A 72089-nucleotide genomic window follows, 5' to 3' on the forward strand; every position below is an offset into this window, starting at 1 on the left:
TCTGAATTACTCCTGATGTATCTTATGAAATCTGGTCCTAAAAGGCTTCAGCAATGGATTTAAACATGGTCTGACACATTCCAAACAATTTGTTTGGTTGACATCTAAAAACTTTTTAATTGTGGATGCTTATCAGCTCTCCTGTTAGAGCAGAGACAATGTCAGATTCTAATAATGTGCTGAGAAATGCTAGAGTGCTTGATTGTCCCTGTCTGCAGGTTCAGCACATACTTCAAAACGGAATAAATCTTCTGTCATAGAGTAACTAAATTTACCTGGCTTGAGACAATGGTGAAATAAATGTATTCATTTCCAAAATAAAAACAAACAAAAAAGATAATACAGGTATTAAGACAATACATACAGAAATGAAAAGATGACTATACCTCTATCTAATACTTAGCAAGTTCCAAAAGTTTTTCTCACCCTATTTGTATCTAGCTGTCAAGCTAAAACATACTTCATGGTTTCTGGCTGATGTACAACCCTGCATCTTCAAGTTGTATTAATGGAAAGGAATCTGTCAGTGGGGAGTCATACTTATTTTTATAGCAGATTATCTTTGAGAGCTATTCATATTCAAAATCCCCCTCCCTCCCTCCCTCCCTCCCACTCTTTCTGTTTTTCTTAATATTAACTCAGTGGTGAAAAGTTTCCTTTCATCACTCCATTGCCTTCCCTTCCCAGCTTTGAAAATGCCAAGGTCTTCTGGGCATGTTTAGATGTCATTATAACCTGCTGAAATACTCAGTGCTGCTCAGAGGTGAATCATTAACAAACCAAAAAGGAAAATGCTCTTTCCTACCTCTTAAAGCAATGCTTAGTCATTGGTACCTTCATGTAAATGTGTAAATTGACAATCAAACTCCTGAAAATGGGATTAATGCTTGCTTTTGATTAAGATTGTTTCACTTTATTGGGTTTTGATTAAGATGGGGTAATAAAAACTGACTTTGGTTTGATATTGAGCTTGGGGTGAACTAAGCCACCAAACCTGTCTTTAAGGTTCATGTTGCTAGTGGCGATTCTATGATCTGCTGAATCTGTCTAGACCCATACGTTATTATACTTTCTATTTACATGGTAGTTTGTTATGTCTAGTTTAAATTTTCTTTCCTGCAATTTTAGGCTATTCTTACTCATCCAGCACAGGCCAGGTTAATAACATATTCCCTTTCTCGCTGCCTTCTTTCAGCCTTTTTTAGCTACTTTCTTCCAACCTGTAATTATATATCATGTTTTCCAGATCTCTGTCCATTTTATTTCCTCTTTTCTGGACTCTGTCTGGATGTGCACAACTTTCTTAAGTATCATTCTCCAAGACTGGATGGAGTTCTCCAGCTGATATCAAGCAGACCAAAAGGATAATTCAACATGCCTTGAACAACAAGGTATGAGACTTGCTGTTTCAGATTGTGTTCTGCAGACCTCCTCCCTCATCTGTTACTGCCCATACTGTGTCTGTATAGCTGATCATTGCTGCCTATATGTAAAACTTTGACATTTGTTCTTATTGAGCCGCAGCCTCTTTTCAGCATCATCTTTTCAGTTTATGAAGAACTTTTTGAATGCAATTATGGTTTTCATTATACTTGCAACTTCTCCTAAGTTGTGTTGGCTTCAAGTGTGATGTCTGTTTTCTATTCCATGATGCCAATCAATAACAAAAATACTGAACCACACACAGGCTGTACCGATGTATCATTCTAGTTAGATAACATGGAAGGGTTTTCAGTTCACTTGGTAGTAACTCTGTTACTGTATCTTAATTTTCTTCTGAGGATGTCATGGTGGACAGTGCTAAAAGCCTTATGAAGTCAATATAAATTACCTCTCTTATCGTACTTACATACAAACAAGTTTACATGTTTTTTTCAGCGTTAGTGTGGATATATTCAATCAATACATTTTAACACACAAAAGTTACAGAATGTAAATGAATGCAACTATCTCAGATGAATAAGCATTATTTTAGTCGAAAAATACAGTTAAAGTCATATATATTTGTTGATACTAGAAATGTACTCTTCTAGGGCTTCTTCATGCAGCTGTTCCTGCAAACAAAAGGCTTCTCTGAAAAAATAAGTATATATATATGAAAATCCGCATTGCAATCAACTTCAGTGCCTTAACAGTCCATAGATAACCAAAGGAGTAGGCCTCAATGTTTCCAAAAGAAAAATGCCAACTTTTTCAGTAGACTTCCCAGCTGTAGTCAGCTGGTTTTCTTTATGGCATCACTATTTTTTACACCTTCAGCTTATGAAGATGTGCATGCTGAAATCCGTTGAATCAGTTGCTCTTCCTAGGATTAACTGACTTCAAGGAATTTGGTTAGCAGGGCAGCAGCCTTTCAATCTATGCTGTAAGGAACCAGGTTTGGTTGTCACTTTGACAAAGACGTTTTCTACCCTTAATGGTTGTGTAATATATTCTATAGTGTGATTCATTGTAAGAGCTTTGCTAACCAATGATATGGTTAAATAATAATCAAAATTGAAATATTTGAATTGTTTTGAACAGATAGCTAAAGGACATCTTCCTATATCTGTGAAAGAACACTAATGATGATCATATATAACATACTAAATACCTTTGCAAACCATTCTGCCCTGGATTAGCTTTATTCAGAACACAGACCGCGATTTTGCTTTGGAAATCTTTATAATTCCTGTGACCTATACAGCTGAAAAAACCACCAACCCACAGCTATACTTTTCCAAAAGCAGAACAAAGAGAAGAAATAACATACCTTTCACAAGGGACTTGGTATTATCTGAAACCCTATAATCCAAATCTCATTCTGTTTCTTCAATTAGTTGAGTGATTTCAGTAGGCGTGCCTGCAATCCAATCAATTTTAAAACAGCTGTAGAAATAGATTTCATTCACTGAAGGACATCCTACTCATGGATTAACATCAAAGTTAGTAAACATAAAAGGGAGTGTGATGAATTACAAATATCCCGATAGTACCATACAACTTACTCCAAGATTGTGATTTGTCAGTGATATTTGGGATAACTGCTCTTTTGGAACCCACCGCTATTGCTGAGGAATAATATTTATTAAAAAATCTTTATCTAGCAGGAGAGAGAGGTTTCTCTGCCAAGAAGATCTTGTGAAACACTATAATAACTGGTTAACACTCATCTGGAAGTTTTAAAAGGGTGTTTACATAAATAAAATACCATAATCATTTTAGACATACAGAATATGTTATAGCTGAGATCAGCTATGGTAGCCTTGCTAATACTTTGATCTTGTGTGTGCTTTCTTGAGTACAAAGGAAGTTTTTGTTAGAGCTAGTTCTCAGAATATGAGATACATCTCTGAATGGTGACAGCAATCAGTCATATTGCTTTACTAAGAATACCGTTTCTGGTGACAATAAATTACATTTCTCTTCTTTAAAACATGGTAAATATGGAAGGGTTGAGAGTGGGGGAAGACTAATATGAAGCACCCTGAGAGAAACATTAAAGTATTTTGCAGTGCATTTCCTCCTGTTTTTCAATAACAAAATATTAGTATTACTCTGTATGTTACAATGAACACACAAAAGGAACATCTAAACAGGAAAAAAAATTACCAAGCAGGAAAACCCAGCAAATTTCTTGCTCTCATGGTTTCAAAGACAGAGGGATCAGAAAGAGAAAGGATGCAATATTTTGGTGCAAAAATCAAGCTTGTACTTAACCGTACTTGAGGATAATATTCCGAGCTTTATTTAATAAAACACAGTCACACATATATTTTGAACCAGAAATTCCCTACACCTTCAGTCCAGTTCCTTCCTCTATAAATTGGCAGATACTTCAGGCGAAGTCACAAACGGCTCCACAGTAAGCACACCTGAAATAATCCACCTAGAGGAAAAGCACTTTTTCTTAACTTTCTATATGCTGATTTATGTTCACCAGCTTGAAAGTTTATGACTTCGAAATCTGAATTTCATTAGGCATTGGTAGTATTTCATGGCAATGTGTTCCCTAGGTTGAATATCTATGGCATATATTCTCTTCTTTCAGCTTGTTCTGTGTATTTTACTCTTTCCTTCTTCACCCTAATGAAACTGCTCATCTTTCACATTACTGAAATTTGTCAAGCCATTTACATTTCCTCAGTAATGTTTTTTGAAATGTTTTTCTATTATTGATGTAATATTTTTTGAGATAAGATGATAAGGACTGAAATCAATTTAATGGGAGAGGATACTACTAATTTATGTACCTTCAGTATTATTTCTTTCTTACTCTTTATTTACAACAAACTGTTTATTTTCATAGTTGACTTACGTACAATGAACCCCCCCCAAACACGTAGTTCCATTTTAATGGAGGTATTACAGACATTAATTTGATCCAGGATTTCTAAATGCCTCTGGTTTCCAGGTCATCTCATTTTAACGCCCTGTGCAAATACTTGCTTCACTCATGCTAGCAGACATCTAACACCATTTTAATGTACTATCTGTGTTTTCTATTGATTTAATGTGACAATATTCAAAGAGTTCCCTATGCTAGTTGTTGGATGTTTAATATCTGTAGAAATCTAGAAGACTGTAGATTTTACTTTCTCTGAGAGGCAGAAGATATAAACTTATTTGGGAGACTAATAGGGAGTTGTGATACCCTTTAGCTCATCCTGTTAAATGTTACATCCATTCAGATGGGGTCTTTGCCTTCTCTTAAACAATATACGAAATTGTTTTCTAAAATCATTCCATACATTTCATAAAAGCAACTGAAATGGGGAATCCCGAGTCCTTTCTAATACCTGTTATGCGTTACATGCAAAAGGTACCCTTCAGGAACAGTATATAAAAAGGGTCTGTCACATATAAATAGTTTGCTGGTGGGTATGCTTGCATGGCCATGCCTTGCGCCTGATTAGTGCAGTCTGTCCTATCATCTTCTTAAATTCCTTCCCAACTCTTTCTTGGGTGAGGGACTCTATTCTGTGTGCATGTGTGTATGGGGGCCTGAGTGCACCAACTGGAGTCAGACCGTGGGTTGGAGGGTCTGTGTGTCTGTGGTGCGAGCGACCAGAGAGCTACTGTGAGCACTAGCAAAGATCAAACCAGACTAGCTAGACAGTGGGTGAAGTGGCCAGGGAGCCGTGTGTGTGTGTCTGTGTCTGTGTGTCTGTGTGTCTGTGTGTCTGTGTGTCTAAGGGTGAGACGGGAGGACCTGACTGTTGGAGGGACCAGGGGTGTCCCAACCAGCTCTAGAGAAAAACTGTGGGGTCTGGGGTTCTCTAGAAGTAGGAGTTGTTGGTCTTTGTGTACCTCATGGGGAGCTGGCTACTGGGGGGTTCACTGCCCTCAGGCATTTGGATCCAGCCGCATTTCCCTTTGCAGAATGAACAAATGTTTTGGTGTGAAGTGTCGTCACTGATGGAGACTCTTCTTCTAAAGTATTCCACTGTGCCCTCTTCTGGCTTCCCCCCCAGTCATAGACAATGAAAATTTCACTTTATGTCTCTTCACTACAAAAAGCTGACAAAATCAAGTGTTCCACATTAGTGTAATTTCAAATCCCAGGTTAAAAAATATTACGGGATATGTGCACAAGCATGCCTCTACCTCACAAGTGGAAACCAGATGCAATTCTGCTGAAAATTAACATATAATAAATAAAAGGACTTTACAGACATATGTTATCAACTATATCCTATATATAATCTATAGTTGGCTCATAATTCAGAGAATGCATTTTTTCTTCACAGTGGTTTCTGTAAAGTTATAGTAGACTGAAGATCCAGTGAACTGTCAGTAGAGCGGCTGTTGCTTTGACAGACACTGAAGACCTTCATGTGTGAGGGTGATGATGGAAAAGCTAAACCTGTAGCCAATTACAGTATCACCTTTACATTCAAGGCTGTCTGCAAACAAATAGCTTTCCCTTTATGCACTCTGCACGTTCAGTCATTCTTAGATTGAGGGTAATTGTAGTGATTAAAAAGGCATGTTAAGAAGTCAGATCTTTTCAGATAACATTCCAATAACTTAAAAAATTATTTGTTCATTTACAATATTTTTGGTGGGTCATTTTTAAAGCGTTTGATACACATTTGTGTTGAAAGTCTCAGATTTCATTCAAGTTTTGAAATGACAGACTTGCCCAGCAACAGCAGTGGTTCAAAGTATCAATGCCTTCCTGGCAATGCTGATATCAGAGCATTAATGTTGTTTTAAGACTTTGCCTGTGAGTATAGCGTGTAGTTTATATTTAGAAAGAAAATCCTACTGGGATTCCATAAATCTGCAAAATGGTCAGATTTTCATGCTGTTACAGTCCACTGCACAGCAACATTTCTGTATGTGACTTAGGAATAAAAAATGCTAGGTCAGCTTCATGTTAAAAAGGCAGAACATTTATTTGAAATGTGGGGTTTTTCTTTATTACGAATGAAGTTTTAATTTTGTGTACTGCTTATTGATCTAGCCTCATTTATTCCTTGTTCTGATAGTGACTTTAACATAAAAACAAAGGAAAATCAGCCTGCTTTCCTTTTAATGAAAAGAAAATGTTTCATCTTAGATGTTCAGACTGAGGCAGCTTCTTTTTAAGATTTGTAGAAAGGTGAGGTTTTGTATGATTTAATGGTAAAGCACCAGTGGCTGCAACTTCAATATCAACATATATCTTTGTAAAAGTATCATGAGGTAATAGTAGAAAATAATTGATCATTGCAGTTGTGGAGAAAGGCATAACTATGTTGTTACATATCTTTGCAGTCAAGTAGCGTCTCACATGTTCTTTCATGGTCAAAGGTTCTCACTACTGCATGTCGTTCAAAAATAAAATATTGTTGGTAAATGTTTAAATGGAGCTTATACTGAGACCCATTACTAATTAGATCTTACTCAAACCTGACCTACTTATGTTTGGCACAAAAGTTGCAGCGAAACTTTTTAACAAGCAATATAGATAGAGTGAGGACTCACATACTCGAATGTGTTTCTAGGTTCTATACAAAACTACAACGTTATGGCTACAAGCTAAACCAGTATTAAGAAATTAACAGCTGTGATCTTTTGGGTATCGAGATATTCAGGCTCTCTTGTGAGTCTCAGGGACACATCCATACAGGCGCATACATACATGCACAGAGCCAAAGAGTAAAATCTTAACAATCTTGGTTGAAAGGCATTTTGAACATTTGGGTAGCTTTTATTATAATTATTATTCCTACACTGTAACACCAGCTTGCTCACCATGAAGGAATTCAGGTGTATGCATAGTAAGTATGCACAGACTTGCACTATTTTGGAAGTCTGCACACCAGCACGGTGTTCTCTTCCTGTCTTCTTGAACAGATCCAGAGGCTTAAGAAAGCAAGAAAAGAACTGTACTTAGATAAAATCTGTTTTCCTTTTTGCAGTCTTCAAGTGTTAAATGATACCATTTTCAAAGTAATTATTTAATTCATTAATAGATGCATATACACTTCCTCTATTTATCTTGCCTATGTCTGTTATTCCTAGTTTCAGTTAGGAAGAACATTTTAAAAAACTGCATCATAAAAATCTATATTTGGTACTCCTCACTTTAAAAAAAACTTGTTTGCACTTTAATTTTACTGATTGACTGAACTTCTGCATGTAAAATGCAAACTGGGGTTTTCCAGTACGACACAGTTATCATTAAGTCTTTCATGTTTCTGCATCTCACTTAGAAAGTTTATATGGTATTTAACTGATGAATACAACTGATTTACAAAGTCCGCAAATGACACAAAGCAATATCAGCATAAATATAATTTATTGTATTTGTTAGAAATTTGCAGGGTCCTAGGGAACCACAGTCAGTCCTGTAAAAGGCAGCTAAAGAGGAAATACTTATGTTTTTTTAAGAAGGAGATGAAAACTAGATTACAACTTTTAAAACTTTGTTTCATGACACTAGCTGTAGTATCTGTATCTGGGTTGTGTTTTCAGCTTTTTACTATGATAGGTATACAAAAAGTGGAAAGGACATTCACAAAAGCTCAGTTTAATTTTAGACAAAGAGAAAATTAACAAATTGCAAACAAATAAATGCTGCACAGATAAATTAAGCACCAGTCTTGGCAAAATGATCGTCTCACTTTTATGTAAGCAATTTCCTCTGTCTTAAAACATTCTTAGCTATTGGATTCTAAATCATGAGAAGCAAAAAAATCATACACTTAGTAGAGTGTGCTTGAGTGTTTGTGCCAAAGCTTACTTTAATTTAAATGTCTCAATTTATTTCTATATACATGGAGCAAGCTGGAGCATAAACAGTGTGAATGAGGATGTTAATTTTGCCTTATTGTAGTTCTGTGACTCTATACTGAGTTTATATAGAAAGAATCAAGACACTGTGGGAAACCAAAGATCTTCTACAATTTGGGCACTACTAAGAGAGTGACCTGTCACTCCCACTAGAGTGAGCATTCATATTGTGTCATTATTTCCCTTAGTGACCCCACATATGTATCAAATAGGATGTGACAGTTCACATGGGCTGTACCTGTGCATCACATAGTGTGAGAACATATTCTAAAGTTTCCTTATTATCTCTCTGGAAACCTTTGGCTATTGAACCAGTTACCTCTAGATCAGAGGTTCAACTTCATCTCAAGTTGAGAGATGGCATTAGCTGCATACAAAATCTATGTTCAGTTCATCTCTTTCCTAATGCTCATATAAACAATAAAAAAAATTACAAATATAAATAAAATACAATGCCCACTTATTTGTTTCTGGTTGTTGCCTTCCAGTACTCAGAATTTTTCAAGAATCAAATAGAGGTGTGGTCTGTGCAACCTAAGAGCTTTTATTTTGAATGCAACATGCACATTGGTAACATGTTATGATGAATTTGCATATAACCTACTCTGTAAAATCAACTCTGTCTCTAAAATTTGAGAGGTCCTATCTTAATATTTTAATCATTACAAAGTTACTACAGACTCTCTTTTCATTTCTGTATCAGATAATGAAACTCTGGAGTCATTATAGTGTTGTTATATGTGCTCTTATTTAAGTAATTCCACTCCTCTCTGCAGTCTATTAATCAGCTTCCAGATTCTGCAAATCAGTATAACACTAAGTGCTTTGTGGTCAAATTCTCCTGAAAAAGGCAAATATAAGTATCACATAAATCCTTGCAATTCAAAGTGACACCCATAGCTCAGAGCATTAGCACTGGATTAGAGTTACTATACAATATAATTGTTTATGCTGTTTTGCAGTGTAATAGAGCAAGACGACACAATCAAAGCTTTCACAGACATAAACAGACATCACACACTGTAATTATATTTGTCTGCAAGATTATAATAATCATAGATGGCAGGTATTATAAGGCAGTTCTTTTTTTCTGGTTAACCCATTCAGTATAATTATCTTACTTCTAAAGCAACTTCCAGTTAGGAGGTAAAAGCCTTGTTTTGCTATATTCTTGTGATGGGAAATTTCTATATAATAGCTGCAAAAGCAAAATATTAGTTTACTTTACTTGTTGCCTTTTCACTTAGTATTATAATGTGTAATATTTCCTTTTGACTCAAATCTTCTCTTTCACTTTTTGTCTGAGAACTTTTCAGGAGCTTAAAGAACAGACCATAAAATGACTTCAGAAATGACCCTCAGAAGCAAAGGTTTATGTGTGACTTATAATTAGCACAGTGTCATACTGTGTAAATCAACACATAAGGATTTTATCTTAAAGCTGTTGAATGCACTTCTATTTTTAGAACACAGATAACCCTTTCTATGCCGAATGTAACAAAGCCTTCTTTCTTGCACTGAGAGTGCAAAGGTACTGACGTCAGGAAATGGATGAGACTGAGAGTCCTTACATAATAATAAAAATATGATTTACCTGTATTTCTGCAGGGTTTTTGTGATGAGAACCTTGACACCCTTTTGTCGTCCATACTCAACACCATGACAGTGATGAGAAACTGGAAGGATGTGAAGAACTGGAAAGCCAACCATATCCTGGGCTGCATCAAAAGAAGTGCGACCAGCAGGTCAGGGGAGGTGATTCTCCCCCTCTACTCTGCTCTCATAAGACCCCACCTGGAGTACTGCGTTCAGCCCTGGGGCCCCCAGCATAAAAAGGACGTGGACTTGTTGGAGCAAGTCCAGAGGAGGGCCACAAAGATGATCAGAGGGCTGGAGCACCTCTCCTATGAAGACAGGCTGAGAGAGTTGGGTTTGTTCAGCCTGGAGAAGAGAAGGCTCTGGGGACACCTTATAGCGCCTTCCAGTACCTGAAGGAGGCCTACAAGGAACCTGGAGAGGGACTTTTTACAAGGGCAGGTAGTGACAGGACAAGGGGTAATGGCTTTAAGCTGAAAGAGGGTAGATTTAGATTAGCTATTAGGAAGAAATTCTTCACCATGAGGGTGGTGAGGCACTGGAACAGGTTGCCCAGAGAAGCTGTGGATGCCCCAACCCTGGAAACATTCAAGGCCAGGTTGGAGGGGGCTTTGAGCAAGCTGGTCTAGTGGAAGGCATCCCTGCCCATGGCAGGGGGGTTGAAACCAGACAATCTTCAAGGTCCCTTCCAACCCAAAACATTCTATGATTCTATGAATTAAAGCATTGGAACATTGTAGAACTTGGCCTACATCAGACATTAGAAAGCTAGGAGGTGATTAATAGGGGGAAGTTCATTTTACAAAAAGTGGTTATAAAAATAGTTTGGGAAGTGTTTGATGTGTTACAGAGGAGTAACAGCGTAGAACAAGATAAAACCAAGAAGGAAATTTTTACTGACTAAGCTATGGAAAGTGATGTCAGTGAGGGAAGAAATGGAAATCCATTCTCTTGGAACAACAGTAAGATGAATTTAAAAAAAAAATCTAAAAAGCATGCTTTTACAAATTGATCCATCTAAAACTTGTTTTAGTCAATTGATTGAATCGGTCTTTATGTGAACTAAGATAGGACAGGGGAACACATTATGTGCTTCCCCAAAACATATTCCAAAGATAAATTTTTAATGGCTGTACTTCCATTCCAATTTTTTAGTAATATCATCATTAGGTATTTATTTAACCAATGCACCAGGTATCCTACTGCCATGTATTTTAAAAACAAATATAAAAATACAGTTCTTACCATAGAGCACTTGCATGAAATGGTAAGTTCAGATAAGTAAGTAGGAAGCAAACAAATGAATGGCATGTAAAAGTTCAATTACAAAGTTTTTGGATACAGAATTTCTTTCTTTGCCATTAAACCAAATGTTAATGAAGTTTATTCTTATTTGTGTCTAGCTGCTGTGTTCACGATTCATTAGCTGTTGCCTGATAGTCATCTTGTCAGAATAGGGTTTTGCAATTTGTCTACATGTTTAAGAAAACAAACTAGCACAAAAGTTCTTGAATGAATGAGCACAAAGAGTATGGATAAGGTAATGCCATGTTTCTGGCCCCTTCAACCCCAGATGTTATCTAGGGGAGTTGGCAGAAAGGGATGGATGTTCACAGCCACATCACATAGTATGTAGAAGATTATGTATCATGTTAGTTGGTGCTTTTTGATGATGTAAAATTTTTTCAGCACCACACCATGCTATCTATCCCAAAGAAATCTGGCCTAATTGCAGTACACCCCATTTGATGACAGATTTTCACAGCATAGCCCTTTGGAAAATCTGTCAGTAGTCCTGAAAGAAGTGTGTCTGATACAAAATTCCTTCCTGGAGTTGCTCCTCTTTGAGGCAGCTCTGCACCTTCCCTCAGAAGCAAAAGAATGATGTACAACCACAAAGATATGCAAAATTATGAATAACCCGCACTTTATCTGTTAATATAATGCCACCATGGAAACTTGATGATTGGGCAGCTGCTCTTCATCACCTCATAATGAAACTTAAAGCTTCAAAGCTATATTACAAATATTTTAATTGTGATCTTTTGATAGGACCTTTAAAATAAAAGAATTGGGAGGTTTGTTGGGAGCTGGAAGTCCAAAACTGATGTTCAAAATAATCTACATCCACCTCTGTTTGACAATAGAAGCTTTCTTTTACACTGCTTTTTCAAAATATTTTGTGTGTAATGTAATAAAAGATTCTGAAGAAGGACTAAATTTTTCTCTGTTGTTAATAAACAAAAACTCATGTAAGTTATAAATCTCCTTTGGCTTTCTACTCTGCTAGTTCTGAATACCTGCAATATCATTTGAAGCTGCGGAGGACATAGTTGGAATTTAAGTTTTCCTTCTTGGTTTAATAATGAATGATCCCTCTCAAGACACCGGAACATTCTGGACTGAAGTCACTTTTATTTTTAACAGGTTGTGCTTAACAGTCTCATGGAATGAAAAATAGAGATCTACCTCCTTCTTTCCTTTCAGATATTTTTCTCACCTTAGTTTTCTCTTAGACTTATCATAATTGTAAATTCCCATTCAAAGTACTTCCAGAATATCACAAAGGAACCACACACTGGAAGAGTGAGCCTTTTGCAGAAATTTTTTTCTTACAAATACCTTATACAATCTCTGACACCAAGGCTACAAACAGTTGGCTTACATACAGTAGAAAAGGTACTCACCTCAATATAATGCCTACAGTCCTAAACTTTAGAGTCTATTAATCTTACATGTTGAATTTTTGATGGAAAATGCAGAAAAAATAAAGTTACTTTTTAAGTCTTACTGTATGAAAAAAGAGCATTAAAAGAACTTGGTTTAAAAAAGGAATTCTTAATAATAATCTTGCGTTGATACTAAAAATCTTTTGAAAATAGTGAAGGGCATTCGCATCTGTCACTGATAAGGTACTCGAAAAGTTTCAACAGGAAAGATGTGTATTATAAGAGTTTTGACCTTGAACAACTGGTATACACAGAATTATTTAATTTTGGATGTGCAATACTGGTTATTTGCCTTCCTGAAAAATAAAACAAAACAAATCTTTTCCTGACCATAACAGCCAGGATTCAGTTCATATTTTCAAGGAACAAAAGACTGTTTATTCCGTGTGCATGAAGCAGAGAGCATAATGATCATTGCAAGTATTAATATGGCTTCATACTTTTGAAGATAATTTGACATGAAAATTGAGGAATAAATACTTTTTCACAACTCTCTCATCACTCAGTGATTTAATACAATGCTATTCTTTAGGAGCTTATATATTTTCCTATTAATCTGTTAATTTTCATGTCCTTAAATCACACTCAGGTAGGACAATTGATTTCCCTTCCTAAACAGGGCATTCTTTTTCCTCACATATGCACAACCTCCCTGAGATGGTAATTAAGGTATGCAAAAGACAGCCTTCTAGGAATTCATTGCAAAGAACAGAAAGTGATACTTGAAAAGAATGGCTTCAGAATACCATTCGCTGTACTTCCAAACAACTCCATGCCTTCACTGTGTAGGTTTAATACCATGCACATTGCCATCGTATAACTTTCCAAGAACACACTGAATGTGACTAAATTGGTTTTGTCTTCTCAAAATGTTTGCAACAATACACATGTTGTATGACTAGTGGAAATAATAAAATGAGATATCATACGATAATGCTTGTGGTCAATGAACATAATCTGTTTATGCTGTTTTAGATGCATTTGTGACTGGTGTCTGATCAAATACTGGTGTGGAAAGAGTAGAATTTTGCTACAATAAAATATATAGGTAGTCATTACATGAAGGAATTTAAGATGCTAGGATTCTTCATGAAAAATAATTCTTGTTTGTAGACACGCTGTTTCAACAGATTTTTTTGAGGGGGTTGCAGGTGAAAAGGGGTTCCATGTGTCAAGAAACATATGTATCAAGAAACACATGGAAAACAGCAGAAGTGCCTCTTGTGGTTAAGATTTCTCTTAGTCATAAAACAAGTCTGATTGTATGCCAGTCTGAAAGGCTTCTTAGAGATCACTCCTGTTATAATCCCTTTCAGAGCAAGTAACTTGCCATCTGAGCCAAGCTGTATTTCTTTCGTTCTTGCAAGGTTGGCCTCCTTAGCAGTCTTCACACTGAGGGCAGGCAGTTGCTATATCTGTTCAACTCATGGGAGACAAGTTAACCCTATCCTCACCAGTCATTTACAAATTATCATAGGATAAAAAGAAAGACTGTATCTCAGCCATCCCTCCATTGTAAGGTTCAGAAATCACTGCAAAAAGCGAATATCCCGTGCTCCTCTGAAAACTCAGTGTTATGTAGTAACTCATTACCCACTTGGTAAAAAAGAAGATGTGGATCATTCATATTCATACTTAATTGAAATTTATCTGAGTTCCAACTCTGTGATCACATATTTCGAATCCACTGCAAAGACAGAGATCAGCTGAGTTGGAACCCTGAATCTGAAATTTTCACAAATCTAACTTAGACCTGAGTTTTAGTTCTAGCCAGCCTTTCTGTCACCACTCACTTCTCCATACTATCATACACTCTGGTGGCTCAATGTCAGCCCTTCTTCTGCCTGTGTTTCATACAGAAGTAAAGTGGTGGTTCTGGTTTTCTCCTATAGTTACAGTGCTAAGAAAGATAAGAAACGTACTACTAAGAAACGTAATATAATTTTCTATTCCATTCCTTTTCTATTCCAGCTGTATCATTTCTGCTCACAGTATTGCACTAATTACCAGTGTTGTAATAAATGTATTATTTACATCTACAACTTGCAGATCTTGTATGCACTAGCATTTTCCAAACTAATATTTCATCCATGTTGTTTATTTGCATAATCATAATATTTTACAGCATATCATAGAATCATAGAATCATAGAATGGTTTCTGTTGGAAGGGATCTTGAAGATCATCTGGTTTCAACCCCCCTGCCATAGGCAGGGATGCCTTCCACTAGACCAGCTTGCTCAAAGCCCCCTCCAACCTGGCCTTGAACACTTCCAGGGTTGGGGCATCCACAACTTCTCTGGGCAACCTGTTCCAGTGCCTCACCACCCTCATGGTGAAGAATTTCTTCCTTGTATCTAATGTAAATCTACCCTCTTTCAGCTTAAAGCCATTACCCCTTGTCCTGTCACTACCTGCCCTTGTAAAAAGTCCCTCTCCAGGTTCCTTGTAGGCCTCCTTCAGGTACTGGAAGGCTGCTATAAGGTGTCCCCAGAGCCTTCTCTTCTCCAGGCTGAACAAGCCCAACTCTCTCAGTCTTCATAGGAGAGGTGCTCCAGCCCTCTGATCATCTTTGTGGCCCTCCTCTGGACTTGCTCCAACAAGTCCACGTCCTTTTTATGCTGGGGGCCCCAGGGCTGAACGCAGTACTCCAGGTGGGGTCTTATGAGAGCAGAGTAGAGGGGGAGAATCACCTCCCCTGACCTGCTGGTCGCACTTCTTTTGATGCAGCCCAGGATATGGCTGGCTTTCTGGGCTGCGAGTGCACATTGCTGGGTTATATTGAGCTTCTCATCAACCAAAACCCCCAAGTCCTTCTCTTCAGGGCTGCTCTCAACCCATTTTCCGCCCAGCCTGTCTTTGTGCTTGGGATTGTCCCGACCCATGTGCAGGATCTTGCACTTGGCCTCGTTGAACTTCATGAGGTTCGCACGGGCCCACCTCTCAAGCCTGTCAAGGTCCCTCTGGATGGCATCCCTTCCCTCCAGCGTGTTGACTGCACCGCACAGCTTGGTGTCATGGGCAAACTTGCTGAGGGTGCACTCAATCCCCTGTCCACGTCACCGACAAAGATGTTAAACAGCGCCAGTCCCAATACCAATCCTGGAAGAACGCCACTCGTCACTGCTCTCCACTTGGACATTGAGCTGCTGACCACAACTCTTTGAGTGTGACCATCCAGTCAATTCCTTATCCATCAAGTGGTTCAGCTGTCAAATCCACGTCTCTCCAATTTAGAGAGACACGCAGGACAGTGTCAAATGCTTTGCACAAGTCTAGGTAGATGATGTCAGTTGCTCTTCCCGTATCCACCAATGCTGTAACCCCATCGTAGAAGGCCACCAGATCTGTCAGGCACAATTTGCCCTTAGTGAAGCCATGTTGGCTGTCACCAATCACCTCCTTATATTCCATGTGCCTTAGCATAGTTTCCAGGAGGATCTGTTCCATGATCTTGCTGGGCACAGAGGTGAGACTGGCTGTTCTGTAGTACCCCAGGTCTTGCTTTTTTCCCTTTTTAAAAATGGGTGTTATGTTTCCCCTTTTCTGGTCAGTGGGAACTTCACCGGACTGCCATGACTTCTCAAATACGATGGATAGTGGCTTAGCAACTTCATCTGACAGTTCCCTCAGGACCCATGGAGGCATCTCATCAGGTCTCATGGACTTGTGCACCTTCAGGTTCCTTAGATGGTCTCAAAACTCATCTTCTCCTACAGTGGGTCGTTCTTCATTCTCCCAGTCCCTGCCTTTGCCTTCTGTGACTTGAGCAGTCTGGCTTGAGCACTTGTCAGCGAAGACTGAGGCAAAAAAGTCATTGAGTACCTCAGCCTTCTCCATATCCCGGGTAACCAAGTCTCCATTTTCCTTCTGGAGAGAGTCTACATTTTCCTGAGTCTTCCTTTTGTCACTGACATACCTATAGAAGGTTTTCTTGTTGTCCTTGAGGTCCCTGTTCAGGTATAATTCTTCAGGGCTTTAGCTTTCCTAACCTGATCCCTGGCTGCACGGATAATTTCTCTGTATTCCTTCCATGCTACCTGTCCTTGTTCCGCCCTCTGCAGGCTTCCTTTTTGTGTTAGAGTTTGTCTAGGAGCTCCTTGTTCATTCATGCAGGCCTCCTGGCATTTTTGCCTGACTTCCTCTTTGTTGGGATGCATTGCTCCTGAGCTTGGAGGAGGTGATTCTTGAATATTATTCAGCTTTCTTGGGCCCCTCTTCCCTTCAGGGCTTTATCTCAAGCAGATCCCTGAAGAGGCTGAAGTCTGCTCTCCTGAAGTCCAGGGTAGTGAGCTTGCTGTGCGCCCTCCTCGGTGCACGAAGGATCTTGAACTCCACCGTTTCATGGTCACTGCTGCCCTTGAGCTTTGCATTCCCCACCAGCCCCTCCTTGTTTGTGAGAACAAGGTCTAGCATAGCACCTCTCCTCGTTGGCTCCTCTACGAGTTGGAGAAGGAAGTTATCATCAACGCATTCCAGAAGCCTCCTGGATTGCTTATGCTCTACTGTGTTGTCCCTCCAACAGATATCAGGGTGGTTGAAGTCCCCCATGAGGACCGGGGCTTGTGAACATGAGGCTGCTCCTATCTGTCTATAGCAGCTATCCAAGCCTCATCTCACCACGTCTCCATGACTCCAATAAGATCATAGCCCTGCAAGCATGCGTACGTCTCTAACTCATCTTGTTTATTCCCCATGCTACGGGCATTTGCATAGAGGCATTTAAGTTGGGCTTCTGATGAAACTGACTTACTGGCTGGAGTAGCTGGAATTCCTTTGTGCTGCTCTTCAGGTGCTCTCCTGCTGACTTGTGATCCTTCTCTGGGCTCTGGGCATCTGTTGCTGGCACTGGCATCAAACTGCTAGGAGTGGGATGGATTGAGGATCCCCTCCCCCAGCAACTTTAGTTTAAAGCCCTCTTCAGCAGCTTGGCAAGCCTATGACCAAAGATGCTCTTCCCCTTCTCTGACAGATGGACTCCATCAGCCCCTAGTAGACCAGGTTTCTCAAAGTGAGAAAGCATATGAACTGGTTAACCATATTTTAATGAAAGTATTTAACTATATAGGTTTGAGACTTTCTCATAACTACACCTGAACTTAAGATAATATTGAAAACTGATAATTATAAGAATATTACAAAACAGCAAAGGCAATTTTGCCTCTTGCAGTTACAGTACAAAATACCAGCTGCTTAAGCTCATCTTTGTCCTTCTGCTTCGTTTTCACTTATGACACCTTTTTCTTTACAATAAATTATCAGTCTTTAAAATGTAAAGCTTTGATCCTTAGAGAAATTAAGATAAAATTCAGTCATTAGACTTTGGTTAGTGTCCAAATTTTATGTAAAATACATAAATACATGTTGAGAGAAGAAATTACTCAGAAGTTAAAACATGCATGAAATTAATATAAATCCTTCTCTGAGTCTGGTATTGATAATTACATTACACATTTGTTTTAATTCCCTACATGATCAGTTTTTCCAAGTCTTCCTTCCTGCGTATTTCCTGCTCATATTAAGTCCAGTCTTTCAGCCAAGTAAACAGACTAGTCAGCTTTCCTGAAATGGGGATACAAGAATGAGCTTCAAGGCAGCTCTCTGCATTTCATCTGTAAGTCTTCTGCTTATGTTTTCAGAAAAGAATACATATTTACTGCCTCTCTATTCTAGTACATAAAAATATCATGCCATTTGTGCATAAAGTGTGATTAACAGCAGAGATTTGAAGGAGTGAATTGGCACAATACAGAATTTTTATTTCATCTGCTAAATATCAAAAGGGACTTGTGTCAGGAAGAAGAGGAATAATGAATTGATACTTTGACAAAGGCATGAACAACTTCTGTTAGCCCAGCTACTTCTTGGTACATCAGTATTATTATCCTCCTTATCATCATTAAATAAAATACTTCAGCACTCTGAGAACTACTATTATATAAAAAAACAAAACAAGCCTCTTCCAATTATTTCTAAACACTACCATATAGACATTTTGCCTCTTTGCCGACAGCTGTGTTCTTCACAGGATTTGTTTTTCTTTTTTTTTTTTTTCCTGTGTCCGTTTCTGGAAATACTGATGCCAGATAATTTTGGCATGTTATGCAACTCTAAGTGGAACTGTAGCTTGGTATATTTACAACGCATTGCTTGAAAGGGTATTTGTATATGATCTTATTAGAATGAAGTATAATTAACAGCAGAGAACTGATAAGCCTATTATTATTCTAATAAAAAGCCTAAATTCATTATTACAATGAATTGTTTTGTCTGTCCATTTAAGGAAGTATCACAGCTATGTAACTACAGTGTGGACTGTAATATTGAGTTGCTATGACTATCTACGATCATAAGTGATTTCACTGTTATCTGTAACAGTTACACTAATCAGATTTAAAGCTGGCCAAACACTTTTAATAGAGCCAGGCAGAGGTTTGCATTAAGATTTTATGTTGTTTTACCTCTGAAGAAACAGAGAACACTTAAAGTATTGTTATATAGGATTACAATTTCTTTCATTAAAATGCTTTTAAATACATCAGTGACTGAAACTGAGAATCCTTTATAATAAGCATTAGAAGAAATGCCACCCTGAAAACCAAAAGCAGATAGTTTGCAAAGACAAAGTCAGTCTTTCAACAGCTATAAGCATTTTCTTTAGAGCATGAACTCTTCGGTAAAATGTTTTGTAAATAACATAGTTATCTGGTATTTAAAAAGTAGTGTAAAAAGTTTCATATAAGCATGTTTAAGCACGGAACAGTAAGTACTATGCCATAGATTTATCTGTCAGCACTTCGTTATTAGGCCTGGCTGCTAATGAAATCACTGAGAATTTTGCAATTGTTTTTAACAGCGATCAGTTCCCCAAGTACAATTTACCCAAACTAAGGAACTTGCCTGTCCATGAAAAAAGACTGAAACAAACCACAACTCTTCTGGAGATAGGTTCCAAAGGCTGACCTAACTTGCCACACTGCTACACCCAATATTGTTAAATGGCAGAGAACCATTGTAAAGGCTGTTTTTACAGTATTCTTTCCAATCCTCTTTGCCATAAAGACTTATTGGGTTCTCACTGGTAACAATCCCAGTCACAGTTGCCGAACGATTTGCTCCTGGGAGCCTATGATGTACAATGATTATAAAAAAGGAGTGCAGTTTTCTGCTCTTGAGAAACATACCTACCAAGAAGGAATACCTGTACAGTAGAAATTGGAATAAACATTAAAAAAGTGCAGAGTGACCCTCAAAAATCTTAAGAAAACTGCAGCGGTAACTAAAACATGACACACATCTACCAAGTCAGTATATTAAATATGAGCTTTTATAACTGAGTCTTATTTTACAGCAAGAGACTGATATAAATGGATGGACCTTGAGATGTTATGAATGCATATGAAAAAGCTAAATAATATTTCTGTCTTGGTAATTCCAAGGTTTACTATTGAAACACTCTTTCAACTGAAGCCTGGACAGAGGTTGTGAAAAAAACAATTGGATTTCTGAACAGCAAATGATGAGTTTTCTTGGAAAAACGTAAAGGCCTCAGCACAGAGTTCTGGTTAGTATACAACACTTTGCAACTGATTTCTGAAAATGAAAGTAGTCCATTGTATTTATTTTTCAAGAATATATTTTGGCTATAAACCTAATTTGCATCTGTTTAAGCTAGATCATGGGGTTAACCTTCCATGTCCTGAAAAATGTAACATGACATAAATAGGGGAGACTCCAAATTGAGTATAATATCAATGTTTATCATAATCATGTGAGGTTTGATGAAAGTAGCTTGATAATATTATATATATTATTTCATTGTTAATTAAAAATATATTTCAGTGCTTGTTTATAGAAAAAAAGAGAAATGAATACAAGTGCAATGGAAGGCAGTGCAAGCTCCATCTCAATTAATTAAAAATAAAACACAAGGCTATTATTGTACTTGTCTTGGATATTGCTACATGACTGCTGATTAATTTACACTGCTCAAAACAAGGGAAAACACCAAAACATATAAATGCTTGACTATATCAAATGACATTTAATAAGGCTTTCAAGGATGTAGCTAATTTTAGCACAGTATACAAAGCCAAGAAGACTGGACTAGCCAAACAAGACTTGGCTTGAAAACACTTGAGGGAATCAATGGTATCTGAACATAATGGCCTATCTACATTTTCAGGGGTGTTTTGATATCATTCCTATCGTACTTCTTATTCAGATTTTGGTCTGAATTTTAGTCTTCCACAAAAAAGTGTTTCTTTCCTGTTCTTGGGAAGGCAGGACATCCTGAGAATCCCTCTGAAGTGGGCCCCAGTGGGGACATACAAATTTAAAACCTCTCACTGCTACTGCATTTAGGAAAAAGGAATGTCTATGGGGCAAAATAAGAAGATATGGTGGTAACAATGGGTAGAAGGATCAAGAAATGGAGAAATGAACACTGGAAAGAACCAAAAGCATCCTCTGTCCTCTGCTTTTATAAAAACAATATTAACAAATTCCTGTTATAAACTAATGCAGAATCTTAGGCAGTAAGAGGCACATATAACCAGTATTTTAATATCTGACTTTGTACTGAAAAGGGATTCCCTAAAGTTGCTGGCCAGCCTAAAACTGTTGACTGTGGTTGCAGTTCAGTACAGCTGTCTCTCCACTGACAAAGGATGCACAGCTTGTATGGTTGAACTTCAAATGTAACCCAATTTACTGAAACATTCCTTGCTATATTAAAATAGGTGGCCCCACTTTTGAGGTATCTGTACCAGATTCCCTGCCACCAACAATCATTATGTGAGGAACACAGCTGTTTAATCCACTGCAACCTGAGATGAGTGCTTGTCTTGCATGTTCTGTCCTGACTAAAGCGTCAATTCTAGCAAGATGTTTTGTGTGAAACCTTAAATGGTGATGCGGTTAAAATACATTGAAATATTGTTGTATCATCTTCCTAGCAAGCAAGGCAAATTGCCACTGAGAGCAAATATACATATTAAATTGCAAAACTGAAGCATGCAATTACAAACAGAAAATACATAAAAATAAAAGAATAAAGAATTGAAAATCCACAGAAACAGAAATATGGTGAAGAAAGAAAAATGGTAGTTTGCATGGGTGTCTCTAAGAAGCAGAGGAAAAAAGTTAAACCCATAGATGCTCCGAGTGCAAGAACAGCAACTACCAACATACAAAGCAGAACCTCCATAAACTGACAACAATTTCCCAACAGACTTGGGAATAAAGTGGGATGTAACCTTAGGAGTCATTCTTGAAATTGAGAAAGCCAACATGCAAACATGTAGCTGATACATATAAGATGTCATTTCTTATAGCTTGTTGTTAGTATACTAGACTTACAAAACATGACAATGATTTTACAGCCACACTTCCAAACTTAATTCACTGAAACATTACGAAAAATGTTTGGTTTCTTTTTGTGAAGAACAGAGATAGGTTTTTTTCCTCCCAGATCCTACCCTTCCTTCTCATCCATCCACCAACATCTTTGTAAGCTGTAAGAATGCTGAAGTCAGAGCTGGTACTCAAGTTTTGGCCCCAAATGATGAAGGTAGCATTGCAGCTGAACTGTACAGCTACAGTACTTTTGAGGTAATCATTGTGTTTAAATTTATCTTTGCTAATGACTAAAGTCAATAGCATGGCAGATGGGACAAATCCACTTAATGGTTTAATGAGAAAATGCATAAATATACAAAAACATATGTTATATATACTGAAATGCATCCACGTGTGTATAATTGCAGTATATATAGGAGGAGCTGGTCAAATATTTCTAAAGACTGTTCATAAGCATTTGTTCAAATTTTGAACAGCTATTCAAATTAACTATCCTTATACACCTCATTATTTGCTGTATACAAGCATTCACATTCCTACCAGCGTTGCGGAAGTACTATTCTTCAGAGAAAAAAAAAAAGGAAAAATGGTGAATAGTCAGTAGTTTAGTTAACTTTCTTTTAGTTTTTTTCTTTCAAAAATGTTGATATTCAATAATAGGGTAGAAACAAGCTATTTTTACCGTATTCTTGCCACACACAACAAAATATAAACAATTCATTAACAACCTTAGCCTGAACTTTGTTAGCGTAAATTGTTGTTCAAGACTTTCTAATGACAAATACATTTGGACACCTCAATGTCCAGTGTTTAGGACTGTCTAGGCTGTGCTCAGTTGAGCAACAGGAAAAAATCAGCAAAAGTGACTACACCACCATTGTACTGACAAAGCCCCCGGGTTAATAGGGACTGCTTTGACCTTATGGCACAAATTAACGCTACCTCAGGGTTCCTTTAATGTAGGCCACCCTGTAATAGCCTCTGGCAGTCAGGAATTATTGGATGAAAACAAACCAGTTTGCTGTGAACAGGGATTCAGGAGACCTTCATTCAGTTCTTGACTGCATCACAGAGTCTTTGGGTCATATTAGGAATTACTAAACTTTCTGTGCCTCCTGCAGCAGTAACATTTCCATATTTTATAAATGTGCTATGAAATTAATTTAACATTTTTTTGGAAACTTTGTGCATAAAGCCTTAGAAGACTGCTAACAGTTTTGTCAGTCTTTGGTTGGTCTGTGACAGAAGAGTCCCTAACTAACAGCTTACAGCTCAGGCTGCAATGTACGAAGGATTTTTTTGGTTTCTGTGTGTCTTTTTAGCATGCAAAGAAAATAAGACATCCACAACCACCCATAAAAATAGGTCTGTTAAAAATCCCTTGAGTATATGCTTCCATGAAATAATATATACACCTGAATAATAGTCATTAAAAATATCCTGTGAATGGATTTGCACATATGCACGGATAATTTTCATGGAATGAAGCATTCTCCAAAGTCCAGCTTTTCTGATGTGTTGCAGATAACAGACTGCTTAGGGAAAACTTGGATGACACAGAACTTTAATCTGACGGGGTGTGTGCAAAGTCTGAAAAAATATGTATATATTTTGAACAGTTTTATCATTTGGATATTTATTTGGTTACAAAACTATCAGTTAAAGCATACTGAATTTGTATTACCATGTACTAACATTTGCTTTACTTTTAGCAATACAAAAATTAATTACAAAGGTTAGAATGTCATTGTTTTTTATTGAGTTTTAAAGCAAATCCTCACTGATATTTCAACATAGATTGTATGCATGAATTCCAGAAAAACTGAATGAAAATTTATCCAACTGAAATTTTTCCTAGAGATAGACACATTATCCTTGTTTATTCAGCACATACTGTATTAAATATAGTCAGAAATCTCAGAAGGCAATTTTCTTACTAAATATATTGTCTGAAAAAATTAGCACATCATATTATGTAGACAGACATAAAGTAATGTTTGAGTTCTACAAAAAACAGAGATGGTACATTGTGTACCTAATGCAAATGAAACAGAAGAGGTGGTGTTCTCAGCTCTATCAAATATTTATGGGCTTACTGTAACAATGGCAGTAGTGACAGGCTGAACTCAAAGTGCTTTAAAGACTTCATTTGATTATTTAGTTGACATATGTCCAAAACTCTATGCATTGATATGCAGTGTGGAAATTTTCACCATAACATAACATTGGGAATACTCTTGTCTTTTTATCCTGGAGAGAAATACAGAAAAGATTGTCTGGGGCTATTTCTACTCAGTGTCTCTCTCATGGGTAAGAAGTGGGAGAGTGGACACTGAAGGAAAATATTACTGAGTTCAAGTTTTGAAATACTATTATTTTTGGAGTTTGATTTGCAGATTTTGAGTCTGTTATCAGTTTATGCAGATTTAAGTGAAAATTTTTGTGACCTTGTCTTTGTCACCTAAAGTCATGCTTGCCTGATTTCACCAAAAATGCTGTCTTGTTTTCAGTATAAATAGGAAGCACTAAGCGTATATGTGTACCTATCTGTACGCACATGAAAGTCGCTTTCAGTTTTATGCTTCCAATTTGTTCCCTGCAACAACTGAAACCACAAATGTTGCTCCGTAGTTTCTTTATTTGTCACATTATATGAAACAGGAGAATAAGCTAAATTTTACCATTCCTTCTTCCTTCTTCAGTTACTAAAGCTCAGCAAAATTCTTTATGAACTCCTGCAGGTTTTATACTGGAATGGCTTAGATTTTATGAAAATGGCTTAAAACAAAACTTGTACTGTCATATATACCTAGGCAGAGCAACATAATACAGTAAAAAGGAAGATAATGCAGCTACATGAATGATGCTTTATAATCAGCAATATATGCTATATATAAAGAATAGTAACTTCTTTATTATTTATGCATTGCCATAAGTGTACATAGGCTTCAAAGTCAAGGCTTATGGAATAATTAATGAACCAAACAAGAAATATTTTCAAAATGCTCAGACGACCTATGCTAACTCAAGTCCCAGCTGAGGAGGAAGGCAAGCTCAGAGCAACTGGGGAGCTATGAGAAATCAAACATGCTATGAATGGGGCAGACATAGCCCAAGTGCACAGCTGTTCTATGTGCTCACAAAAAGCTAATGCATTAAATAGTTAATCTTTCATTAACAGTGTGTAATCAGTTGGCATGATTTGCTCAACACACAAGAAAAGTGGTGACTACCCCCCGAGAGTGTAATTCCAAGCTTCAGCATTATCAGTCTTTGGAGAAACCTTAGCTCACTGTTTTATACACAAAATATGGCAACTGCATTTTTTTTTCTTTCTCAAAAGTATAAAGTAGAAGGAGAGAAAAAGAGAAAAAAGGGAGAGATCCAGACAAACTTTTCACCTTTGTTGGGATTGAATGAAGGATCAATACTGAGTTACAAAAAGACTTTGGAGATTAATCTGCGGATTAATATGTTCCATCAGCAGCACCTGCCATTTCGAAAGAGCAATAAAAAGTTAAGAGTAAAAGATCAAGGCAAGAATATTCTTCAGATATGATTCCTCCTATGGGAAGATGCCTTTATTTGCTCCCTAAAGGAGGTAAGTCCATCTTGTGGTGTTGGTGTTGATGGTATAAGGAGGAATAAGTAAGAGTGAGATGGGGGATGGGACTCCAGGAAGATTCTTCCACTAGTTACAGCCACTGGGGTTTAATGCGATCTATAAACTCATCTGTCTGTTTACATACCAGCAAATGATACGTCTCGCTGATCCACTTACATTTTCAAGCCTAATGTATACACAGGGCACTGACGTTGTGTATACAAGACATAGAGATAGCTGGAGGCTGTGTGCTGTCCCTGCTTTCACAGCACACTGTCACTCATAAACAAAGCATTCTCTTGGGAAAAGAGTCTGAGAACTGGAGAGCCACATTGCGTGCAAATCCAGCTCAGTGCCTGAGCTTCCTCGAGGTTGAAGCTAATCCTAACTGACATGTTACAGTAAAAGTACTTTATAAAATCAATATTAAATTCACAGCATTTGACATCCTGGGACATGAAAGATAAAGGGGAAATAAGCCGTGGAGTAAACAGTCCTGCAGCTATGCCAGTTGCTCAAGGAGAGAGGCAAAGGAAGACACAGGAGACCATGGGGTAAATTAGTACAGTGCCAGTCTTGTTTTTATACCAAGGTCTTGACATCAATGAAAACATTATAAAAACAGCACGCATATTCTTACAAACAAGAAAAAAATGTTAGGAAAGACCCACTCAGTTACAAATTCATATAACCTTTTAAGGTTAAAGGGATAAAATGCTACCTATGGAAGCCACAGTACTAGCTGCTTCTTTCAGTAAATTACACTTGAGAGTGATAAGATAATAAAAAAACCCCAACAATATACCACTGAACTAAAGAACCACTGGGCTAGAATTTGACTGCACAATTCTAACCTGATAAGATCATTCCTGCTTTCTGTGATGTACACCCATGTGTATTCTACAGTCATCCAGAGTGACATAAAGTCAGCCATCATAGTATTTGTACTATGGGTGTGAAATACAATTTGTATGGGTTATTGAGTCAAGAGGAGAACAGCTTGAACAATGGTGCAGCTACTTGCCTGCTGAATTCCAGATTCCTTCCTCCATATGTAAAATGACAGTCAGGTTTGATACTTCAAAAGGTAACACTGGCTTTGAGCAATGGTAAAAGGAAGACGAGGATGAGTTCAAAACTGGAAAATATCCCTTCTTCTCCTTTCCTTACCCTCCCCAAGCCATTTCCTATTGATGAATAAATATAGCACATACTCTTCATGCAAGGTTGTGTAAGTCAGGATGGTGAGTAGACAACTCCTTACTGGAGAATTGCACTGTGTGAGTTGAAAAATTTCCTTGCCATTTTGTGGCTTTTGTGTAGTCAGTTTGTAGCTCTAATGACTCTTGGTGGTCCTTGCACCAACCTTAAGAACAGACTTGTTTCACTTAAAACATCTGAAATCATGATTTAAAACTTACAATCTTTGATTTGTCAGAGGAAACCTCTAATGTATTTTTACTGCATGGGAAAATGATACAGAATGATTTCTTAGCTTGCTGTATCACATAATATTGTTACCAGCTGTTCCCCACTGGTTAGTATTTCTGATGAGACAACTGGTACAGTTTAGGGAAGAAAGAGAAAAGTAGAATGTTTGTTAGAATAAAATATGAAAAAGAAGGCACAATAACAACTGTTTTTATTTAATTCATGTGTCTTCAAGAGAGAAATTTCTCCCCTGATGCTTAGGAAGACCGATATTTTCAAGAATATTCAACCCTGAAGTTAGCAAGAGCTAAGAACCTAAAAATGACTCTGAATAGTTTTGTTGCAAATACTTGAGAGTTACACAGTGAGCTTAAGGAGAAAGAATTGAAGGAGTGATGCTGTGAAGGTGGTAGACCAAAGTAATTATAATTAAAGGAAGAAGTCACCTCACCTCTCCTTACAGGAGGACATACACATTTTCAGTCATGCAAATGAATGTAAGTTTCCTTAGTTCTTACAGCTGATGTCAACATTTAGGAGTTAATCTGTGGGGGAGTGTATGTGTGGGTGTGGTGTGGAAATGATACTAGTATTAAAAAAACCCTCATAGCACAGAAAATACCAGAAGGATCAATTCTACCATCTTAGCACATATCTGTGATGCAGAACTGATTTTGCTAGGATAAGTGAAATCTTTGTCAGCAAACAGGATGGAACCTTTTTAATAGCCGTTACAAAGACTAAACCAACCTTTAGCCTAAGACTAGTGTCTTCACCTGGGAAATAAAAAAAACCCTTACTGCCTACTCTAAATATATTGCTGGGCCTCAGTGACCAACAACCAGTAATGGCATCTATGGCCGCCTTTTTGGATCTTTCATGTGCTTGGCAGCATGCCAATTATGGAGTTAAGAGAGACAAAATCTGGGTTAAGCAATTACTTTATCCATTATTTTACCCTTGTAGAATAAAAAAGTGAAATTGCTGATGGTAACTGCCAGAAGCTAATGATTTTCAGCTTGCTTTACTCAGAAGCATACAAGATTCTGTCCAAGGCAATCTGATACCTCAGAAAGCACTGAGTATGTCTGGCCCTGTGGAAGACCCATGATGAGAGATTTGAGGACGACAGATAACTTGAAAGGTACTTCTCACACCAAAAGGAAACTCAAGAAAATGAAGGAATTTTTTGAGAACAGAAGGGAAGGCAGGTATTTATTCAAACCAATTCAAGATTCAAACAAGTTACATAATTTCACTTTTTGAGAAAGATTTACTTCATGGTCCTTACTGTACCTACTTCTACATCCCCAATAAAGAAAAAGCATTCCTACCGTTCTATTAGGGACTTACTTTTCTGTATTCTATGTGATGTTTTGCGAGTTATTATAGAAATGACAAAACCAATTTTTTTCATGTACCAAAATAATATAAAATGTTGTAACAGACATTTGATTTTCTTGAGGTGTCAGTACTGTTCCTCTTACTGGGTGCTATAGCTCATTTCATAAATATTTTTATTCTGTCCTGTATATATTTGCACACTGTACTTATCATAATCACACCTGAAAAGCTCATAGCAGTGTACTAAGCAACATGAATAACATCATTACAGATTATTTGCATTTTCATTCCCCCAAAAGAGGAGGCATATGCAGTTGGTGCCTCATTTTTGTAAGGCTGATTGGATACTTTTTGGTGGTGTTTTGCTATGATATTTTTGGATGGATCTTTTTGTTGTATATATTAGCTTTCTCGTACAAATTTCCATGTTGCTGTGCACTTCAGTTAGAGAAAGTAGTGTAAAAGAAGTATATCTTCTATTTGGATGGAAGATTTCTACAATTTCTATTTTTCTTCTGTGCAATCATGCAATGACAGATCAGTCCTTTAGGATATTTTGGTAGGTTTGATGAAGATTCATGGATGGACAGTCTGACTGCAGTTTGCCCAAGAGGTTGAAGGTTAAATATTTCCCCATAGTGAAGAATGTTTTGTATATGGTAAGCTAAAGGAATATAAATAGCCCTGTTTTACAATCTCTCTGAGGCAAATGTGACCTAGAAGTCTATTCTTTTGGGTCCAGATTCAGATTTGATGAATATACAATCATATTCCCTACCTGCAATTTTAAGGCTGTACAATAGTGACTGTGAGTGAAAGGAAACATTTTAAGTATGAAGGAAGTAAGTAGGTAGACCATTACTAGCTTGAGTTACTACATTCATGCCTGATATCAGTTTGAGTTCAGTTGGACAAAAGGTTAGCTAGATAAAAACTTTAACTATATAGCAGAGAGGGGTACTATTACATGTTGAAGTAATAGAGAAGAACTATACTTCTGCTTGTTCCATCGGGAAATAACACTTCAAATGAAATGTCTTCTGCAAAATGTCCTAGAGGGTATAACAATATGCTCAACATAAAATAGATATGCAATAAATATTCAAAACATTACACAGCATTACAAATTCATATAATCACAAGCGCTTAATTGAATTGTACACAAATAATTTATTACAGCCTCTCAAACTACTTTTATTAGGATTAGCTACAACACTAGGATAGTAAATCCATAAAATAAAAATTTTAACACAAAATGCTAAAAGTACTTGATATTATAATTCATTATTCCTTCTATAATATTCAAGTCTTCTGGGCTCTGTCCCTTATCTTCCAAGCAAGTTTTGAGTTAATATCTCAAAATCATCTCTTGACCAGCAGTAAATTAACAAATATAAAATGACTTTAGTATGCAGAAGAATTAGTATCTCCCTCTCCTTTGCATGTCCATTTCTTTGTCTATACTAGTAATGAGAGATGAGACAAGAGATTCAGACATAGGATTTTGCTTGATATTGCACAGTGCTGTTTCTAGTTCACCAAGCCATGGTTATTTATGGTTCATTTCCAGGCAATCATGCGTAACAATCTCAGCTATAAGGTATATGAACTTCAGTGGACTATTGTACTACTAGCCTTTTACTTTATATTCTGATAAGACCACAGATGGAACCAAAGTACAATTTTTCATTACTAGAAGTGGTCCAATTTAGGTGACACATTATCATAGCAGTTATTAAAAAGTTAAAATTTGCATATCATCATTATACATTCATTATTCAAAAATATGTAAGATATCAAAGCTATACATAGGGCATCACAACTGTACCCCACTATCACTGGCTGTTAATTAAATAATCTGAATCTGAAATGAAATTTTTTGGCTGAGCTGTGTGTATGAAGTCCATATTAATAATTATACTCTTGAATAACAATTATCCATTTCTACTGATACAAAAGCTTTCTTCTTCCTGCAAGGGATGAAGAAAATACAATCAAGAAAACATTTTTCTTTTTGACTGAAATAGTCCCTGTCTTTAACATTTGATGCTATTTTTTAAATAGTACTTTTTCAGGTTGTGAAGAAAATATCACTTCATCACTGATGACTGGTTAAGTCATGATTCTCTACTGTGCAGACTGTTCATTGATGAAATATTAATGTGACCTCAAATATGCTGGAAAATTAAAACTATTTGTGAATCTCTCAGTGAATCTCATTCTAGATAACATCTCTATGGTAACTGTACTTCTATAAACCAAAAATTAGATTAACAGTCAACTGTATCAGTATAATCATAGTCAAATATGTTAAATTAAGCCATGCCATAAAGTGTTGCCTATTTCAGCCTGATGTTCAATTAAGAAAATAAATAAACCAAACATACATGTAGATGACTCATTCTGTGTTTAAAATGTGTTCACATCTTCATATCTCCATATCTTAAAATAGTTGTTTAATCCATTTTCCTCTCTGTGTTTCCTCTTTCATTCTAGATTTCCTTCTGCATAACCAAAAAGTATGAAGAAGTCTAAAAAGGTCCTTTCACAATGCATATCATTGTGTGCATATTGTAACAGTGCATACCATTCACCCACATTGGTAGCACCACCATCAATACTTGCTGAAGCAAGTGCTGTTCAATTTGCATGAAGGCTGTAGACTTCCTCCCAAAATATTAATGCTTTAGCAACAGTAAAAAGTAAAAAGACAAAGTCTTTTTAAGTAAAAAAACTTGAAGCATTATAGAAAGGTTAAGTCTAAACTGTAAAGGCCAAAACTTCCTCCATGTATTGCAAGTAATCCAGTTTTTTTCTTCCATTTGCTTTCAGGAAAAAAAAATAAAAACCAGACCAGCCCCCGCTAACCACTTTTACGGCAGAAAAATCCAGGAAACCTAGGCATGGACTGCTTCTTCCAGGATTAGCAACTGCCAGTCTCAGGTTGAAGTCCAACCCATGTCAGCAGATAACAAACAGAATTACTGCTTTACGTCTGTCTAGTGAAGATGGTTTCCTTGCAGTTTGTTAGAAAATGATGGTCACACAGAATACTGATCAGGCTTCATGTTTTCTTTAAAAAAACCCAGTTTTTCTTCAATGATTCATTAAGTGCTATAAAGTAAACTGGTGTGGAGAAAGATGTAATCCCCTCAAACTCCCTAAATTTGGGTCACTCAGGGGCATGCTAAGGCCTATACTGATATTTCTTCTGCTTTCATTCTTATGTGTACAAAACCCCCTGGTTTTACATGCTTTTAGAGCTGTCTGTATCATGTTCTCATTCTCATCAATCCCTAATGGGACTAAAATGTCATACTGGTATCAATACCTGCAGTCAGCTTGGTCTTTTGAGTCAGATCCCCTTGGTTGGGAGTGTTATTTTCTTTCTGTGATATTTTGATTTCGCTTGAAATAGATTGTTACACTTTTCAGCAGTAACCAAACTTCACTCATTCTGGCGTAATAAGAATGCTGATAAAACAAATGTTTTAAGGAATAGAATCCCGTGTTAGTCGTGTGCTACAGGGATACATCGTGTAAAGCTCCTTTACTGAACTTCAGACCACACTTTCCCAATCACACTACTGTTAAAGAGGATGCCAGTTTCATAAAGGAGCTTTTTGCCTTTGGATTCATAGACACTGTCTTAAGGATTATAGAGAGCAAAGCACTTCCTCAAAAGTATTTTCCTACATCGGTATTTCAAGGTCATCTTTACAGTTTTCCCAGAAACTTGACAGTGTTTGGTTACTGTGCTCAGTATTTAGCTGCTTCCTTACCGTTAAAATAGAAAGATCTTGCTGCATCTATATTTTTGTATATAGCATAGTGGACCTCAGAGACTGCTTTGAGAAAATGCTGGAGCAGTTTACCTGCAGAAAGACTCAAGCCTAAATTACTGTGCTGTGTTGGCTTGCAGCCTCTTTAGGCTTGCATAGTGGAGAAAGGCAACAGCAGAAACTATTCTGTTTAGGGCTTCTTTCGCTGCCATGGTGAAGCAGTCCTTGCTTTTGCTTAATTTTTGACTAGGGAAATTAATTACCTTTAACTTCTGGGAATGGGATTTCTCCTTAAAGGCTTGTCATACTCCATGACTCCAAAACAAATACCACTGACAATCTTGATAGCTACAGATTAGAATAATAATTGCATCAGCAGAAAAAAGTATCTTTAAATAGACTATTTTGGTGTACGGAAGCTGAGATACAGAAGACCCTGTTCTGTTGTGCAGTAACAGAATAAACTGACATACTGAGTACAGCTGATCTCTAGAACACAATTTGTCTAAAGCAATACCGAGCACCAGAGTTTGGCTCAAAATCACAGAATCACAGAATCTCTAAGTTGGAAAAGACCTGTAAGATCATCAAGTCCAACCATCAACCAACACCACCATGCCCACTAAACCAAGTCCCACAATGCCACATGCACACGTTCCTTGGACACCTCCAGTGATGGTGACTCCACCACTTCCCTGGGCAGCTTGTTCCAGTGTTTTACCACTCTCTCAGTAAAGAAATTTTTCCTAATATCCAGTCTAAACCTCCCCTGGCGCAACTTGAGGCCATTTCCTCTTGTCCTGTTGCTAGTCACTTGGGAGAAGAGACCAACACCCACCTCTCTGCAACCCCCTTTCAGGTAGTTGTAGAGAGCGATGAGGTCTCCCCTCAGCCTCCTCTTCTCCAGGCTAAACAACCCCAGCTCCCTCAGCCACTAGTTCCGAACTAAATATCAAATAATGCTAAATCCTGGGGAATTGTTACCCAGCAGTATTACCAAACACATAAAATGAATCTCAGGAAGCCTGGATTTCACTCCTGTCTCTGCCATTGATCTGCTCTGTGTGATCCCAAGTCACTTTGCATGTCTTGTGAATTCTCCCATGTGTGGCCTATCTTGCTTGTTTAGACTGAAAGCTCTTTGGGATCAGGGCTTGTTAAATTTTAGTTCTGTGGCTAAGCCAACAAGGCCCTGTGTTCAACTGAGATTTCTAATCTCTCCTGCCATAAAAAAACATAAAGGCGTAATGCTTGCCAGAATGAGGAAATTGAAAGTTAGACTTAGATTTAAAGAAGAAATTTACTGCAAAGAGCAATTAGTTCAATTAAAACTCAGTCTTAATATTAATATTTTTCTCACATAAATTTAATTCAGTTATTAGCTGGTGAAAACATATTTTGTGAGGAGTCAAGCCTGTTGGTGTCATCTTCATTTGCAATATTTCTGTTATGCTCATCTGCAGTTCCTGGAATAATATATGGTAAACTGCTCCCCCCTCAACATTTAAAATATAGTAAATATAGAAAATAAATAGAAATAGTAAATATTAATGGTTACTGCCATTTCAGATAATTAACTGAAAAGTAAAACTTAGCTATAATATTGGGTTTGAAACCAGATCAATAAAGCATTAAGGTAAAATATGGGCATTAAGAAACACAGTTCTGCATCTAAAAAGGACAGAGTTATTGCTGTTAGCAATATGTGATGCAGGTGCTGATTATTTATACAGGTGTACAGATAATTATTGACAGGTGTTATGAATGGAATGCAAGAAAGAAATTTAAATAATGATACAAACACATGCTGTGTAAGTGTGACTTACCAGAGTTAAAAAGTTATAGGAGAGACCATGTTTAAGGATACGCTTGTCTTTAAATGAAAAATTTTGAGATACTTTAAGACCAAGGTGATGTCTCATGTTTCTCACTTTCCTTGACATAAGAATGTATTCAGTACCATGAAGGATGATAAAGGTGCTTTATACGAAGTGGCAAATTCTGTCCTACTTTGCAACAATTGCACACCTTTGGCCTACAAAGTCCCTTTGGAAAATTCAAAGTATTAATTGGACTTCAATTATTTCAGGGTACCACAATATGAACTTATTTCCTCTGCTAATAATATATAAGGAAGCATGTATTTTAGTCGTACACATAATACATTTAAGAATAAGTGTGTGGTATATTTAAGAATATGTGTGTGGTTCAGGACAAAGAATTATGTTTATCTAGTCCAAACAAGCTTCTCTTAAAATACCAAAGACTGGCTCTAGATTCAAAAAGCACCTACAACAATGCATAATAGCAAGCATTAAACCATCTGTATCTGTAGGAAACAGCCCCTGTATTTAACCCTACCTACAAACAGACGCAAACTTGATTTAATGCCAATGGTATTTTGACATAATAGTAGCTTGTAGTCTTCAAAAACAGAAAAAAATCTGCCTAGACACTTCAGCGTATTTTAGCACATGACAGACATTCCTTTTTGAGAGGTGCTTGCAACATTTTCATTTAGAATATGTTCATAATATGCATGATGAAATCTTCTTGGCTATTTGAAGAACAACTTCCATGTATTTCAGTTCACTAGAGAATAAGGGGGTGTCACACTTTGATTCATTATAGTCCATGTTTCTGCAACTTTTTACAGACACTCCTGGTACCTTATGTGTTACAGAAGAATGGATGTTGTCATTGAACATATTGTAGATAAGATATATCTGCCAAAGAGGAGGTAATTTACTACAGAAGACTAAGACGACTGACCACTAAAGCCCAGCACTAACTTTGTTATTTTATCACAGCAGCCTCCATGCTATGAAGTAATTAATTACTATTGGAATAAGCAGACTCATTTACATTACCAAGTAAATCCATCAATTATTGATACTTTATATGTCTGAAATTTTCAGAATTCATATTGTTTTAAATTAGATTTTCTAACAAGTGGACTATAATACAGATTATGTCTCCCTCACACATGCACATGCAAGCTTGAAGAACCAGATTTCATGATATGTCAAGGACCACAAATTGTGAAAATTATTTAGTTGGAATATCAGAAGTTTCTGTTGGACCATTTTCTATAAAATCCAAACAGGTTTGTTATGGAAACGTAAAAAAATTGTAGACAATCAGCATTTTGAAAATGACCTGGAGAGCTTAATTTCAAGTTAATTCAGTATAACTGTACAACAATTCATAGGTGTTACAGGTCTGTTGACATGTCTCATGATGCACACAAGGTGATGCTACTCCTAGGATTCATCAAACAAATTAGCTTGTCAGGAAGCTAGATGGAACTTCAGAATACTTTGCCCTCTGTCAAGCATGTCAGCAAGAAAGAATGGGGGTGGTGAACTACAACTCCCAGGTGACATGATGGCTGTAGTAGAAACAGTTTGATGATTTGCTGAAAGTAAACCGAATAAAATTACGTATTTTAAGTGTATGATACTTGTAATTTGGTTTTCCTAGGAGGAGTTTCCCACAGGAAGTTTGCATGGTATGCATATTCTTAAAAACCAAACAAAATCATTGTATTTGCAGAGCAGAATACATACTTATATACACACCTTTTACTTTTTTTCTATTTTTAAATGTTTTCTGTTGGAAGAATATTTCTTAATAGATGAGTACGTATTTCTTATCCTGTTTGGTTAGGTTTTTTTAACTTTGTTGTCAAAAGGTATTTTCAAAGATATTTTCATAAGGGAATAGTTCATGTTAAACTTTCTGAGGATGTTCTGTACTAACTTATGGAAATATTGCTGTGCCTAGATAGCTATTTCTGGGTTTCATGTTCCTCCATTTTATAGCTGAGTCTTTCCTTTGTTGAGCATAGTTTTTGTTCCTGTTTTTAGTAGAGGTATTTTTGTTGCTGTTTTATTTATTATATTCATTGAATAGTCATTGAATCTCTACAAATCTATTAACTGTTCAGCTCCTCCTTAAAATTAATTTGTCCTGGGTAGAACTTACTTTGATGCTCAACCTTCCCTTCTTGAGTAACAATGTAGGCAAACAACAGGGTATCTTAGTATGCTAGTCAGTCACCATACAGAAGAAAATAACATAGGAATAAAAAAAGAAATTCTCAACTCAACAGGAAAGAAAAGCTTGCCATCCACATAAAGTGAGATTGAGAGACTTTAAATATCCTGAAAATATCTTCAAAATCTGTATTTGGAACTACAGACTAGTGAGCAGTAGTGGCAGCACAGTTTGACAATGGAATTAAATACAAGTTGGAGGAATTAAGTGGTCGTTTTCAGAACTGTGTAAACGGGAGCATATGAATCTTTTTTAACACTGAGCTTAGAAGCAGCTTCCAAATTATTTTATGGTAGATAAACTGTTAAGAAAACATTTTTATTCCAACTAAGGTAATGATGGAAAATAAAATGACACTCAATGCTGTCACACTGACTGCATGCCACCCACCTGTTAGGTTGTAGATTTTAGCAGCCAGAAAAATGGCTTTCTTGGAAATATTGCTCAGAATGACTAATGCCGTGACCTCAATATCTGTCTACCAACGTTTTTGTAGTTGGGTCAGTGGGTGACAGACTGTAATTACTTTTCAAATGATGAATTTCATTTTCACTCTATAAAACTAGCATCAAATCTAAAAGGGGAATCAAATCACAGTATCAGAAAAGCATCTTTCATTTTTCATGTTGCAAGATGCAGTTAGAAAGAACATTTACTTTGCTTGTATAATCTCCTGTTAGAATCCATGTTTTAAATAGAGGTTGTAGGTAGTAAGACAAAGCACACATCAAATTCTGACAGAAATATGAAGATTGCAGTATTTTATCATGTAGGTATGCAAGGATTATTTAATGTTTTAAAATCCTTGACAATTATAATGAATAAATGCATATAAATATAGTACACAGAGAAGAAATGACTGTTTATACTTACTCTTTTATGCTGTAACAGCAGATAAAAAAGAACCAACAGCCTACCTGATGATTAACCGTGCATAAACAGAAAGTTGTAGGTGATTTTTCTGTTGAATGTAATACTTGATCTGTGGTTTCTCCATAAAATAATTCTAATTCCATCTTAAAAATATTTCTTCAAACAGAAATCATAAGAGATTATTACAGTAGAATTTTCTAGTTTAGTTTTGAAGATTGCTGTCGGCCCTCACAGGTCACTAAGCCTATTGGCAGAGTCTGCAGGAGCAGAGCACTGTCCACAGCAGAGAAGGAAGGAGTTAGGGACATTTAAGCAAATCAGACAAGTTTATAGTGCCAGAAGGAAGCGGTCTGAGGGAATTGGTGCTGTGAGGCCCTTCTACCATCTACCGTACAATTCTTGTACTAATCCCTATCTTCACTTTCACTAGTAACTTCCCTAGAGGCACACTACCAAAGACATTACTGAAGTCCTACAGAAAGGTCAAACTATATCTCTCTTATACAAAATTTCAATCAACTTGTCAAAGAAAGGTTTCAGATTACTCTGGTGCAATCTCCCAATGTGAAAATAAAATTACAGGCTTTCTTTTATTATTTACTTTCATGACTTCAGTTACTATTTTCTTCAAAATTTATTCTGAAGCCTTACAGGCTGTTAAAATTAGTATTATCACTTTCACTGTTATCCTTTTTCATGAATACCCAGTATGGAACAGTAGCAAGGTTTGCAGAGTAGGATTACCTGGTGAAAGAAGAGGCTCTATAGCATCATAAATTCCTAATTTCACTTTAGAACAAGCCTATTCATCTTCAAAAAAACCCTGTCTCTCCAAGATCACAGAAGGAATCCATAGTGGAACAAGGAGATTAGCTCAGAGGTTTGGGATTCTAGGTTAGCTTTGTGATGCCATAATCATACCTTTTCCAGAAATGTTCTGATGGTTCAGTCTAGCCTGCATTTACTGACAAAGTGCATGGACTTTCCATAAGCCTGCAAGGACTAAATCAATACACAGACTAAAAAATTTCTGGGAAAATTGTCCCAGAGGTATGTGTCATAATTTCTACAATTTAAAGTGAATTAATGATAGTTATGGTTCAACATTTTTATGACATCTCTGTTGAACCTAATTAACGGATTTAAGAAAAATAAAAGATGAAAGCGAGATGTAGGTCCTACCCAGTGCAGCCAGTAATCTTCTTTACTAGCAGGTAGAATGTTTCTTACTACCATAATTCCTTACATATAAAACACCTACAAGCACTTTAATTTACCTGCACACCAAACTACAAGGAAGAACTGGATTGAAAATGATCAGTCCCTGCTCTGATGGTAGGTGGAGTCTTCTGTATGATAGCAATTGTACCACCTGTTGGGTGCAAGAATAGCAGTATGAGCTAGTTCCAACCAGACTTACGTCATCATGTATGTGACAAGTATCATGTGGGCTATCCATACGTTAGGATGTCCAGGACAGGACAGGAATTGCAATCAAGGGTTGAGATGTTTTGTTCTGCTTTGGATCAATGAAGTCTTCTGTATTACCAAGGCTGTGAACTGTGTAGCAAATTTGTTCATAAACTGGCTGTTCAAATAACTAATCCCAGTATTATAATATGCAAGGATGTCCAATGGGCACAAGATACAAGTCTTTAACAAGATATTAAGAAACTGGAGATCCCTCAGCTGTGTGGTTCTTCAAAAGTGAAGATGTCTGTCAAAAGCCAAGTCCAACGGAAACACTGACACAGTCAGAAATAATGAATTTGTTACTCTTTGACAAGAGGATTGCTGTTGAATGATACAAACACAACAGCAAAGGCCAGTCTGAAGGCTAAAGAACACAGTGAATCATGTAATTTCTTTTAAATTCTCCATTAAACTAACATTTACTTCTCATCAGGCTCCTTGATCATAAGGGATTGGCTCATTAGCTAATCTCAGCCCTGGTTTTAAGCTCTAGTCACTTATATTTCTGCTTCTTTTCTTCATTACCTCATATGACAGTGACAGACAGAAGTGGGATGTCTCAGACTCTGGAAAAATGATTGGACTTTCAGGCTTAAAGGGCTATGATTGTCAGGAAGAAGCCCAACTGATGGTTGATTGATAGTAGTATCCCTCAAGGATCAATGTCAGGGAAAATACTGTTTAGCGTCTTTATTAATGGTCTGGTTAAGAAGATAAAACACAGGCTCAGCAAGCTGGGGAAGAGCAATAGATATGTTGGAGAGAAGGCAGCTATTCAGAGAGTTCTTGGCTGAATAGAAAAATGGTCTGACAGGAAACTTTAAAGTTTAACAGAGGCAAATGCAAAGTCTGGTGTCTGAGATGAAATAGTGCTATGCAACTCTACAGTCTGGGGCTGAACGGATAAAAGGCAGCTTTACAGGAAAAGATCTGGGCGTCATGGTAGACAACAAACTGAATGCAATTCATCAGTGTGCCTTGTAGCAAAGAAGGTCAACCATGGATTGGCCTGCAACAGCAGAAGTGTACCAAGCAGGTAGAGGGAAATAATTATTCTTCTCTATTCAGCACTTATGCAACTGCATCTGGAATACTGTGTCCATTTTCGGGTTCTCCAGTACAAGAAATACAGTGGCGTACTCTATGAGTCCAATGGATGGCCAACAGGTGACAGGGAATATGCAGTACTTGATTGATGAGTAGAGGCTGAGAGAAAACCGTTGTTCAACTTGGAGAGATGGTCAAACATTAGAACAAGTTATCCAAGGCAGACCATGCCTGGAACATGAGGTTGACTTAAGATGACCTCCAGATGTCCCTTCCAAGAAAAATTATTCAATTATTTAATTATCCTGTTTTTCTTTTCAGAGAACAATAGCTTTTCTGGCTCTCTCCATACCCCTGGATGTGTATAGAATTTAGTGTTCATGATCCTGGTTTATTTTACATTCAAAACACAAACCAATAGTTTATTTCTTTATTTCTTTTATTCATAGTCTTTATGATCATATCTTTTTATGTTAGTTAGGTTCGTTAGTTATCTTTTTATTTAGTTTCTGGTTTTTTTCAATTATTGTCCAGATTTCAGGTATATTATAGTTTTCTATGAATTCCTGTAACATTGAATTCTAAGTGGCAGGCTTGCGTATTGATTAAATTCCCTGAAACTTCACATGGTAATACCATTTCTCCAAGTCTAATCACTCTGAAACTGTTTATGTATTTGAGGTAAAATTTTACATGAATGTTGTTTGTCTTGGGATATTTTGTTTTGTTTTATTTTTAAGTTTCAGCCAGAACAGTAGAGCTTCTTGTAAGAAACCGGTTAAAGAAAAATCCACATCTCTTATATGTAGCTGTTGTATTTTAGAGTTCCTCATTTAGGCGATGGCATTTGTTGAGTAATGCTCCTTCTGTTACCCCTACAAAAATCTGCCCAAATGTGACACTGTTATATAAGACCTAAATAAACTTGCGTGTTGACTGGAATGTTATTAGAACTAACTTTCTAATATTTTACAATTGACGTTCACTGAACACACACCATATTGGGAACATGATATAGAACTTTTGCTGCAATTGCTATTACTAATTGCTTAATGGAGGAATGGGGTTAAGCTCTGGTACAATATAGACATTATTTTATTCGTGCTTCAGTGAATTACCTAAACTACATGGATGAAAAAGATGTAGAGATAAAGGTCAGACAAAGTACTTGATAAGAAACCTGGGGAGCTGGTGCTAAAGAGGCTTAAAGCAGCTAGGGGAAGTGAAAGTGACTAAATAAGGAGCCTGAGGTTAGAAACTATAAAGATGGCTAAGAATTATACTATTCAGAGAGTGAAAAAAATCTGAGAAGAAAGAATAATATAATAAAGTACAGTACAGTATATAATGTCATTATACCAGCATAATATAGTGGCCTAGGAACTGCAGAGCAGGGAAGGAGTAAGGTCTGGAGAATACGGGCAGAAATATAAAGCAAATACCATTTTCAGAGTGTGCAATGACATCCAATATTACTTTGCTATGAAATACTGATGAAATTCATAAGTTAACTATGTTCTGCGTGCCATCAGTCCTTACAGAGTATGACAGTATTTCAGTTACTTCAGTGGCTTAAGTAGCCAAGAACTTTGCAGGGGATCTCAAATTAGAGATTCAGCTTGATACATGGAGGTGAGATTTGCTTGAATGGTAAGCACTCACATTTGCAATAGAAGTAGTTGTGCTATAAACATATGAATTATTCTACATATGAGAATTGAAGATAGGTTTCTCAGATTTGGGACTCCTAGTTTAAAAGATACATTTTCCTTTACTGTCTGTCTGTCTCAATTTCCCACCTGTAAAATGAGGAGTTCATCCTCATTGCCATAAGGAACAAATGAATATAAATTAACTATTGCATGAAATAGCCAAACAGCACAGTAATGAATGCCACAGAAAAGACATTAAAGGATTCTGTTTTCTAAGTTTGAATAATGCACAGTAAAAAAGGCATAGGACCACACATTGAACAATGAGCAGAAAACAAAGCTGAATAAAAGCTCATTAAGAAAGTATTGTCCATCCTCTGCAGGGAATGTGACAAGGGTCCTGTGAAAACCAGTGTTTGTGATGCTTTAATTAAGTAAAGTATTACAATAGCATTCGAGGGGAGTGATGGTGAAGAATTAAGTTTCTGCAGGCACCTTTAATCAGCCATATTGAACATTTTGACTGCCTGAGTTTGAATCTTCATATATTTAAAACATTTTTTATAGTTTAACATAAAGGGGTATTCATTTACAGGACAATATATGATGGAAAGTTGCCTTAAATAGCAAGGTTCTATCTCAACTTAAAATGCATGTTTTGTATAATTGAAAACATATTCTATTGTTTGTATACTGTTAGATTAAGTAAGATTGGCAAGCATCAGTACTAAAAGGCCTTTATTTTCTAAAGTCTCTGTGTTTTAGAGAGTTTTAGAGTGTGCCAAGAAAACCACACACTCTGTGACTGCTTCCAGCTTAATTTCCTGAACATCTATTGTAACTCATCTTTGTGCCCTCTTTTAAGCTGTCAACACATGTGATACCTGACCTACTTTTGGGAACTTTCCATGACAGGAAACCCTTCAAGTCTCACAAAATAATTAAACGCTCTAACTCTAATACAATCAGAAAAAAAAAAAAGAAATGCCAATAAAAGAGATTAGTCTCAGCTCTTCTTGCTTTGAAACCAAGCTTCAGACACACGCAAGAAATAGCAATGGTCTGCACAAACCCATCTGTTCAGCATTCACATTACTTGGCATTTATAATGTGTACACTACTGCAGATGCACTGACCTGGAGGTTTGTGTATAGCACAGGGATGTGAAAAGAAAGAAAAATCTCTACCTAGAAGCAATTATAAGGCAACCGGAATATTATATGCAATACTAGCTTCTTACTTGTATTGTTAACACAATGACTAGAACGTGATAATTTAGCAGTACTTAAAAATTATCATGGAGAAAATGACTCATCTAGATATTCCAGTGATATTAGTGCTATTACTGGTTGTATATAGAGGAAAGATATTTCAAATAATTTCTGAATAACAGATCTTTGATTTCAATAAATTCCAGGTGCTCCAGATGTCATTGTTTAATTTGCACAAATATGCTTGTTTAATCTTGAATGTGTTTTTTGACAGTTTGTACGATTATTCTTTCTAAAAATTATGCCGTAAACAGCTATTTGATCCACTAATGACCTGAATAAATAATTTGAAATCCAGAAGATTGAATATTTACACTTTTAATTTTGACTGGACAAAACAGTTATGTTTTGTGAGTTATGTGATGACTGTGATCACTTAGTATGATTCATAAAAGGACCGATCACATGTTTGAAAGGACCGAAGATATATTTGAATAAAGAACAATCACTGTTATGTGGTAAGAGACTTTTTTTAAAATAAAAGAACATTACCTCTACAAAGTCCACCTTTAACTCAGAATATAATACTCTAATGAATAAATGTATCAAAATTGGGCTGTATGGGATCTCTTGCAATCTCCTGTCAAGCATCTGTCACTAGCCATTACAGGAAACAGGATACTGAACCAGATGGACCATCAGTCTGTTTTGAGGGAATTCGTATCTGATCAACACTTAAAGTAAGTACACCAGCACAAATTTGCTCAGAAGGCCCAAATGCATACAGCAAAAAAATAATTAAAGTGAAGTACATAAGTATATACCCATCAAGAAGAGAAAGAAGGCAGAGGGACAATTCTAAAGACAACCAGAAAATGAGAAACAAAAACTTGCAAAAAGAAATTTTTAAATGAACAAAAAATGCATAGAGTAGCTTTTTTTCTCACTCTGCTGGTTGGCAGATCAATTATACTTCTATTACAAAAGGAAGATTAAAAAAAAATTCCTTAAAAACACCTTTTGTAAAGAAAAAACAACCCAGATTAAAATGTAACTTTTGTTTTCACAGTCTTGTAATGTTTCTGAGAAAGCTTCTGCAGAAGTAAGCTTTACGTATGTTAGTTATGGTCTCCATGTAGAACTTAGAGTGAGCTTTTGCTCTTCTGAGGCCCAAGTTATTGAGCTTATTGCAAGACTGTTACCTTAAAACATGGAATTTATAAAAAAAATGTAGCAAAGTGCATATTACTTTGAAGGTTAGTTGCAGTGTCTCATACATATTGGACTGTTAGGATCCTAAGTGTATGCCTCCCCTTTGAGGCGTTCATCTTTCTGCATGCAAGGCCAGCTTGCTGATAAAAGACATTATGAAGAAACAGCTGGAAGGAGCCTCTGCTGAGGGTCTCACCAAAAGACTTCTAAGAAGCCTCAGCAGGACCCTCTGCTTTTAAGCTGAGGCTCTCACTGTTGATTCCTGCTTAAGCTACACTGAAGTGGGGCTGCGGCCATGCCTGTGCCTATATCTAGCCAGGTACCCCATTAATTCAAACCCTAACCCTGACCTGTGGTCTGATTTCCTGTCTTGACTGCTGAGTTCTGCGGACTTGGCTGGAGACATTGACCCTGTGTATGACCCAGGTCACTGTCTTTGGAGCTGATAATGTCCCTGACTTGCTGATTCAACTTCCCAGCTTGACCTTGGACCTGCCTCATCACCAAGAACTTGACTACCGATTTGGACTCTTGGCTGCAGCTGATTACTTTCATCGGACCTGCTCTGCTCACCTTGCTTGGGTGCTGTGGGACATTTATCAGTGAGACCTCTGCCTGCCTTGTTATGATGCTCAGCTTCTGGCTCCCCTGCCCTTGCAGGGCAGCTTGCTCTTGCTGCTCTCTGATATGGACTTTCCCAGCTACTGACAATTTCATGCAACGAATGTGTTAATGGAATCTGGAGAAAGGAGACCAATGCTAAATGTAACCAAAGCCTGATCAGCATTTACCTAGTATGGACAGAATCTCCTCGACAGCTGGACACAGCAGAAAGTCTGATCTATAAACAGTATCTATTTATTTACATATGGGGCATCTTTTGCAGACACACCAGAGCTTACTCCACAGTGCTCTAGCCAGGTGTGAGCCTGTTGCTAGCAAAAGCCATACACCCACATGGGCTCCAGCTTATTTTTAACCCAATAAGCTCAGATTGAAAGTAAAGTGTATTTTCTTTAGCACTGTGTTATGCTATGCCATCCAGGCTCATAGTAAAGTAAAGCAAACTTTGCTCTGTCTGCAAAACATATGTAAACATATTAATAAAAAAGTTTTGAACTGCAGGCTTAAATCTGATGGAGTAGACATTATATAGTTACAAATTCTGCAGAGACTTTATTCTCTGTCCATAGCATTAGCTTTAACTTGCTTGCGTTCAGCTTCAGCTACATGTTCTGTTTTATCTGAACAGTGGATCACAGTGGGGTCAAGGAGTATGTATGATGTGGAGGTGGGCAAGTAGAGCTGTATATTATTTTCTTGTCAATCTGGCACCTGATCCCAGTGAGACTTCACAGGAAAAAGCCTCATCATCGAGATAGATTTTCATGTTGCTGCAGAAAATTTGGTGAAACAAGGGTGTATTGGGACCCAAATATGGATGGTATGAAGTCTATGTCTAATACTTCTGAAAAGTAAAAGTAGTGCTTTTATACCTGTAAATTTCAGTAAAGGGAACCTTAAACTTGGTATGAAAACCACCATGAAACTTGTCATTAGCAAGTTTCTGCTGATGAACACTGCTAACATCTGCTTGAATGCCAGGTTCTCCATACATTCTGACTTAAGAATTTTCTTCTATTACCTTGAATTTCAAAATAATACTAAGAAAGTGGGTAGTTTAAAGGAGTCTTGCAGATACTGGTCTATAAGCACTTATTTCTGCGAACATCCCTTTTTCTTACTTGTGGCACTCATCCTGGCATCTTTAGTGGATTCAGCTAAGGTATTATAAACCTGATAATGCATCTTTTACCCGTCTTCTGTGGCTATAACTATATTCTTCAGTGTGTCTAATACACTTAACTGATTATTGGAATTAAGTTAATATTTACAGACAGAAATCTTGAAACGGTATTTCTCCCTAGAAGTGCAAGTTATGGTTAAGTTCATTTGCCTGAGATTTACCATTTTCCCAGTATAAATTCTAGCCCATGGCATTTGCTGTAACACATTCTTGATGCATCAGTGCAGCACTAATACAAAGTAAGACCTCAACTTTCAAGATAAAATAGTCTTTCCATGGTAAAATCAGTCCTAAGCATCCAGTAACAGTTCACAAAAATCCTGCGTGTTTTTATTCTGTACTCATATTTAACACAATAAAACCTGGAAAAATACTTTTATATTTATAATTAATACACTAAAATGGTAAAAATGTAAAATGAGATAACATATGACGACCTGTCTGAACTGATGGTCTTCCTTGTCTTAGAAAAAGGAATTGAAGAAACAGTTCTTTGAATATTCTTTTAGTACTACTGGCTGATAAAAATCTAGTCTAAAGAGTCCATTAGCATTCACATTACTCACTGTTTGGCTCTTGATTGCCAGGCTGGTGTTTGAGCTGAGAGTTCTATGGTATTTCCCACTATGCTCACCTGGCCAAAGGTGGTATTTGATGTGCCTTATGTTATAATCCCTCTTTCTCCATCATGTAAACAAGAAAAAAATCCACTTTTTAATGATTCTGCCTTTGTCTTCCCAAGCAGAGAAAGAAATTCCTGTTTTCTCTTCATTGGATCTTTAAGGTAATGGTATAAAGATTTCCCATCTGCTTATTTTCTGCTGCCTTTAGTTTCAGCATGAAAGGAATAAAAATTTGCCTGCAAAATTTTTGATAAGAAAGTGAAAGTTTTTGCATACAAAGATGCTCTCTGTGTATGATAGAATAAAGATGATTACCTCATTTTACAGGAGCTTATTCCTATACTCTAGATGCTAAAGGAAGTAAGAGTCATACAACCCATTTCTAACGTGTTTTTTTTCCGGTCAGGAAGCAGCGAGAGCAGGCTGCTCTGCAAGGGAAAGTGAGCTGAGGTTGACAGCAAGGCAGGTACAGGCTGTGACTTCACCCACAACAGCTGTGCTTCCCCCAGTACCTGAGCAAAAAGAGCAGAGCAGGTCTGGTGATGTTAATCAGGGTCAGCCAACAGTTGAGTGACAAGCCCATAATGATGAGGTGGGTCTGATGTCAAGCCAGAAAGTCAAGCCAGTCAGGTGCAGGCTTACCTGTAACATAGCTCTGCAAGGTCCAAGGGTGAAGCCCTCAGCTTAAATGTAGCTCTTAAGCAAAGTGGGAGGATGAGGATTCTCACAACTCTTTCTCATACTGCTCTTTTCCCTGCAGCCTGATCCAAGACCATACAGCTGCACTGTATCAAAGATGACCTTGAACACAGGCAATTAAACCTCTGAGCTGGGGAGGGGCAGAGGGAAGAGATTGCAGAGTCTTTTGGTGCACACAGGACCCTGACATTTCTAGATGGCTGCCTTACTCTTTTGTCTCACCAGTTGTCTGAACCTTAGCCAGCTATTTTGGTGGCTTTCTTTCCCAGTCAATCTCCTGATGCTGTCCTAGTCTTAGTCAATTGTGTGATCTTATGATAAGCAGGAAAGAAGAACCACTGCGATACTGGGGGCCTTATCATGCCCAATCTCCTTTCTCTCTCCCCATCTTCATTAGGCATGAAGAATGAAAAATTTCTGGATGTTAAGAAAATTTCAGAGGTGGAGAAACAAACTGTTTGAACTTCCAAGACAGAATATATACACATACTTGACAATTAAAGGCTGGGTTCAGTTTTTAAACCATAGTATTTCAATATTTCCGAACCAGATTATTGCTATGAAGCTTATTTCAAGTGGAACTAGCTAAATGGGTGCTATTTTTTTTAAAAAACAACCTATCCCAGAAACCAATCTCTTTGAAAATCATTCAGGCTAATTAGATTAAATCAAAGAATCATTACATAATTATGATATTAATAAATATATTTCTAAACAGCATTATCATACTATTGCTTAAAGAAGCAGATGCTCTTTTTACAAGTTCACTCAAATTTCAGAAGCACTCAAAAGGGTTTCTTTTTGTTTGTTTATTTTTTCAGGGATAAAAATGGTAGGCTTGTCACAATGAAAAGAAATACAGTAGGTAGAGTTATATTACATGACAATGGTGACATCTGTGTTTTGCACAGCATTTTGGATGGATCTCTCTGAATAGTCTATTTATTTTATTTTTAAGCAGTTAATTCCCTACGTAAATTTGACAGGTTTTTTGATAACTGGTAATTGCATCACACCCTTTCTGATCATGATGAAATAGTGAATTTGAATGTATCTGATAATGATGAAAAAGTGAATTTGAATATATCCTGAAAAAATAACATTTTTTTGTATATTGACACTTCCTATCAAGTAAAGCCAAATTTCTATTGATAAATAGTACACTTGCTGTGTTGTATAAGACTGGATAGTCAGAATACAAGTGGGCCTGCTTGTCTTATCCTCAGTAAAATATGGATCTAGTTCATGCACAGACTTCCTCTGGTGTCCTTTAATTGACATTTGAGTTTAAATTTAACTGCCAGAAATCATCCCACTCATTGAATAAAGCTGGCAGTGTTCAAAGAACTGTGACCTCAGATCCTAAGTCACACGGAAATTGCTTTGGACTGTGGTTGCTTGTGTAAAAAAAAAATACAGCAGAAATGACTGAACTGCTCACTGGCATGTACTGAGCCTCGAGAGATACTTTTGCTTGCAAATGTTTACTGAGCTATCTATTACTTTCAACAATGAAGGAATTTCTTTCTTCTGGTTATTTTTTGCCATGCTATACTCATATCCCCAGTCCTCAAAGAAACAAAAAAGATAAATCTCAGTAATCTTATGCTCTGGTAGCAACACTTAGATCTTAAGTAAGTGAATGGTAATGAATATGAATGTGAGCCTTTCAGGTCTCTCTTATAGCCACCCACTAGAAATCAGCACAACAGAAGAGAAATGAGGAGCCATTTCAAAGTAATGACCTTCAGGAAAAAAAAAAAGTGACGGTTGGAAAAACTCAGGGAAAACGTAATATATTTCTGAGGTAAAAAAAAGATAATATTTTATTGGAGCAAGAATCACATACCTGCATAGTACCAAGTACTTTACAAAAAATAATAGCTAAATACTGAGCTATACATGAAATCTCCACTAATAAAAACTAGAAGTGGTGTTTTACATTCAAAATTAAGGATAAAGAACAATAAAAATAGAGCCATAACAGACAGAGGAGATGCAATTCAAGGAACAAATTGATAATTTGTGCACAGTAACAACTTGTACCTGGAATTTGCTATGTACAGACATAGCACTACATTTGTTTAGTATTAATATGTACCTACCACCTCCTATAGAGGGTTCAGCACTATCATCAGTAAAATAAGAGCTAAAAAAAGAAATATTCTCTAAGAAAATGGTATAAAATAAACATTTTCTGAACTATCATTCATAAATTGGCATGATAATAAATTTGTGAATTATTTGTATTGAATTTGAAATGTTTATATGTGCTTTTTAAGGCTACTCAAATCTACTTAGTGCTTAACAGTGTTTCATTTACTTTGCAATCTCCCATATTCATTATTTTCACTTTATGCTGTTGTCACTTAACTGACTTTGGGGCTGGCAGCTGTGCCTATCTGACATCTCTGATGTTACCCAAAGCCTTTCTCTCTTGAAAATACTCCTGAGGGCTTCAAGATTGCATTCATAATCCAAGATACTGAAGTCTCAAATTAGGCATGTAATTACCATGGCTGTGGGCAGAACTAGCTTTGTTTGAGCAACTTACCAATTTTTTCCCCTATATTTGCAATTCTAATTCTAAAGGTACTTTACCATTTTTATGAAATTAGGGGATTCACAGTGCTCTTGACCAATACTACCTTCTTTTCTTCATATAGTACTATTCTTTTTCAGCTAGGCATAGCCTTGTGAACTGGAGTTCACTGCATATGAAGTATACTAATCACGTTTCATATTTAAAGAATATCCTCCTTAGTCTTTGGAGGAAAAGCAAAATTGTACATCAGAGAAAAGAAAGATTTTATTTTAATAAACCCACTAAATCTTCATGCTGTACCTCCAAGTTTGTTATTGGTTACCACACACTGGAAAGTCTAAGAACTCTGTGACATGTAACTGCAGCGTGTTTGTTTCTATTGACAGAGATTTAGGGCTGTTCTACCTGCTCTCACCCAAGACATCCGGACGGGTTGAAACAGCCCATGCTTCGTGAACCCAAGGAAATGTCAGTAGGTGTGATGGGTTGACCCCAGCCAGCAGCCAAGCACCCACACAGCTGCTCGCTCCCTCCAGCCCCCAGCAGGATGGAGGAGAGAAAAGGAAGAGCAAAAGTGAGAAAACTCGTGGGTTGAGATAAAGACAGTTTAATAAGTGAAAGGAATAGAAAAATTAATTGATGTGAAGGCAATTACTCAGCACCTCCCACAATCAGACTAATGCCCAGCTGGTGTCCGAGCAATGGCCTCCCTGGAAGACAAAATGCCTCTCCTTCTTCCTCTACCTCCAGTTTTTATTGCTGAGCATGAAGTTATATGGTATGGAATATATCCCTTTGGCCAGTTTGGGTCAGCTGTCCCAGCTGTGTCTCCTCCCAACTTCTTGCCCATCCTCACCCTACTCACTGAGGGAAGCAGCGTGCTGCACTGTTCAGCAATAGCCAAAACATCGATTTGTTATGAACATTGTTTTAGCCACAAATCCAAAACACAGCACCAAAAGGGCTGCTATGAAGAAAGCTAACTCTATCCTAACCAGACTCAGTACAGCTGGGAAATAAAATTTAGCTTTTTTTTTTTTTAAAAACATCTCTCTCATAAAAAGGCCCACTTCAACATTAAGCTCCAGGCTATATTCCAATCTTAAAAATTCCTCAGCTGCCACAATGCATGCTAGAATAAGGCAAGAAATTGTCAGTGATGAGCAATGCAATGAGAGAAAAACAGATATTGTTGCGGGATGAGAACACTCAGAAAAGATTTGTTGAAATTGCTTGGTTTGTAGCAGTAGCTGTAACAATGTGGGAGGTAATAATTTTCCAATTTAAATGACATTTTGTTCTTAATGAGACATTCATTCATGGAATTTAATGAATTTTGAGAGCTGCTTTTTTTAGGACAAGCCTTTATTTAACAAACATAAAACTAAACAAGTTGTTTATTTTTAAATATTGATGTTGTCACTATTACTGCAAAACACCGAGTAAGAATTCACACATAGAAACTGATATCTGAATGTGTCAGATTAGTACCAAAACAACTACCATGAGAAGTATCTCAGTTTGACAGGTTAAAGAGAAAGATGTAAAAGAAATGGTCTCATGGTCTGGATATAGGCCTTGGAGCAAGGAATTGCATCTCAGTTCTAATCACAGATTCCTTGAATTATCTCAGGAAGATCAGAACTTCCTTCTTTGTTTCCCCACAACTAACAGAGGATAACATTGCCTACTACTCTATATGGATGTGCACACATTTTTTGAATAAAGCTGATCCTGAGGATAGCCCTCTCTGGGCCTGCTGCTTGCAGAGCAACAAACAAACTATTTTAAAGAGCTTTTTGAACAGTAGTAAAGGAAATTCATTAAGATACATTAGCCTGCCAACTTCCTTAGAAGATGTACACTTCTAAATCAAAGTCAAGGCAAAGTATTAAAGCAAATACTCTGAAACTGAAGTTGCAAGAATAGTTGAACTGTTTTTAAAATTCAAGGGTAATAAAGCATGAGTATTCCTACAGAATTAACTTGCTCCAGTAAACTCCATCCTTCTGTTTTCCCTCCCATGCCACATAATAGCCAATCCTATCTCATCCTTCAAAGCCTGAATGTAATTGTTATTTATATGCATAGGAGTCCCCAAATCAGTCTGAAAACAGATAATCTTATTCCAGCCCTCTCTTACCCCATCTCTCACTGCTCTACTGCAGCTTCTCTTTGAATCTTGAAACCCCCCCCCCCCCCCCCCCCCAGATACTGTGAACCAGAGAAAAGCCATGCACTACTTTTGGAGAGTGTAACTGGCCTGAAGACAATTCGGGTAGATCTATTCCTGTTGTATAAGGCAAGGAAGATTGTGCCCTTAACATATTGTCCAATGAGGAAAACAATGCTCAGTTTCTCAGTCCACATGTGGAAAGCATTTCCATGGATAATATGAGTTAGATAGGAAAAACCATTGAGATAAATACCCTTCTGTTATCTGCCATAATGGCAACCAATTAAATAGGACTGTTCCTCTTATCTAATCTTTCCTTTCTTATTAGCATTTAGAGTGCGCCTATCACCCAACTACCTCTGCTCTAAATATAGAATTGATACCTGCACAGAATGTACTTTATAATCTGCCTTGTGTCATTACTGAATTTAGCTCCTTAATTAGTGCTATTGCCTCCTAGGTTTTGTATGCACCGGCTAAAATAGCATTGACTGAAAATTCACGCTAGACTTTCTGTTAAAACCATTTGATCTTTACATTCAATATTTTTGAAATAATCTCTCCAGATAAATAAATTGCTGTATATTTACTAGATTGTTCTTTTTTGGTTTCCTATTATATTTGTAACATTTCCATGCTCTTGGCAGTCATGTCATCTGTACCTAAAATGACACGCTGCAAAACCTTCCTTCAGGAGCATCACTAGGTAATATGAGACCTAAAACCAATTTCTTTTCATCTGTTTTGGTTGCAGAACTCTGTCTGACAGGGATCATTATTTACCTAATAAAATGTTTCATGCAAAATTTTGTAGGTATCTAATAAATGGTTCAATGACAGTTGTAACATATAGAGTCAACTGCAATATCTTCATCTATTGGTTTTGTTATTTGGCTAAAAAAAGCAATCAAGTTTGAAATAATTTTCTTTGATAAAATTATTTTTTTCTGTTGCTCATAATTCAATTAACAGTTGAATGATTTTTCTCCTAATATTTGATTTTTCTTATAAATTAGCATGATATTAGATTTCTTGGCAATAAATGTCAGGATTACTGTGTGTCCAACAAAACCACTCCAAAGTAGAGATTAGCAAAGGGGGTTAACAGAGGTCAAAAGCTATATTCTTTTTCATGCATTCTGAAGACATTTTTTTCAAACAGCTCTGCTTCTATGTACTCTAGTCACTTCTCTGAAAGAGTATAAATCATGGAGCCATCAGGACTTGTAAAAAATAACTAACTAAATTCACTTAGCCACTTAGTACCTCTACATTTATCTACACAGCCCAGTTTACCTACCTCTTACATTTCATCAGCATCTTAATAACGTGATGACTCTTCTTGATGACACTGATCTTGCAATCAAATCCAGTCAAGCACTTAAAAGCACAAAAAATTTCAAGCCCATCCTATTTACTGATAGATTTACATCCCTAATACATCCTTCTCTGTGATATATTTGCAAAAAGTCTCTTTATATCCTTTAAACTCAGTCTTAATAAATTCTACTTCGAGTAGCAAATATTCACAGAAATAAAGGACGCTGCATAATTCAGATTCTGCTTTGGATAGTATGTCTAAGGGAAAAACTGAAAAGGGAAGGGAGTGAGCAAGGCAAGAGGGAAGGGAATGGGAAGGGGGAAGTGGAAGGGGGAAAAGGAAAGATAAAGGAGAAGGGAGAAGAGAAAGGAGAAGAAGAAAAGGAAAGGGAAAGGGAGGCAAGAGAAATGCAGAGTTCAGAATTCTAGCAAATGTTCTTGTTTCTATACTATCAATTAAACTGACACCAGTGAAATTTTTTGTGATACACACTGTGATCAGTCACATTAGCAAAGCACCAAAACTTTCTTTGGGCAGAATAGTTACAGAACAAAATGCAACTGTAAGGTAGCATGGATGGGCCCAACTACATTCACTTTACCCTGGCTAGGATAGTTAGCAGTAGTAGTGAATATCAGGTACACCAGGGAAGCCATCAGCACAACCTAGCTACCAGAAAACAACTCTCTGGAAATCTATAGTGCATACTACAATACCGTATTTGCTCTTTGTTCCCTGTGCTGATTAGCTGAAACCAGCACAAATTATGGTCACCTATATGATAGCAGTACTTCCACTTTTTTGTGTATTCGTGTGTAGAAAGTCTATGGCTCTCTTGTAGCATAGCCCAATTCACAATACTTGCTTCTACTACTAGAGCAAGCGCAACTGTGTTTTCCTATTGAATCAGTTTTGCTCATCTTGTAGGAGAGTAATCTGCAGAAAAAATGAACTGTAACAGCCATTCAGACCACATAGTTATGAAACATGCGAAAGAGAAAATTCATATGACCAAACACTGCAAAGAGGCATCACAGGATTTTGGATTAAGTACCTACATGGCTTTTTCTCTATGGGCAGATTAGTCTGTTACATCTGTTCTGTTGCTCTGCGTAGATGCAAGGGCATTGTTAGAACTGGAACTGAACAGGTGCTAGAAATAGAATGGTCTAATATTACTTTTCATTTTAGAACATTTCCAAAAGACTGTACTGACATGTTGAGTATAGGAAACTTTAGGAAATGCTTCCACTGAGTCATCGGAGTTACTGTACTGCTCGCCATATGAGCTCCTTTTGTCTGTTAAGCCTACTTGCTGGATAGCTTTAGAAACCAAGTAAGATCATTCCACTTTTATTACTGCAAGGCTTGATCTTGAACTCTGTTTTCCAGATGCTGTGAACTTCTCTTTGATTTCCTTTCTTCATTGTCTATGTAGGTTCTTTAGCTGCTCCTACTTTCTTAAATTTTTTAATCTCAATAGAATTGTTGTCTACTAAAAAAACCACACCAAACAGTCCAATGGACAGGGCATCTGTCAGCCTCTGAGACACCAGGATTCAATTTTCTGCAGTGCTAAAGACTGTCTGTGTAGCAGACCTAAATTCAATAGAGGCCTTCAGTCCAGCCTTAGGCATCATGCCACTCTGCAGAATTCAGCATTGCCAGCTCTAATTAATTCCATGTGAGTGATGAAATCTTCATTAAGAGAGAAGCTAGTACCACAATGACGTGAGAAACTTCAGCCTTCTCCTGAATTTTAGCCAGACCTGTGGGAAAATCCTCTCTGAGTGTCTTCTTGCCATGCTTGCTTGTCTAGGGGACTTTAATGATGAAGACTTTGAGGATGATGTGAGAATTCTAGGAACCTAAACGTTAGGTTTAGATGTCTAAAGACTCCTTATAAGTAGTATTTAGCCTGCCTGTTCATCGTGTTCTCTGTCTGAAAAAAATGAAGATATATTTTCCAAATATTTTTTTCTTTTTATGAAGTGCCCCTTGAATCATAATTAAAGCAAAAAATAAAGCATAAAAGGCAGACTGATTATATAGTATGATCGTTTCAACCCTGTAAGACTCTTAGATCCTCTTTTATGTCACTGGATCCCAACATCGTGGGTATAGAAAGTATCTGTACAGAAGGAATGTGTATGTGTGTAGAAGCTAGGCTGAAGTCTATGTCACTATTTAATAAACTGTTATTATTGTAACATATGGCAGCTAGAACAACATATTTGAAATGGAAATACTAAGGGGGGCTTCTTGATTTGAAAATATTAGTGCCATTAGGTTGTATTTCTAAACCTGAACAAATGTTATATTTAGACCTAAGACATAACAGGGTATGAATTATTGCACAGTAATTCACAACTAATGTGTTGCTGCGAATGAAGCTAAAGGCTGAGTGCAATCAACCCCGCTCCATCAGTACAACATTATTTCACACACTAGAAGATTTTATTGCACGTATAAAAATATTATTCCAAAAGGTCACAGATTCTAAAAATAAATGGTAATGTAACAAGGGTCAAGTTCTAAGAATTATTATCAACAACGAGTCTGCTCTATATCTTTTAAAAATAATCACATATATCACAGAGAACTTGCATGTGGATTACCCAAACCTAAGGAAATTTCTGATTTCAGCAACAAACTTGCATGTAAGGCCATTGAATATGGAGTTCATGGTCATACTTGGAAAATAAAAAATAAAAAGGTTAGATCTGTTTCATATGTTCAGACAAACTGGTATAAATCAAACGGATGCACCACAACATTTTAAACAGAAATTATATTTGTGAAGGACACTTCTGGATTTACTTCCAGGCATTATGGACTACCCAGCTTCCACGTATCTAGGCCTAAGGAAAATTCTGGTTTTGTCTGGTATTTCATCTGCAGCTTTTGAGATGAAATACCTGTGGACTTTTTCAGGACAGTGTTTAGTTGGGTCCTATGTTGTATTAATTAGACTCCCCAATCTAAAGATTTTATGGGGATTAAGTGTGTTTTTCAGGAACCTAATGTTACCTTTTAATAATGTTTAAGAATAGAGTATACATTGATTATGGCATTGTCTAGTATTTACATATTTTTAAACAGGTTTGCAGAATATTTTCCGATCCTTATTTACCCATGTCATGGTTCCCCTTACAGAATAGACCAGGAACAGGTTAAGAACAAGCAGTGAGGGACCTTTTACCAAAGGATAGCTGAGGTTATGACCTTCCTGTGGCTGGAGAGGTTGTCTTGTCTGTCTTCTCTTTTATTGGGACTGACAAACAGAGCTATAGAGAAAGGCTGTGCATGTGTTCCATTTGAAGGTCTGTCCTAAGAAATGGTAGCTCTAAAAAAAATAGCTTATAGGTAGAGAAAAGTTTTGAAGAAGCTTAGGGTGCATCAAGGCTGAAGAAACCATTGACAAGCAAGGTTTGACAATACCATTCAGCAATGAAATGGAGTTTTTAAACCTTAGAATTTAGCTTTGCCCAGGAACGGAAATTACTTACTCCAGGACTCATATATATGTTTTTATCTATTCCACTTCAATATATTTGCACTTCAATATATTTTCAATGCAGATGAACATGGATCTCAATACTAATCCAAAAACTAATCCAATTCTTCATATTTCATTCTGAGCCCGAATGATTTACATTGATCATTTAATTTTCACTAATAAATCTGTACCTGCTGAGAACTGTTTGAAAATTTTTTCTTGTGTGCTGGAATTTCATTAAGAATATTGGGGAGATTCCTGATTTAAAATTAATATGATTTGATTCTATGAGAGGAAAATTGTAAATTTTAAGCAGTTCTTATAAGGAATTTTGATTTATCACGATTGAATTTATACACTGCGTCTTCTCCACCACAATTCACACCTTTTAGAATATAAAATATTTTATTACAGAGAGTGAATTTATACTGGAATTACTCCACACATAATAAAATGAAACAAATTAATGAGACGTGAATAATTTAAGAAATTAATATACCCTTTTGAGAGTGAAATGTAGTAGTAGAAAACAATACTAAACAGAATGTTCTTGTGATAGCTTAGGTACTGTACTCGTATTTGTGAAACCAAGGTTTCTTAAGTGTCATTTAGTGTCATAAAGAAACCAGCTGTCCCACACAGTTTAAACACATCTCTCAGGTACAGACTAACTCTATGCTCCGTTACAAATGTTGTTGTGTCTTCTATTAGATAGGTAGGAAATTCTGAAAGACAAAGTATAGACAAAATATTGTTGGTATTACACTGAGGAAAATGATTGTCTTGCTGACAAGAGAATAGATATGTCAGAAGATGGCAGAACTGTGCCACATGAGTCAAAGGGCTGAGATGCTGTCTAGGGCCCTTGGTGAGTTAATATCAGGTCTCTTCAGAGATGAAAAATAATAATTAAATACTGCTTGTCAATTAATGCCAACTTAAAGAAAGGTCCTACACTTAGATTAAGTGAGGAGATTGGGTTGCTTGAAAACAGCAAGAAAGGAGGAAGAAAAGGACTACGGAATAATGAAAGATGTAAGGTAAAAAGGGAAAATAATTAAACACACATGCACTTACACAGAGTTGGAGCACTCATATTTCTAATTAGAATTTCAGTGCAGGAGCCCAATTTAACCTTAGGGAGTCTTTATAGTCATGTCAGTGTTGTGCACAGCACTTAATCTAATGCTGATATACCAGGTTGAATTTTCATGTTATATTTAGCAGAATGCTATTATTTATACATGTAACATATATTTCATTTTTAAGGGCAGGTAGTGGCTGTCTATAATATCTGCTTGTGAGAAGTGTTGTTTACTGGAAGCCTGAAAGCTGACAGTTACTTACTTTTTCTCATTCTTACTCCATTAATGAATGCATGTAGTGGGTTTCCATATTGCTTTAATTGACAGAGACCTCATACGTTTGAGTTATCATACTGTATTGGCATTACTTCAGAGGCAAGTTTTTGTCAATATATAACCGTATCCAGAGAAAGAAGGCACAAAAACACTCAAGCATTTAACAGGTGAAGAATGTGCTGAAGTGGAATAGCCATAATGATACCACAATAACAGCACTCCACAGCATGTTCCAACCTCTGATGAAGCCTGTGAACCCAAACAGAACTGTTTTCTTTATTTTGAGTCTTATCTCCCACCTAAACAGATGTGCCTCAGATTGAAAGAGCAGTCAGTAGAGCAGGAAGCTAATGAGACAAACTAAAAGGTTCTGGAAAACATTCTACTCCACAGAATATTTCCATAGAAGTTGTAGATAAAACTTCTATTAACAGTTTTCGCCTCTGTCAGAGACCCATTTCTCATCCCTAAAATCCAAGTTGTCTTCCAAATACTGGAGAGGAGCTGAAAAATTTTAAATATAACTGAAAATGTACATTTCATAAATAATATTTGGGTTTTATCTCCACTTAGATTAACAACATCTTTATTCCCTCCTGTATAGTCTAATTTATTGTGTACATATCATTCCTTTTGAGCAAAATGCCTCCTATTTACTTCACTACTTAGACAAATTTTAGTCAAGTTTCATGGATGGCAGGTAGGGATGTGCTGAAAGGGTTAATTTTCCATCTCTCCACCAACAATGCTCAATGGGGCATATGTGCTTCTGATCATGTGATGCAATTACAGCTGACAGCCTGCCCTGTCCGCTGAACAGCTGGGTCTGATCCTCAGATTAATGTACTTAAAACAGTAAAACCTTTGTAAGTTGTAATGATCAAGAATGACAACACTTTCTAGAGTATATCCCATATTCTTGCTGACCAGTACCTTTCATGGGAAATTACTGGCACGTGCTCAAACAAAACAGAGAAAAGTAACTAGTGAAATACTTATTACTTGTGAATTTTATAAAAATATTTGGTTTGCAGTTTCATATGTCTTTATTCCTATTGATGAATTTTTAAAATTACCCTTCTTTAAGCCCCCAGAATGTTTACACGGTCCTTGCACACTAACATCTGCTAAGCCTTTTTTTGCTCAAGAGGAATAATTCATGCCTCTTGAGTTTGTACACGTTTCCCATATGTCTGGAAAATCATATGCTCTCACTCCTTTCTTGTCAAAGGTTTTCATTCTCCATACATTTACCAAGGAAAAAAACCTGCAAACGCGCTTTGTTTTCACAAGTTTTTCACCAAGCACTTTACATTTTGAATCCCTATACATTTACAAGAGTGTTCCCATGGAAACCAGAAAGAAATATTCTCTACAATATTCTTGGTGAATGAAATGCAAGTAAAAATGTATTTAATAATTTTAGCGGAAACTTTCAGTGTTTTAGTCCTAGCTCAGATTTTTAAGACTATATTTTGAGTGCTGTGTCAGGGGATTACTGAAAAAAGTAGGGAGCTCTTCTGACATAAAAAGATTCAGATTCTAGCATGCGTAATTCTGTGGGCTCAACATAGCCATGCTGTGACTTTTCTGCCGATGGTATGGTGGTAACATTAAAAACCCAAAAGTTCTGATTTGGACCACAGACCTCAGATTTTTGAAATAAGTGATGCCTTCTACATGACTAGCTTGGATCAGAGGAAAAGTTATCATACAGCTTGCTTCACAGGAGAAGCTTTAGTGAACTCATGCAGGCCCTTACTGATGACAAAGAAATGGTGTAAGTCTCATCACTTTTATTTTTTTGCAACTTTCAAGTTCCATGCACTGAAGAAGTTACATATGACTAGCTTGGTAGACGAGGTGAGAGCAATGGATATTGTTCTATATAGACTTCAGTAAGGTTTTCAACACTGTCTTCCATAAGATCCTCATGGAGAAGCTGATGAAGTATGGGCTGGATGAACAGACAGCGAGGTGGATTGAACACTGGCTAAACAGATGGGTCCCAGAGGGTGGCAATCAGAGGCACAAAGTCTAGTTGGAGGCCAGTAACTAGTGGTGTATCTCAGGAGTCAATACAGGGTCTGATTCTTTTCAATGTCTTTATTAATGAGCTGGATGATGGGGCAGAGTGTACCCTCAGAAAGTTTGCTGATGACACAAAACTGGGAGGAGTGGCTGATACACCAGAGGGTCATGCTGCCATTCAGAGGGACCTCGACAGGCTGGAGAAATGGGCTGACAGGAAGTCACTGACCTTGTGCAGTTCAACAAAGGGAAGTGCAAAGTCCTGCACCTGGGGAGGAACAAGCCCATGCACCAGTATTATGCTGGTGGACAACCAACTGGAAAGCAGCTTTGCAGAAAAGGGCTTGGGGGTCTCCAGTGGACATCAAGAGCCAGGAATGTGCCCTTGAGGCAAAGATGGTTAATGGTATCCTGGACTGCATGAGGAGGAGTGTTGCCAGCAGGCCAAGGGAGGTGATCCTTCCCCTTTATTCAATACTGTTGAGGTTTCCTCTGGAGTACTGTCCAGTTCTGGGCTTCCCAGTAAAAAGAGAGACATGGAGCTACTGGAGAGAGTCCAGTGAAGGGCTACTAAGATGGTTAAGGGACTGAGGCATATCTCCTATGAGGAGAGGCTGAGGGAGCTGGGACTGTTTAGCCTGGAGAAGAGAAGGCTTTAGGGGATCTTATCAATGTATATAAATACCTGGACGGAGGGTGTAAAGAAGATGGAGCCATGCTCTTTTCAGTGGCGCCTGGTGACAGGACAATGGGAAATGAAACACAGGGTGACTGAGCACTGGCACAGGTTGCCCATAGACATTATGGAGTCCCCATCTGTGGAGATACTCAAAGACTGTTTGGACATGGTCCTGGGCAACCTGCTGTAGATGGCCCTGCTTGAGCAGAGCAGTTAGACCAGCTGACCTCCAGACGCCCCTTCCAAACTCAACCATTCTGTGATTCTATGATTTTGTAACTCTGTGATCTGTCAGCTTAATTGCTACAATCTGCCTATGAGGTCCTTTAAGTGTACATATGATTCTCCAGAAACAGCTTCAACAAAAATTTGCTAGCAAGAGCTCAAGTATCTCTAACTTCTGCTCCTAAGAATCTATGCTCGTATTCTGCAACTTAGATCCACGATAGAAAGGTACTGGAGTAACATGATATTGTGGCCATGAAGTCAAAAGATAATGTTCATTTCACATGTATTTTACATTTGTAAAGTATAACGATACACGACCTCTATGTAGATTTTTTAAAGACACAAACCACAAATAACTTCTGACAATAAATAGGCAAGAATAGGGTAAAGTATGTAAAAGATTACTCATTTATGAGAGAAAAAATCCAATGTCACTAACAAATGTCACCAAGAAGGCTTCTGAAAAGCTTCTTCCTCTATAGTAACATTTTTTTCTAACCAATCTATGATTTCTCAGGTTGCAATGAGTCATGTCATGTAACTGAATGTGTCACATCCAACTGCGATATGATGAGAAACAACATAACAAAAAGTGACGAGATTTAACATGACAAGTAAGAATGAAATGCTACAGTGGTAAACACCAGTTTTCAGCAATTTGGTATGTCATGTTTTTTAAAAAGGACAACCTAACAGTATGGTTCTCATATAATAATCACAGCTCCTGACATGCAGAATTACTTAGTTTTTGATGTTTCATATTTTTAGACATCCCAATGGTGATTATCTTTTGATATCCAGTTGAAAGATGTATTTTTGGCTCAATTAACACTGATATACTCGTGAAAATTAACCAACAACGTGATTTTAAAACAGATGTTTATTGTGATCAGCTGAAATTGGGAAAATTCATTTAACCAACAGTTGCACGGAGAACTGCTTAGAAGAATAATTCCACTTGCTCATTTTACAGTGGCTGATAACGGTATGTAATTTCTTATTAACATCAGGTAAAAGCTATTAATTATTTGAGGAACATAATAAAATTCCATCTGCTAGCCAAATTCCAAGGCAAAAAAAAACAACAAAAAAAAATTTCCAAGTTCATCAGTACACAGAGACTGAAAATGGAAATTTTGAATTCAGGCTGGAACTGAAAGGGCAAAAATATTAAGCCTGGGAGGCAGAAAGGGAAAAAATTGTCAAATTGGGCAGGACAAACAACTGGCTAGGAAAGAAGTAGCTAATTCTGACCATAGGAGTTTTTACTTTGGAAAGTTTCAAAATACTGGTTTAAAACTAATTTTTGTTATTTTTACAGCATAAAATGTGTTTAATATTAAGTTACATAGTAGGCAACACTATCACTGCTGATATGTCATACTGTAAAACAGTGAAGTTGAAATAAGTACGTATTTTATTTTAAAATGAATAAGGAAGGTTCTTAGTGCTCTGACAAAACCATTTTTTGGATCACAGTGTCTCCTGTCCGTGTTTTACTGAGACAGTTTCTTTTATGACATTAAAAGTGTAAAAAGAAGACTTTGTTATTGGAAACACAGCTCTAAGTAGTTCCTTCAAAATGGAATGAAATATTCACAGTCATCTAGTTAATGATAGAGAAATCTATGCAAATACTCTCTATCCCATACTTGTTCTACAAATTTTTGTTCACTCTTAAGAGCTATACATTTCATGAACACGGTATTCTAAAAAACAAACAATGATTTTTACTACAGGGTACTTTTTAGATTGTAAAAAGCAAATAGTTTGGATTCCTGCAGTCTTGCTAGATCTTAAAATGTGAGTAGGTCTAGTTCTCCATTGTTCCAAGATCAAGTTTTCATGCTCCCCAGTGTTTAGTAAAGTTTGTCATAAATAGAAGAAGGAAGTTCTAGTTCTCTCCATGAGATCCAGAATAGAGAAGTCCTTCTTGTTTTGCAAAATAAAAGGCTATCAGCATTTGCTATTGGTGACAAATATCAGCAAGAAACAAGCAGATGCCATCTCTTCTGGAGCTAATTCTAAGGTGGTTGTAACATTGCTGTCTAGAAGACTGCCTGGCTGTAGAAGCCTTCAGTTGATACCTCTGATACTATTGCTGTGATAAGTGGAAGCTTCACATCACAGACTTCCTGAAAATAAACCAAAACTCCTAACCTTGGGGACCATCACTGTCTAGGTAGGTGGGATGTCTACAGCTGATTTCTGGAAAAGGAATACTATCTCCAGAGGAGACAGAATCTCTTATCATTTGGGGAAAAGGGAAAACTCTGTGAGTCAATGAATGTATAGAGCGTATGCTCTCTGCTTACCTTCCCTGGTTATCTTTAGCAGAAACTGAAATCTCTAGAAGCTGGGCAGCAGCCACTGTAGTTGCCATCAGTCTAGAAGCCTCACGAGCAGAAGAATTGTGTGAAATGCAGAAGAGAAACATGCATGAGCCCAACTGGTTCACTAGCACATACTCCAGTATCTCTGAGCAACTTTTTTTTGCAGAAGCACCAGCTATGCAGATATGTGATTGTTCTGAGCTGGTGAATGAAGGAGACAAAACATCCTCACTAAATGGTGAGGAAGATACCCTATATAACCAACACTGATTTATCTTAGGGCATGTAGACATGCATAAGTCAGGGATGCTAGTGACAGTCATGTTCTTTGAAGGGATGGGTCAGAACCTGTCACTCTTTAAACTGGGCTAGAGGGTACTCATACTGCAGGTCCAGATAATTAACTGACTTTGCAAATTCCAGCTCAAAGAATAGTGCTATTGACTGAGACATTGCAGCATGTGTTTACATGATTTTACCTGTGTTGGTTTATATGTGTTATTTAATCATTTTGGAGAAGTATTTAGTTTACTTAAAATATTAATAATTTAACCTCACAGATGGACTGCAAAATATTCTCATACAGGGTAGCTGAAGCTCAGTGGAATCTGGACCTCTGGAAATCTCTTTCCAAGGCTGATTTTTTCTGTTGCAAAAGTGTATAGAAAGGAAAAATGATTCTTCTCATTTCAGTAGTAAATACCCAAACTTCAGTATAATTCTAGAGAAAGCAAGGAAATTATTATGGAACATATATGGAAAATGATGTGATGTTTTCAAATTTGAGGTTAAATAATTACACTGATATCTAAAATCCTATTTCTGCAATCTGTGTTATACTTCCAAATAAATCTATGAATCATCCATCACTGATGGGTGTCTTAAATCCAGACAATGATTTCTCATTTCAAAATCCTAAAAAGAATGTTCCTGCTTTCTGCCTTCTTGAATTTTTATTTTTTTTATTACTAGAGTTACTTGAAAGTACTAAGGCAACATTCTTGTATTCTGTAAACCTTTGTTTCCATTTCACTTCTAAAGAGAAAGAGACTGGGAAAATATCTAAGAATCACAACTGCAATTTTCATTGAATTCCTTGGTGCATCTGAGGATGATGACTGTATCGCCATCAGTGAACATTCACCTGCCTGTTTCTTCTGTCTATTTTGCATTGATAATCAGCAATATGGAAGACCCAGAAAAGGATTCATTGCAGCAGAATAACTTACTCACATATGGTCACTGGTAAAATATGCAAAAGCAAAGTGACAAAAAAAAGGAATTAATTCAAACTTCAGAAGATAATAATGAAGCTTACACTCATTATCAGAAAGGAGATAACTAAGCCTTCGAACAAGAAGAATTATCAAGACACAAGCAATTGTTACTTAGATCCTGACTATCATTTTTCTCTTAGGAAATCACAAAATGCTTCAACAGTGTACCTAGTTTACAATAGACCAATATTATACAAGCCATAGGGCTAGTAACTCAACCACAGTGCCTAACTGACAATCAAAGTAGAGAAATATTGTAAGCAGCAGTCCCTTGGGAACCTGAGCATTAGTAAACTGAGAAAATAATTCCTGTTGTGTGTGGCTTTTCAAGTTCTGGCATTACACCCTTTGCCTGGAAAGAAAATAAATGCAGGCTAGAAGTTTGCCAGACTTAGACAAAAGAAAGACCTGTAAATACCAACCTCTACCTCTTCCGGCTATTACATATTCAGGAAGGTGGAAGCTCCCTTAGGATTATTGGAGGTGAAACATGTCAGAATGATCAACAATAACTCTCACATTTTCAGAAATACCTATCTTTTACAGCTAGACAGTCACACTTGCAGGCAACAGTATTACTGCTGTATTACAATACACTGAAGTGTTACAGGTCACTAAGCCGAAAGGTATTCAAGCTTTTTTTCCTTCAGCTTGAATGTATGTATCTAGGATAGACAGATGCTAGAATGAAAACCTGACTCTGATCCACCAGTCTGTGAGCAATGTTTAGGTCTAAAAAAGATGTTCCATTTAGGTGACATTGTTGTGAAGTACTGCATAGCGCCTACCACAGATGGGGAACTGCTATGGCAATAGCTCCTATCAGCTACAACTTTCATCTCTGCTTCCCCATTCTCACTGCCAGATTTGCCTCTGCTGACATACTGCAGTTGTGTTGCTACTGCTGCTTTTCAGACTCTGAGTTTGGAGCAAGAGCTCACATCAGAGCATTTATCTAGTTTCCTTCTTGAGAAAAGGTCTAGCATGTGTTGTCAGTATCTGTTCACTTCTTAAACGTTTTCCAAAGAATTATGGTAAGTTCCTCTATCTATCCATAATTTCCTTGAGCTGCCAGAAAGTCTTTGGCACTCCCCCAGAAATATGCTGCCACAAGTTCTGCTAAGATGCTCAGAGCAGATTTGTCTACCTAGAGCAGAATATCAGAACATGAGCTGAAGTTGTACAGCTAATATGGAAACAGTGTACCACTGGCTCCTAAATATGAAAATACACCAATGTTAAAAGCTCTGCAATACAAGTCCAAGATAGCTTAGCTTTTGATCAAACTTACTAGGGAATATTTTCCAACTTCCCTAAAGTTGTGCTGCCATACAGGAAAGAATACAAAATTCAATGGATCTAGAAGAGCATGGAAACAGGAGTGTGGTTCTCTGGCCCACCAATTTGCCTGTGTGGGAAGAAGGACTTTTGGATTCTGGCACCTACAGTTAGCTCTCTGTATTTTCTATGGACCTGTCATTGATGGAGGAAAGGCAAGTAAGTAGACTATTTAAATTAATTATGAAATGAAATGAAGTTTCAACATTAGTGCACTCACCATGAAAAAACTTAGTTAAATATCGGGTATCAAATGAATAACAGAGTTCAAAAAAATTATATATACTTTAACTTTTGCTAAAAGCATATCCAGACATTTCCTACTGTCTTGGAATTTAAAATCTGATGTAGACTACAGAAATATAAAGCCATGAAATGGTCAGTTCTTTGATGGAACTTTTTCTTGCAGTTTTAGAATATTCTTAATATTTCTTGAGAAAGGACAAAAAAAAAAAAAAGAAGCACTTTCAAGAGGTTTAGAAGGACACTTCATAGAAGGGGTAGTTTATCATTATCTTTTTCTGTCTTGCCCTTTCCATGCAGACAGGAAGAGAACGCAGAATGAGGATGAGATCATTCTACTAAGTAATATTACAGTACTGCATCAGACCTGTTTATTGCCTGTATTTGCTCAATCCAGATAGTAAAAGTAAACCAGTGATCAACAGAATTTCTGAGCTCAACCCAGCCATATAAGATTCAGAAAGATTTCCTCAGCCAAGTCTGCTCTAAAGGAAAATTCTGTGCAGACAAGGGTAGCATAATTAGTGTGCTGCATATGTGCCCAAGAAATCATGCAAATACGTAGGATTGATAAATTATAATTCTTAATCATAAATTTCTCAGCAATACCTATAAATGTAGGTTTATTTAGAAGAAGAAATATTTTTTTTTTCTGATGTGGGAGTTCAAATGCTGTAAAATATTAGAATTACGATGTCTGAAGGGTTGCCAAAAGAGTATTGATTCAACACACTCCTAGATGACTGCAGAATATGAAAGGGAACCTACTTGTTAACTGTGCAAGCATTTTTGATGCCTTTTCTTATCCTTCAGTAACAAATTTGCAAAATGAAGATATAATGTGATGTTCATTACAGGTTAGAATATTCCCATTTCTATGTAGGTTGATTTTGAGAAACATGTTTATAAGCACACTGTCACACTAAAATGGAAACCAGTATTAATGCCTGGAATTCAATATTGATTATTTAAAGCACCTGTTATAATCCATAAGATATTGGCATTATTTCTAGTTCTTTGAGTACTTTGAGTTCATCTAGATCTCTGCTCCTACTATGTCTTCTATTCTTGGGCAATGTTTGGAAAAAGCTGAATCTGTAGGGATTTCTTTCTCTTGTTCATATTATAATCTAGAGTGACAAGAATGCTTTTAAATAAAAAAATTAATATACAAGGATCTTCATTGGTTTTCTTCTGATATCTCCTTAAGTTTTTTAAACAGCTGGGCTATTTCCTAACAAACTGTTTGAAGTGGCTAAAGCTCTATGACATGTCATAATTTTTTTTTTCAAGATGATTTGCTTTCATCTCTATTTCATGAGGTTTTTTTGTAGTCTTACACTGCCAGTCTGAACACTTTCAGACAGTTCTTGGGTAACTTGTGTCTGAGTCATGGGTAGAGAGTAAACCAGAAAATTCCGAGTGATAATTCTGGCTTAAAACAATTACAGAAATGTATCTTTATTTTTTGCCCTTTTATAGATTATACTAACTATAAAACAATAGTAAGTTTTTTATAGAGTGTATTAATTTTTCTCGAGTATGCATCAAGTTAAAACTGTAGGACCTGTTTTCGTATACATAACCAGAAAGAATATAAATCTAATTTTGTCCACTCCTGTAATAACGGCAACCCTTTCTCATTTTCTATTTCTACTGGACTGCCTAAGCATTTTTTATGATTATATAAGACCTGAACTTTTCTTTTTGAGTCATGCACATAATTTTTAATCACTCACTGTAGCTCATGCAAAAAAAGTAACAGCTTGCTACTTGTATGAGTCAGAATCTAAACAGAGCTATTTAAAAATAATTTGGAAGATGTGTTATTAGCTAATTAGCATAATGTAATTGTAGAGAAGATGATATACAATCTAACGTGTTTCACTGAATCAGTTCATAAACAAAAACTGTAATTAGCTACTATTTCCTATGCATTATTATTTTCTTTGAGATTCTATAATATAGCCAAGCCAACCTAAGAATGCTGTCAAACAGATTTCAGATCTGAAATGCTATGCTGCAATTGGGGCACACCTTTCATTTTTCATGTATTACATTCCAATACTGTCTAGTTAAACATTTGCACTAAATTTAAGTTTCATGTCTTAATAACTTTATAATTACTTGGATCTGTAAGAAAAGATACCCTATTCTAGCTTATTCTTACTACTGCCACTTAAAATAAATCGCCTGAGTTTAAAATCTGAAACACTAAAACTGAGCAAGACAGAACCGTTCGATTTTCCCAGACTCAATGTTTGTATTGAATTAAAAAAGAATTAAACAGGAAAATCAAATTACTTTTTATGGATACTTTAATTATTCATTAGAATCTTGCTCCAAAATAGGTTAACTGCAACCATTTGATCATCATTGGAATCCGTGTGAATTAATAGCAGACAATGGTCCGTCCATAAGTCAGGCCTGACTAATTTCAGAAATTTACATTCATATGTTGGTTTTAGCAAACCCTACAATCCTTGGCCACATCCTCCTCGAAGTCAGTGGAGATTGCAAGATATTTCCTTTCCTCTAGAATCCCTAAGCTCAACAGTGAAGCAGTAAGGCCTGAGAGATTTCAAGGATCATTTAATAACATTCATAGACTATCTCTACATCATAGTTACATTAAGTTTTCCAGACCTCTGGAGAAAAAGGATGAAAGGCTTTTAGCCATCATCCAAAATTTCCTGATCTAAGCAGAGTTCTGAAATAGTCACAGAAGAACCAGCACAGAAACCAGCATACAGAAAAAAAAAAGAAAAGATAGTTACATTATAAATGTAAAATCATTTTGGATTTTGAAAAGAAAGTTCATAACAGTGTGCAAAAGTGATACTATCTGCAAGCAGGTTGAATATGACATTTATTTCCAAGAAAAAGGACAAATTTATATTTAAAAAATATCAAGGGGACACTGACTGCTGTGTCAGTGATACTTAATATGCTACTGGTGAGACCAAAGTTCAACTGATTTTAGACTATAGAAGCATCAGGAACATCAAACAACATTTGTCTGAACTTCTGAAAAGCAAAAAACAGTATTTGTCAAAAAATGTAGTATAATTGGAAAGATATTTCAGATCAGAACACTACCTGTCAGTGGGCATCTGTGGATATTAAACTGTTCCCAACATGTCATCTTTTGTGACTATGACTTATGAAGACAGAAAATAATTAGTTTTTTATCAGAGTTCCTAAGTATTTAATCTTGCAAATATCTGGATTTCCTGGTCTTGTGCCTTGTGTTCAGTGACAGTGCTGCAGATGGTCTTGGTGACCTCACAGACGAACTTCTAACTGAGATCTTACTCTGATTCTCCAGATTCCTTCTCAAGACACATGCTAATTGTTTTTTATGAGTGCCTTTCAGTATTTCCCAGATGAAAGACAACATCATGCACCAGATTGATTGCAATAAAAGTAAAATTGGAAAATAATTTTACTTATTTTTCCAGATAAAGTTTTAAGATGACATTTTGTAAGCTTAGATATTAGTAGAAATAGACATTATAAACAAGAAGAAAAATGCTGAATCTACATCCAATTAAAATAAAAAATACATTTAATTAAAAAAATCTTATGAAATTACTTAGAACCAACAAGGCAAATAGGCAAAGGAAAATACCAACAACTGCTGAGGAGGACTTATAACTGTAAACAGAATTGAAAGGAAAGGATTGCAGGTAAGGATTAAAGTAAACTCAAAGATTAGTGTTTAATGCTCATCATTGTTAGGAATTTTCTTCCTTGTGCAATACTGAAATAAATGAGGTTCATTGTGAAGAAGGAAGATTTCCTTTGTCAGTGCACAGAAGTGGATATTCCAAGCTTGGCCAGTACCTGACCTTCAAATTTGGTCTGCATGATCATGCATTGGCTTAGAGAGTTGCACAGAATTTTTGATTCCTGATATGAAAGACCAAGTAGAAAGTTCCTTGGTAAAGTCACTTTTTCTTTAAGCTACAGTACAGGAGAGTTGAAGCAGAGCCACAAATGTAAAAAGAAAATTGACCAGAAGTATGATTAATCAATCAGGAATATATTCTAAACTGGTGGCAATTCTTTTCTAGTTATATATTTAAATAACATGGCTTTGAGCTATCCTGGCCAAAATTGATTCAGCATATTCATGTTAGAGGAAGTGGTTCATCAGTTCCAAGAAGCAGCTTAGCCTGCTTTTGTCCAGTCCCTGGATATTTTTATGTGCTCCCCAAAGAGTGCTACCTCCAGGAGTCCTATAGTATCCAGCTACAGAACTCTCACTGACAAAGTACTAGGACCATCAAAACCAAACTGTCATCCAAAAAGCCATCTTCCTCCAAGACAAAAAAGACTTTATCTGAGAATATCACTATGTAAATCACTTAGCAGTTACAATGAACATCCCCAAACTATATACAAGTATTCCATACTAAAATGTAACTATAGTTTTTCTGGGATACTTCAGAGTTTCAGCCTGGGCATACTGTCAGTCTTACATCTGTCATCACACAGCAACTTTATCTCCAACAATGAACAACTTTCAGGTTTTGTCTGCTAACCTAGCCCCACAATGTAACTTTTTCATAGTCTCTTTCTGAGGAACAGATTTTAAATAATTTTATCAGTGAGCCTATGTGGTACAAATGACTAGAAACATATATTCTCTCAGCAATTTCCATCAAAACTCAAAGAATCACTGCTTTTCCCCCAAATTCCTGCACCAATATTGCTTCTTTTGGCATCATTGCAATTATTATCATAGTAATTTAAAAAACTATAATTTGTATGAAGACCACAGATCAATGTGCCTGCTGCCATAAAATCATCAACAATCCAAATGAAACATACCAGACGAACTAGTTTCTCACTTGCCCTCTTCCAGATAAGTAAATCCCTTAGCAGCGTGCTGTGGAGAAATCTCGGGCAGAGATGATTTCTCATAATTGGCTTATTTCACTCTTATCTGTAACCACGTCTTGGAAGAAGGTGTTTGTCTCACAATTATATTTCACTGAGTGGGCATAGATGGGACACTACTGCTACTATAACTGTTCTTCAGGGGCCCATACCTGTGCAAGAAAAAGCAATCTCAAGCCTAATTTGTGACCCATGCAAGACTAGTATTATCTAGATGTAGGGCTGTGAGTTTGTTTCAGAAAAAGATTAATTTCAATGGGATCCCTCTGACTCTTCAGATCCTGTGTTCACTGGACTGAAGATTTAGGATTTTTATATCAAAGTGAATCTGTATTTGAAGAGGGAAAACTTTTTCAATATCTGGAAACCAAGGTAAGAACTCTTCATTCTTTGTTAATGTTTAAAAAAATATTTCAATATGACCTAAATTACTGTCTGGGTCAAGGTATTTTGCACAGAAGCTCTTTAGCTCTAAATGGCTAATGCTTTTCAAATACAGCTGCTTTTGAAGCTATTGAATCTCAATTGACTATGACTCTGGATATGTTCCTTTTCCAAGTTACGCATTTCTAGTGCTTCATTTTTATTTAGAAAAGAAAACTGGAGACAATTATAACAATAAAAGGAATTAATGGAAATTTTGACTAAAAATATCTAAAACCTGGAAAACATGCAGCCATTTTGAACTTAAGGCAAGCATGAGACCTGACAAGATAATGGAGATAGATGATTCTCACCACCTACACAACAGGAGACATGGATGGTGAAGTTGATAACAGTAATACTGAAGAGTGTTTTGTAGCATGCTTGCTTTCCTTTCTAAGTTTTTAAAATTATCACAGAAATAGCAGCGTACTTAATTAATGAGTGTGAAAGCAAGACAGAAGGATAACAATGCTACAAAACAATAACCAGGTTCAGACTGCCCTTTATAGGTCAGAAGTACTATTAGGCAATTAACTGGTTAGGAGTTTGTTTCTTGAGCCTGTATTTATCCATTGCAGTAAGTGATTATTCTATTAACTTCTCAGATTATTTTGAAAGGCTGTAAAGGAGAAGCAAAAGGTAAAAAAAATATTGGGAGTTCCTTGGCAGATGCTTGTTGGTGGGATGCTGTGTAGAGACTTACAGCCTTAGACATTCAGAAAGTTACACTTCAGAAGAAGTGGTTTAATTACCTTGTAGTTGGACTCACCTGGGAACTTTCTACCTAACTCCTGAAATGCATATTGTCTTGCCTGCCTATCTACAAACCTCCTTCCTGTATCTAGTACACTAATACTTCTGTTACGGATTGGGAACTGGTTTTTTTCAATTAACTAGCATGAGGGGTCCCAAGTCCGTTATCCAGGTTATTCAGGTGGAAAAGCCTCCTCATGTTCCTCTGCCA

The sequence above is a fragment of the Gavia stellata genome, chromosome 7, assembly GCF_030936135.1.
Source record: "Gavia stellata isolate bGavSte3 chromosome 7, bGavSte3.hap2, whole genome shotgun sequence".
Classification (NCBI taxonomy): Eukaryota; Metazoa; Chordata; class Aves; order Gaviiformes; family Gaviidae; genus Gavia; species Gavia stellata.